The sequence below is a fragment of the Pyrus communis genome, chromosome 7, assembly GCF_963583255.1.
Source record: "Pyrus communis chromosome 7, drPyrComm1.1, whole genome shotgun sequence".
In the NCBI taxonomy this organism is placed as follows: domain Eukaryota; kingdom Viridiplantae; phylum Streptophyta; class Magnoliopsida; order Rosales; family Rosaceae; genus Pyrus; species Pyrus communis.
The window spans coordinates 10934107-11005771 of NC_084809.1; the positions used below are offsets into that span (position 1 = coordinate 10934107).

Here is a 71665-nt window from a genome sequence, read left to right on the forward strand (position 1 = left end):
AGGTAAAATAATTAAATTCTCCCATATCAACTGTCATCCTATGCGGTTGTCAGCAACTTATTATCTCTATTAAGAGAATGCCAGAACCAAAAAAACAAGTGGACTAAAAAGTCCCTGAAACAAAAAGATTTAAAACTAACTGAAAATAATACATAACATATTGCAGGGGCAATTTTGTAAAACAAATATGAAAATTTTACTTTTTTTTACACTAAAAATTAAACGGAAAAAGTAAAAATTAAATAGAAAAAACCAAAACCGCTTCTCCCACGATGTCACATTCTTCGTTCCTCCTACAAAACTGCAACCACGTTCTTCTTTCCTCCCACAAAACTTCACCACGTTCTCCGTTGAAAATAAAATAGGGTTCTTCGATAATCTTTAAGTATTTAACTTCCTCAACCCTAATTTATTTATGGGATATCTGAGAAAAACCTATTGAGACTTGAGAAGGGCCGAAACAACCCAACGTACTCCACTCACTGCTCATCTCTCCATCTCGCATGGTAATTGCAGCTGCTGCTTCTCATCAACCACCATCATCTTAGGTATTCAACTTTTTTTTCCGTGCTTTTTTTTTTTTTTTTTTTTTTTTTTTGCAGTTTTAGTTCCTTTCGTTACTTCTCCTTATCATAGAACTAAAATAGTTTCTCTCTCTATTGCACTTCTTTTCATTATGTTTTTATTCTTAGTTGCTTAAATTGATCTTCTTGGCAAGATAATGAATTTGCAAACTTTGATTTTATATTAGGGTTTTCTCCATATATCGTCAATTTTAATTTGAACTTTTTCTATACATGTTATAGTAGCCTCTCTTTCCCAAACTGTTCAGTTATCAACTTGGATTTCCTTTGAAGTTTTTTTTTTTTTTTTTTTTTTTTTTTTGTGTAATCTGTAACAGTTTGTAATTACAGTTCAGATATGCATACCTTCATTCATTTGTTTTGATTTCACTTTTGTTGTTGAGTTTATATGCTTTTTATAACTAAATTTATTTTGTCCTAAATATTTGTAGCTTTGAGTTTCAAATAATTAGGATAGAATGGCTTTTGGAGAGAGTCGATGTGAGGCACTACTACAGTTGCGTCAAAACAAGTAATGCTATTCATACCATATTTTTATACCATCTTTGATGGCATTTGATGTGGACAGCCACATCATTTGAATTAATCAAAATTTTAAATTTAGTTCATTATTTAATAAACTAATAATTAAGAAAAAGTAGTTAATTAAATGATGATTGTGGTATACGAGGAGATTTTCTCCTTCATTTCCTTGGGTTTTGCAAATTTTTCAAATGATGTTGCTGTCCACGTCAGATGCCACCTAAGATGATATAAAAATATGATATAAAAACATGGTATGAGTAACATTAGGCCCTCAGAAAAGGCTACTTTTCCTGCCAGAGATGAAATAGAAAGGGATAACAAGAATGGCGGTCATCCATTAGGCCCTCAAGAAGGCAATGCAGCCGATGGCCTTTTAAAAACGAAGAGAGAGAGAGAAAAAAAGAAAAAAAGAAAAGGTATTTTCCTTGTGCCTTATGATTTATGGTTCAACATATATAATGGATGTAAACTAAAATTTTCTTCTTTTGTCTTATGTCGCCTTTTGGTTTTTCTGATCAATTAGTTGATGTACTGATGTTAAGTCCATACAGTGTACTATATATGAACAAAGTTTACGCACATTTTGCATCTTTGTTGCAGTCTAATTAATCATATAGGTCGGCATGACGAAGTCCGATTGAGACGTACAAATGTTTTCCATTTTCAAAAGTCAAACCAAAGGCATCATAGGAGCAATACGTTTACCTATTTACACTATATGCTTCATTATATAAAGATCGCAAACACAACATGGGATTGCGAGAAATGTTGTACATACAAATATTTTGTTTCCATCTAAGTTATCATGTAATTTTTCAAAAAATTAGTACTTAATATCACATAACGATCTACTCCCTTCTAAATTTGTGATTTGTCTTATGAATGTCATTTTTTTTTCCCATTTTGGGTCAATGCGTCAAAAATTAACATTATTTAGTTTTGGCACCTTTCAAAAACTTTATCCCATGTTCTTCAATGTAACATTAAGAGCACTTCCAGCGTCCTCTTTTGCCCTGTGGACCGGCTTAATTTGCAATCCAATCCCCTGCTAAAGTGGCGCCAGTCCATTCGGGCAATTGGGCTGAGGGTGAGCTCGTGGGAGAACTCAGCCATGTCATAAAAAAAAATTGTGTCAAGCGCGTGCATAACATGTGCATGTGGGGGGCGCGTTACCGATAAGATTTCAAGCGGTGGGACCTGCGTGGCAGCCTGCTTAGTAGCCTTTGAATCTGCACCGTTTGATTTCCAAATCAGCATTCTCGGTTTTTCCGCTTTACAAATTTAAAAAAATAAGAAAAGTAAGAAAAAAACAGAAATGTTACGGTGGGCACGTGTCACAATCTAGACGGTTGGATTTCAAATTTTTTTGTAATCTAACCGTTCAAGTTAACTAAGTTAATAAAAAAACTAAAAATTCGAAAAAATTTCAAATATTTTTTTTTCTATAAATACCTTACAATTTTCACCCACCTTACACCACACTAGTGTAAGATGTTTGCTCATAACTTATGCAACCATTACAACTTTTACAATATCCGCCTTACTTGTGTCATAATTTTTTTTCTTTCTATATTTGGTCACCGTATATACTTGTGTCAGATGTTTGCTCATAACTTATACAAGTTTGACAATATCCGCCTTACTATCCAATTGTTTATTTGTCTGTTTCCATACTTGCTTAAGAATGTTTTGTATCGGAAGAAAATAGAATCAATAGTATTCCCCTCCTGATCCTACCACACAAATTGGAAATTCTTTTCATTGTCTAACACTTTATAAACAAACCCCTTATTTGTTGTTTTAGACGCTCAACTATTACCAAAAAAAAAAATAATAAACAAGAACGTTGCAGAGAAGTGTTACACAAGTCGTAGTTATGACAAATGGAAGGGTGTATGGCAATATACAAGATTTCAAATGGATTTGAACTCATCCATTTGAAATCTTGTTCATTACAGGATAATCTTTCATTTGTCATTGCTACGACTTGTAGAGCTCCATTGTAGAGGTTTTATTTACTTTCTTTGTGACAGTTGAGCGTGTAGAAAAACAAAAAAAGGGTTGTGACAATGAGAAGTTCAAATATTTGTGCCAGGATGAAGAGGGAAATGTTATTGGTTATATTTTCTTTGGAGATGGATAGATTTTGAAGCAAGCATTGAAACGGCTGAAAGAAAGAATTGGGTAGTGAGGCAGATAATGTAGAAGTTATGAGCAAACGTACGACAAGTATATGTGGAGCCCAAACGAGACGTCAAGTATTTTGTTCCTGAAGGAACAATTGAGCAGTATACGCAATTGGCATAGAACATGGTTTTGATGAAAACGGCAACCTCTTTTCCGGTTCATGGGAGCCAAAACCCATAAATATTGGAGAGTGCTATTCTACCATTTGAACGGGATCATCTATGGTAAATGCTTTTATCCAAAGCTTTTTGGCAAAGCGAAAGATAGACCTTCAAAATGTGGCAAACCAAAAGAAGACTGACCACGGAAAAGTAGAAGAATTGACAGAGCAAAAGATAGACCATGACAACGACTTTAGTGAGGGCCATGTCCACTTTCTTTGTAATGCAATTCTTGGGTCTATCTTGTATAAACCACACCAAACACCAGCCTTTTTTTCATCAACAAGGTAACACATGATTCTTTCAATTTATTATCATCTCATGTAGTTGATCCAATTTAGCCAACAAATCTTAGCTAAGTAAATCTGTAAAAGCTTGAAAACCTAATTTAATTTTCATACCTGTAGATGGTGATTTCTAGCCAATTATCTTTGCGATGTTTGCACAAGAACGAAGAGGGAGAGAGATGAGAGTGAAGAAGATGGTGATTTCTAGGGCATAATCTACCTTTGTTCATTGCTATATATATCATACCTACTTTTACGTCGGATGGACTAATAGGGTTGCTTCCGATATATAATTAGTTGTTTCTTCTTACGGAAATAACTTATATATCATATGTTGTATATTGCTTTCTATCTCTCTCATTACATTACTATTAATTATGATAAAACAGATCAAAGGACAAAGGTGAAGAACATGTTATATTGGTCCAGGTTATATTGGACAGTATCCTAGTGCATGCATATTGCATAGCATTCCTATCAAATTAGCTGTCTTTTTTGTATTCCTCCTGGTTTTGTTTTGTTTTTGTTGTTTTGGCTTTTTTATGTCTCTTTTCTTGTATGTATGGACGATTAAAGAACTGAATTTACATGTATTTAAAAAAAAAATGAAAATAGCTATATCAGTAATTACTTCCACTAAGGCAGTTTTATTTTGTAATTTTCACAGTTTTTTCCCTTTTTAATTTTACGCGTTTTGAATACTTCATCTTTTTTTGTTTTCTCACTTTATATATATATATATATATATATATATATATATATATATATATATATATATATATATATATATATATATATGACATGTGTTAGCTTTTTAACAAATATCCTTGTGTTTAGAACGGAGCGTCAATGTGACAGTGAACTTGTCATACAAGTTGTTCGCAGCTTAACACATTAGCTAATGCTACACATTTGCTAATGAATTCTGTAATCGATGTGAGATCTACCAATATACGTTGACATGTGTCAGCAAATCTATTAATTTTGGATATCTAAATAGCATTACATAGAGTGTAAAATTGAAAATGCATATGGGCTTTAGGGGCGGAATTGCCGGCTCTCCATCACATATTCGGCATTTCACATCAGCACGCGGTATTACCGTACAATTAGTTAGATGCCACTATTCTATATATCCCCACCCTCAATATAAAGGGAAGAAAAATGCAGAGGGGTACCCTTAGCTTTAGGTTAACTTGGATATGAATCACAGAATCAGTCCAATTGAAAACGACCACCAAATTTGGTGAGCGTTAATCTCGCACGTTATGCTACCACTCTTTGTGGTTCCACTTCCATGTGGCAAAACAAGTTCACATTGTTGCTTTCAATTGTTCTCTCCATCCGTTGCAAAATGCGAGACACGTTTCATATAACGTGCGGAGGATATAGGTGAAAGTTTTTAGAATTTGATGAAAATGATCACGGGTGGTAATTTTTGTTTATTTCAACGAATTACATTGTAAGAGGGAGTAGGATCCTTTTTGGATTTTCTTTGTGGAGATCCGGTTGATCGTGTTCGCTCATCGTATAACATCGGTTAAAAATTATTTTAAAATTAAATATAAATAATACCTAACGAAAATTGACTGCACAATGTACGATGAACGGACACAATTAATTGATCTTCAGATCTCCACAAAGAGGATTCAGAAAGGATCCTTATCCTCGTAAAAGAACTCAAAGTTGGAATCTACCGTGCTTGGTTGATGAATGAAAAGTACATTGAAAGATTGATGGAAATGATCATTGAATAGAAAAAACGATGGGAAGTGCACCGGCTTCCCAATACCAATTATGAAATTGAAGAATGCATAATCCAATGAGTCCATAGAAAATAACTGCTTTTGTTGGTACTGTGGCTGAAGTGGTCTATACTATGCAGTATACACCTTTATGGAAACCCTCTGTGTAAGTTTTATATAACAATTTGGAAGAATTGTTGATTAGAAGAATTGTCTTGGCGATTTCACCAAGTGTAATTTATGTGTACACATATTTATGGAGAAGGAAATCAAGTTGTAGATGTTTTAGCTTCTTTTGGGATAGATAGTTATGCTTATTACTGGTGGTCCATGATACCAAATTTTGCAGCATTTGCTTATGCTTGTGACATTTCGTTTTGTCTTTATTACCATTTTCGTTGATCGTTTTTGTTTTTGCGGGTCTTGGCCTAGTCCCCTTGTGTGTATCTTTTTCTTTTACTTTCATTTATTATCAAACAAATTGGTGGAGAAAGGACATGCGGAGGGTTTTTGGGTGTAATGAAGGGGTGGGGATAGGTGTCTCGTATGTGACCATTACTTATGAGCTAATCTTACCTAATCTTTCTCTATTTGAAAAAAAAATATAACAATTTGCAACTAGTATTACGATTCAGTGAATTTTTTTTTCCGACTCTGAAGTAATTTAACTTTCATTATAAATAATGAGTTTAATACTAAATTATATCATTAACACTTTATCTCTTACAATGTCGTTGTACAGAAATGTTTCTCACAACAATATTGTATATGCATGTTGTGGTACATAGGAATGAAGGAAGAATGATTTCAAATTAGGGTCCACTCGTTTTGCTTGTAGCTTTGGACTGTCGGAAACAATCAAGCAAACTTAAAATTGATTGATTGGTTGTTGGTTCATATGGGGAAGTTGACATATGGATATGGAGGACTACCTCAAATAAGTTAAGTTGGGGATAAATAACTAAGTTATGTGTGGAGGATATTAATAATTTTCTATGGAAGTTCCTGGAAGTAAAATTCCATGACCAATTTTCTCTTGGTTTTGATTTTCACAAGCATTCAGTCTCCCAACAGCTTAATCGTAGTGTACTACCAAAAGAACCCATGACGAATGTTAATGGGTGTAACGCCTAACCCGTTAACTCAAGAAGTTGAGTTCGGGTGACTAATTACATAAGCGAATTGTAATTAGACAAATTCAAATCTGTTAAACTCAGCTTTGTAAATTGCATGCACGATGAGCAACTCTGTTAGCATGGCACTAATGTTATTAAAACTTAAAAGTGAAAACTCAATAGGTAATTAAATAATGTGTCACCAATAGAATATAAGCATGTTAATCAAATGATATTTACAAAATTCGGTTTAAATTTTTAATCTTCCTAGAATTATCGTTGAAGAAATGACTTTGAATACGAGAATTAGTTCTTTTACAACCGGATATAGAGGTGATGGATAATGGATTAGGTAAACAGGTAAAATAATTAAATTCTCCAATATCAATGTCACCCTATGCAGTAGGCAGCAGCTTATTATTTATTTATATATAGGAAGCAAACTGCCCAATAGGACCAATACCAATTCAGTTTAACTCCAAATAAACAAACAATTATGACTATGAGTGCAACTCCTTGCTCTTGTGCTAATAATTAATTATGGCTGGTAAGCATGGTATAGTATGTTTTCCCTACTAATTAAACCAAATCATTGTTTATTTGTAAGGAAATGGACTTTCTTAATGAAAAAACGATTTAATTTTCCATTAAACAAACTCAAATACATCACGAGTCTTGAACAAGGATGTCCTGAATGACGTAAGGAGGGTTATCGAATCTAACCAAGGGAGAACTTACTTAGAGACCAAACCTAAGAGGAGGTGGGAGAGAAGATTTGTACCCAAAATGAAGTAAATTTTAAGAAAAGAACGATCAGAATAAATGGATCATAAGGGATCAGAATCATCTCCTGAGCAATAGGTGAGGATCCTCCTGATCAAGTTTATTGGGCCGTTAAACCAAGCTTATTGGGCCGTTAAAATAAGCTTGGTCAGAGGATCTTTACATTTTGCTTAGGAGAGGATTCTGATCCAATGTAAGTACTAGAAAAAGTAATTAAACTTGTTAAGCAAGAAGAAGCATCGTAGAAAGAGGAAATCCCACACTTGTCCAAAAGTGGCTCCAAATCTCACACCTTCAGTCGCGCAGACACACTCCCTTCACATTTCACACCCAAAGCCTGGAAACGAAACCAGCAAAGCAAATTATACAAACCCAGCAAACCAAAAGCAGAAAAGCAGAGAAGAAGAAAAAAGGAGTATCAGAAATGGACTCTGTCAAGTCCTTCAAGGGCTACGGCAAAGTCGACGAGCTCGAAGAGCAGGCCTTCAAACGCAAGACCCGGAAGCGTCTCATCATCCTCTCAGTCTCCACGGTGGTTCTGTTGGCGGTGATCATCGGCGTTGTCGCGGGAGTGATCATACACAAGCGGAACAACTCGTCGTCTTCTGTACCCAACTCGACCCCCGGCCCCGAATTGACTCCGGCGGCGTCGCTGAAGGCGGTTTGCGGCGTGACCCAGTACCCGAGTTCGTGTTTCTCGAGCATCTCCGCGCTCGAGACATCGAACAGCACCGATCCGGAAGTGATTTTCAAGCTCTCTCTGCAGGTCGCCATTCACGCCGCCGCGAAGCTTCCCGGGCTGCCGGCGAAAATCGGCCGGAACATCGCCGATGGCACCCACCTGGAGAAAGTTCTAGACGTCTGCGAGGGCCTGTTTGAAGACGTGGTTGACAGGCTCAACGACTCGCTGACCTCCATGGATGTGAATCAGGGCGACAAGCTTCTCTCCGCCGCCAAAATCAACGACATCAAGACGTGGTTGAGCACCACATTGACCGATCAGGAGACTTGTTTGGACTCTTTGGCGGATCTCAACTCGACCCTCGTTCAAGAATTCAAGGCGGCGATGCAGAATACAACTGAATTTTCGAGCAATAGTTTGGCGATTGTGGCGAAAATCCTGAGCCTTCTTACGAATCTGAACGTTCCGGTTCACCGGAGGCTGCTCGGGGTCGGAGGATCAGAGGTGGATTTTCCGGGTTGGGTTAGTCCGGGGGATAGGAGGCTGCTGCAGGACAACAATGCGACGGCGCAGATAGTGGTGGCGAAGGATGGGACGGGACATTTTAAGACGATTCAGGAGGCGGTGGATATGGTGCCAAAGAAGAGCAAGAACAGGATTCTGATTCATGTGAAGCAAGGGGTTTATTATGAGAATGTGTTGATGGATAAGAGCAAGTGGAATGTGATGATGTTCGGAGATGGGAAGACGGAGACGGTGGTTTCCGGCAACTTGAGCTTTGTGGACGGCACCCCCACCTTCTCCACCGCCACTTTTGGTACTAATTCTTAATCGCCACCACATTCAATTTAGTTAATCCTGTGTTAATTAGTTTCCTAATTTATTCTGTCATTGTTTTGGTTTGATTAATTTAATTCTTGTTTTGAGATTAAACAATCAATGTTCGGATTTAGGAGAAACACCTAGTGAGATAGATCATGTATTTGTTGTGTGATATTAATATTATGTTCGAAACACTAGTTGCAAATGTGGGCTAGTCCAATTGATAAGGGCCTGCCGGCTGCTTTTAGAAAACTAGCCAAATAGCCTCCAAGCCTCAAGGCATTCTAACATGGCTATTCCAATTGAAGGAAATTTCATATGGGAGTCACCCTTCTATCGAAGGGATTCATCGCCATCGTGGTCTCCTGGATCACTACACTTGGTCTTGTTCCAGAAGAGCACAATGACGTTGAATCCGTAATATAGAAGTCCTTCTCACTTATGTGAGGAATGTGAAACGTTGAGGTTGGAGCTAGGAAGGAGACCATAGACATTGAGACCAAGTTGCCTTTCTAAATTGATGACATTGATAAGGCTAAATTAGGAACCAGTCACATGGTTTATGCATCTTTGTGTTATCTATGATGTGCTAGTGCTACTCATTCAACTGTTGATATTGTTTTGTTCTTGTTTTTATGAAAAGAATCAAAAGATCAAAGCTTAGTTTTAATACTGTTAAGTTGGATTCAATATCTATCTGGGTGATGTGTGAGGACAGCAGATGCCCCCCACCATGTGCATGTCTGGTTTATGCTCAAATATATTGCTTGTTGTTCATGTGGTGGCCCCATTTGTTGCATATTTAATTTGCTATGCAAGTTAGCAACTTAGCACATGCCTGCTTGCCCTGAAATGCAAGTGTTGTCTGTCTATCCTGAATGACATCATGTGGTGGATCAGCTGACTTTTTCTCATTGATTGCCTGAAATTATGTTGTGTTGATGAACATGTGTGCATGTCATGAATTATGCAAGCTCCTGTTCTGAGAATTAGAAATTTTGGTAAATTTAACCGCTGAATATGCGAGTATGTGCTGAAGAATTCAAGGATGTTTAGCGGATGGATCCGAGCCACTTAAAGGCACTGCATATATTGTTGTATAGCAGAAGGACCCTAAACCCTAAAACATTAAACAATTGTTTGTAGTGGCCTGCACCAGTCATAAGAAAACACAACCCCTCCTATTGGTTTCTATGCAAGTATGCATTTTAAGATTATAGGAAGTGTCCCTAAAAATTGTCAAGCAATTAGGATGATTCCTTGTGTTCTTGCATTCACATTCTCTCATAAAATGTGTTGGGTTTTTATGTCTTCAGACTGAGAGACGTGATTGAGAATTCATGTTTTGATTCAAACTGTTATGTGCTTTAGCTTTCTGACTTATATATAAACTCAATGTGTTTGGATTCTTACTGTGAATACATATTGGATTGCCAGCCATCGCGGGAAAAGGCTTCATTGTGAAAGATATGGGATTCATCAACACTGCAGGAGCAATAAAGCACCAGGCAGTGGCATTCCGCTCTGGTTCGGACCTCTCTGTGTACTACAGATGCTCATTTGATGGCTTCCAGGACACCCTCTATGCGCATTCCAACCGACAATTCTATCGGGAATGTGACATTACCGGCACCATAGACTTCATTTTTGGCAATGCAGCTGTAGTTTTGCAGAACTGCAACATCCAGCCCAGGCAACCTATGGTGAACCAGTTCAACACCATCACAGCTCAAGGCAAAAAGGACCCGAATCAGAACACTGGCATTTCAATCCAAAAGTGCAGCTTGTCTGCGTTAGACAGTAATCTCACTGCTCAAACATATCTGGGTAGGCCTTGGAAGGATTACTCCACCACAGTCATCATGCAGTCTAAGATTGGATCATTCTTGAACCCATTGGGCTGGAAGGAATGGGTTACCAATGTTGACCCACCCAACACCATATTCTATGCAGAGTACCAAAACAGTGGGCCTGGATCAGGTGTGGATCAAAGGGTTAAGTGGGCCGGTTACAACCCTACGCTTACGGATGATGAGGCGGCCAAGTTCACGGTAACGTCATTGATCCAAGGCGGTGAGTGGTTGCCGGCGACTGATGTGGCATTTGAGACTACCTTGTGATCCAAGAAATCCAAGAGTTGCTGAAAATTCAATCGTTCAGAAATCAATCTCTAGATAGAATATGGTTTGGTATATTTTCTGTCTTTCACGTTCTATCATTATGGTTTGGTAGCCACACATATCTGTTACACTTTGTGTATGTCCTCTTCCTTTCTTGCCCTTCTCTACCACTCTCCCCTGGAAAGTCATGTAGTTACGTTCTCTTTTGATTGGTACACTTGAAAATACATGAAATATTCTGATCAAGATTTAGTTCAAATTAGTGTTGAAGAACTCTCTCTCTTCAATTTCCCGAAAATCAATTGTTTTCAATAAGAAAAACTCACAATTTTGAGTCCGAACGTCTATATATGGCACCAGACACGAGTGTGAGACTAAGATACAAAGGGTTAGGTATTGTAGCACAAGGGACACATGGGATGTGACCAAATACGAGTGGTGGGGCGTATTGCGTGTGTTATTCGACGATCACGTAGTCCGATCATCCTCACCAATGAGTTTCTCCAAGTGACGAGAATAAAACAGATTGGGGAAGTGAGAGAAGAGGATGGGTTGGTGGAGATAGAACGTGGGATGATAATACTTCTTTATCAAACGTTTAATGCGTTTATTTTACTTACGAGGCACTGATTATAAGTTGTAGGGTATTTTCTTTTTCTTGGTGAATAAGTTTGTATATGTAATTGCTTGGTGCAAAAGTTTCCTCTACTGATGGGTGATGGCCATGCAAGGACTCTTGATGCGGTATTGACAAAATGAAAAGTACTAATGGAGATTTAATGCGATGATGGAAATATTGGACAGATATGATGTATTACAAACTTAAAATTCACACAAATTCAAGATTCGTTGTGTATATGAGTAACACAATTAAAACACTTATTTATAACATTCTTCAACTAAGTGCAGATGACGTTTTACCACAATGATAAAAACACAATTATGCATATGCAGCATGATGCAGTTTGATTTCCGCAACTAATTAAAAAAAAAAAAAACTAATTGTAAATTGTTTAGGTCTTCCTCTTAAATCAAATACCTTAGTGATTCAAACCCTTCTATTGATATGGCTGTAATAAAGTAATTAAAAAAATGCCAGTATTATCTTATGTAGCCTCACATGGAGGTGTTTTCCGTTTCCATTGGGATGCTATTGGTCCAAAGTTTTTATTTAATATTTTACTCAAGATGTAAACGTTTCAGTTAGAATTTAATAAAATTTACCTTTGACAAAAAAATCATTTTTGTTTAATTTTTCTAATCAATAGTTTGATTTTATTTCTTTATTGATCTTATTTAATTTTGCATGTTGAAGGAATCAAGCGTTTGACACGAAAGGAATACAGATAAATGAGTAATGCATTATGTGGATGTAATCCAACTTCCAAGCGCTGCATATGGAAAAAAAAAAGGAGGACTAGTTCTCTTCTCTCTAAATTCTCTCCTCTTTTCTTTCGATCCTCTTTCTAAATCCATAAAAAAAATTTGATGTAACTTAATTGTAGTCGTTTAAATAGAATGAGAGAATGTACAAACAGATAATCTTTGATATAAAATTTTAATATAACTTAATCGTACCATTTAAATACAAAAACGAAATATAGAGGGAGATAATCTTACTTCCAAAAAAGGCAGTAGAAAAGTATGACGTGTCAATGCTGTGAAAATCCAAGTAAAACCGGAAGTAGTAATCCGTGGGCGAAAGCCATCAAAACGGTGATAAGAGAGGAGAGGCTTCCTTCGAAGAACGTGCCCAGAGCGTGAAAATTTACCATTTTGCATCACATCACGCGAAGTCTCACTGCTTTTTTCTTCCCTCTATAAAAGCAGAGACTGTCGAAGATGCAGGAAATTTGGAAGCGGCAGAGTCAGGGCTCTTCTCATCCGTGCCTTTCAGCATAAGCAGATTCGTTCAACCTCCTCCTCCTCTGTGTTTTCTTCTTCTCAATCGCGTTTCCTGTCCGCTGCTCCAGCTGTAGATCTTCCTCCTCCTTCTCGTCCCATGGCTGATCACTCTGCTTCACGTCCCTCTCCTCCCAAGGAGGTTTGTGATTTTCTTCCCAACTGGGTTTTTGATCTTTTCCCAGTTGGGTTTTTGTTTTGCTTATTTTTGCTGTTTTTGTGCAGATTGCTGTGTATTTTCATGCGTATTTTGGTGTTTGTTTACTGTTTGATTGGTTTTGTCTGTGTGGATGATCAAAGGTTTTTGATTTATTGTTTCTGCATCTGGGTTTGCTTTGATTTGTTTGTTATTTTAATCCAGATAGTTCATTACGTCCTTAATTTTCATGTTTTTTCTTAAAATTTATAATAATAATTATTAACAAATAAATGATTGATGATGGATCATGGATGTATGGTGTGGTTAATTTTTATTTTTTCTATTTTATTTCAACCCACACTGGCTCTCTTGTTCTGGACCTCAGTTAGTTGTTTTATATTTTAACTTTTGACAAATTAATTTAACTCATCACTCATATTTGGATAACTCTGATGAGATTTATTTGATTTGTTTTTATTTTTCAAGAGGGTAGTAATTGAATTGATTGGTTATTTAATCTAGGTTTTTGTTTCTCACATTCAAATACTTAAATTTGTTTCTTGATTTCTTAGTACTAGTGAACATTTTCTATTCCATTCGTCACCCCTCACATCTAATTTTTACAGGTTTTGAAATATGTATATACAGTCCGAGGTGAAATCGTCACCCATGCCCCGGCAAATACATCCAGTGGCAGAGCCGGGAATCAACAGGGGGAGGGGTGAAGTTAAAAGATTGCAAGGCTCAAAAGAATAGCAACAACCAAATCCTGTTGTATAGTAATGTCTTCTATAATTTATCAATACAAACAAATTACAATCGTTGCCGGCGAGTTTTCATATCATGAAAACGTCGCATAATAGGCTCATTATCAATAAAAGCAAATACATCTCTTTCAATGTAAACAAGCATGCTATCACTTAACTATTGATCTCCCATTTTGTTACACAATAGTGTTTTCACAATCTTCATAGCAGAAAAAACACTTTCCACCAAAGCGGTTGCAATCGGTAACACCAAAGTCAATGTAAGAAGCTTATATATTAACATATAGTTTGCACACCTTCCAGTCTTGACAAAATGAAAAGTACTAATGGAGATTTAACGCGATGATGGAAATATTGGACAGATATGATGTATTACAAATTTAAAATTCACACAAATTCAAGATTCGTTGTGTATACGAGTAACACAATTAAAACACTTATTTATAATATTCTTCAACTAAGTGCAGATGATGTTTTACCATAATGATAAAAAACAATCATGCATATGCAGCTTGATGCAATTTAATTTCCGCAACTAATTAAAAAAAAAAAAAAAACTAATAGTAAATTGTTTAGGTCTTCCTCTTAAATCAAATACCTTAGTGATTCAAACCCTTCTATAGATATGGCTGTAATAAAGTAATTAAAAAATGCTAGTATTATTTTATGTAGCCTCACCTGAAGGTGTTTTCTGTATCCGTTGGGATGCGATTGGTCTGAAGTTTTTATTTAATATTCTTATTCAAGATGTAAACGTTTTAATTAGAATTTAATAAAATTTACCTTTGATTAAAAATAAAAAAAAAAATCATTTTTGTTCAATTTTTCTAATCAATAGTTTGATTTTATTTATTTATTGATCTTATTTAATTCTCCATGTTGAAAGAATCAAGTGTTTGACACGAAAGGAATACGGATAAATGAGTAATGCATGATGTGGATGTAATCCAACTTCCAAGCGCTGCATATAGAAAAAAAAGGAGGACTAGTTCTCTTCTCTCTAAATTCTCTCCTCTTTTCTCTTGATCCTCTTTCTAAATCAATAAAAAAATTTAACGTAACTTAATTGTAGTCGTTTAAATAGAATGAGAGAATATAGAGACAGATAATTTTTGACACAAAATTTTAATATAATTTAATCGTAACTGTTTAAATACAAGAACAAAATGTAGATAATCTTACTTCCAAAAAAAGGCAGTAGAAAAGTATGACGTGTCAATGCGTTGAAAATCCAAATAAAACCAGAAGTCATGATCCGTGGGCGAAGGCCATCGAAACGGTGATAAGAGGGAGAGGTTTCCTTAAAGTGCCCAGAAAACGTGAAAATTTACCGTTTTGCATCACATCGCGCGTGGAGTCTCGCTGCTTTTTTCTTCCCTCTATAAAAACAGAGACTGTCGAAGATGCGGAAATTTGGAAGCGGCGGAGTCAGAGCTCTTCTCATCCGTTCCTTTCAGCAAAAGCAGATTCGTTCAACCTCCTCCTCCTCTGTGTTTTCTTCTTCTCACTCGCGTTTCCTGTCCGCTGCTCCAGCTGTAGATGTCCCTCCTTCTTCTCGTCCCATGGCTGATCACTCTGCTTCACGTCCCTCTCCTCCCGTCACTCTCCAGAACATCAATCCCAAGGTTTGTGATATTTTTCCCAACTGGGTTTTTGATCTTTTCTCAGTTGGGTTTTTGTTTTTGTTTTTGTTTTTGTTTTTTTGTTTTGCTTATTTTTGCTGTTTTTGTGCAGATTGCTGTGTATTTTCATGCGTATTTTGGTGTTTGTTTACTGTTTGATTGGTTTTGTCTGTGTGGATGATCAAAGGTTTTTGATTTATTGTTTCTGCATCTGGGTTTGCTTTGATTTGTTTGTTGTTTTAATCCAGATAGTTCATTTCGTCTTTAATTTTCGTGTTTTTTCTTAAAATTTATAATAATAATTATTAACAAATAAATGATTGATGATGGATCATGGATGTATGGCGCATTGGTGTGGTTAATTTTTATTTTTTCTATTTTATTTCAACCCACACTGGCTCTTTTGTTCTGGACCTCAGTTAGTTATTTTATATTTTAACTTTTGACAAATTAATTTCACTCATCACTCATATCTGGATCACTCTAATGAGATTTATTTGATTTGTTTTTATTTTTCAAGAGGGTAGCAATTGAATTGATTGGTTATTTAATCTAGGTTTTTGTTTCTCACAGTCAAATACTTAAACTTGTTTCTTGATTTCCTAGTACAGTAGTACTGGTGAACATTTTCTATTCCATTTGTCACCCCTCACATCTAATTTTTACAGGTTTTGAAATGTGAATATGCTGTCCGAGGTGAAATCGTCACCCTTGCCCAGGTACATACATTGACTGTATAGAAATTAATCAAGTGAGGTAATTCTATCCCTTTATCTTAATCTCGACTGTAATGTCGTCCTGTGACAGAGGTTACAAGAAGAGTTAAAGGCGAATCCAGGCTCTCATCCCTTTGATGAGGTGTGTTTACTTTCTCCTTTGATGAGTTACAGTATTGAATCTTTATCTTTTAAGACATTTCTCTCACTTGGGTACTCACTGTGAACATATGTTATACAGATTCTCTACTGCAATATCGGAAATCCTCAGTCTCTTGGTCAACAACCGATAACATTTTTCCGAGAGGTTGGTTTAGTGGACTACATGGTTGATAACATTAATGCTGAAACATCTCATGTAATCCTTGATTGTTACAATCTTTCCTTCAGATTCTTGCATTATGCGACCATCCAGCCATCTTGGACAAAAGCGAAACACAGGGTTTGTTCAGGTATTGGAAAAATGTAACATATAAGAATATATATTTTAGGCTGCCCTACAATCCTATTCAATTCAATTGTAGGAATTCATAGAGAAGTCTTCCTAGAAGTTAAAAATCTTATCTTTCTGTTGATATCTTTCTTACCCGTTGCAGTGCCGATGCAATAGAGCGGGCATGGGAGATTCTGGATCAAATTCCTGGAAGAGCAACTGGTGCTTACAGTCACAGTCAGGTAATGATCATAGGATTTACATCACATAAATTTGTAAAACTAGGACGAAACTCATAAGCAATATGTCATATATTTCACCCACTTTGGCATCAGGGTATCAAGGGTTTACGTGATACAATTGCTGCTGGAATTGAAGCTCGTGACGGATATCCTGCTAATCCGAATGATATTTTCTTAACTGATGGTGCAAGCCCTGCGGTATCTCTTGAGTTCCCTTCTGTTCAATTTTAGTAGCGTCACAGTGTTCCTCAATATATTAAGTTCCACTTCATTACATATCATCTCCATTTCTCTCTTTCCAGGTCCATATGATGATGCAATTGCTGATAAGTTCAGAGAAGGATGGGATTCTTTGCCCCATTCCTCAATACCCTTTGTACTCTGCGTCAATAGCCCTCCACGGTGGCACACTGGTATGTCTGGATTTTAAGAGGTTTATCCATTTGATAAATGTCAATAGATATAAATTATTTTGCATTTATACTCAACTATTGAAGCACTACTAGTTATTGGCTAAAACTCAAGATTAAACTGATTAGTGAATTGCCTGATTATTGGGAAATTGACATTAAATGACTGCTAGAAACTAGAAGTTGGAAATATATATATATATATATATATATATATATATATATCATTTATTGTTGTAAGAATTCAAATCTGTGGCTTGGTGTAAGCAGGTACCTTACTTTCTTGATGAGGCATCAGGGTGGGGATTGGAAACTTCCGAGTTGAAGAAGCAATTGGAGGATGCGAAGTCCAAGGGTATCAATGTAAGGGCCTTGGTTGTGATAAATCCAGGCAACCCAACAGGACAGGTGAGATATGAATGGCTTTTAATCAGAAAATTCCTTGTCAATAGTGGAGTTTTCTCAAGGGAGTGTTATTGGAAGAGAATGTTTTGCTTAATTCTAGAATGTCATTGGTTGAGTTTTATGGTATCTTGTCTGCAGGTTCTTGCCGAGGACAACCAGCGGCAGATTGTGGACTTCTGCAAGCAAGAAGGTCTTGTTTTGCTGGCAGATGAGGTAGATGGACTTTTTTTGTTGGAAGATTTACGTCAATTTCTTCGTGACATGGTTGGAGTATTGTAATTGTTGTTAGAAACTTCTATAGCTACTTCCTGGTCTAATGTTTTGTTGAATTTTACATAGGTTTATCAAGAAAATGTTTATGTACCTGATAAGGAGTTTCATTCATTCAAGAAGGTATCCCGGTCTATGGGATATGGCGAGCAGGATATTTCTCTGGTATCATTTCAATCAGTCTCTAAAGGTAATTAGGTGGATCATTATGTTTGTCATGATGGTGAGTAGCTCATGGAAATTAATGAACCCGGAAGAATTTGTCATTTTATTTTTTTCTTCTGTAGGGTACTACGGGGAGTGTGGAAAAAGAGGTGGTTACATGGAAGTCACTGGAATCAGTCCTGAAGTAAGGGAACAAATATACAAAATGGCATCCGTAAATCTTTGTTCTAATATCTCGGGTCAGATTCTTGCAAGCCTTGTCATGAGTCCACCAAAGGTGAGTTTATTATCTTTTAGTAATCTTGTATTTGACTTTTCTCGTAGAAATTAAGTTAGGTTCAAATATTGGAATGTCCGAAATGGGAGAAGGCATATACTAGTTTAAAACCATTTGGCAGACACTTGTGACAGTTCTGAGGCGTTTTGAAGCTTATTATTTAACAAATTTCCAAACATTTCAAATCAGAAAATTTTGAACCATTTTCTTCTGTTAAGTGTGCCATAGGGGTTTTGGAGGAGTGCAATTTTGCTCGTCATTGCACTTAAATTTGTTACACATGGCATGGGGATCTGGAAATTCAGTTGATCTTAAACTTGGTAAATCAAATAAGTTTGTTTTCTATTGATGAAATTTTTTGGTTGAATTCAGGTTGGAGATGAATCCTATGAAATGTATTTGGCAGAGAAGGATGGAATTCTGTCATCCCTAGCAAGGCGTGCAAAGGTTAGTGAATTCTGTCATCGCGAGACAGTAAAGACAATAGGATGAGGTTTCTGAAGTTCAGTGAACTTTTTGCATAGTGCGGCTGATTTTCTTTTGAAACACAGGCATTAGAAGAAGCATTGAACAGCTTAGAGGGTGTGACTTGCAACAGAGCAGAAGGAGCTATGTATCTCTTTCCCCGCATAACCCTGCCTCAAAAGGCAATTAAAGCAGCGGAGGCTGAAAAGACAGCCCCAGATGCATTCTACTGTCGCCGCCTTCTCAATGCCACAGGAATTGTTGTCGTTCCTGGTTCTGGTTTCGGGCAGGTTAGTTTTATTTATTGTTGTACTGTAACTTAGCGTGGTAGGAATTGCTGCTCACCTAAATTGAAAATATTATGCAGCCTATCGAGTGGTAATACAATATTATCCTGGCCTTCTATATTTCTAAGAAACAATAATAAGTGAACCTCATGGCAGAACAGTGAAATGTTTGAATTTTGAGTGTTCTTGGGAATAGGATCGCGTTTAATTAAACAAAACTATAAGAAGTTGACAAACCCTTCATTTTGTTGATCAGGATTATTATGCAATTGTCATGTTGAGTAGTTTTAACTGAAGATTGTTTCCATTGCACTGTGACAGGTTCCGGGCACCTGGCATTTCAGATGCACTATATTGCCGCAAGAGGATAAAATTCCAGCCATTGTCACCCGTCTGACGGACTTCCACAAGTCGTTCATGGACGAGTTCCGCGACTAGAAAACCCGTCTGGTTTGATCTTTCAGGATAAGCGCCAAAGGCTTTTTCGTTCAATAGAGATGAACATTTGTGTCAAGACTTTATAATCTTTTGTTCATGCGGTAGATAAACAGGTCCAGGTACTGGCTATTATGAGAATAACATGTTATTCTTACCCGGGCTTTTTCTGGTTTGAATGGCATAACAAGTTGTGCATCATTTTGTTTCCTTGTTTTTAGACCATCAATAATATTTAGCTTTTTCAATAATGGCACTCTGAATAGCAATATTTCTAGTACCTTGGTACGTATCACTGAATGGTCTGAAATAAATATTAATGGTTAAAGCTTGCATATAGAGATCTAATGAATAAATGCAACGGATAGTTTTTGCAGATAACTTGTCCAAGGAGAATATATCATGTTAATTAACATCATTCTTTCTATTTCACTAATCATGTGACATCACTGGTCTTTTTCATCTTCATGATTAAACAATTATAGACTGAGGTAGCAATCAAGGGGGGTAATTAAAACATCACATCTTTTAAGTAGTCAGAATTTAAGTTATTGGTCCTTAAAAGTTGATAGTCATGGTTTACTTACTCTATTTTTATTAGGATTTTGCACACCGGCAGAGGAGAATACTTTATATAGAACGGGTCACTGTCAGATGACGTTTTTTATTTAATATTGCACATAGCATTTGTATATAACGGGTCACCGTCACATAACGTTTCTTATTTAATAATGCACATAGTAGTTATATAGAATAGGTCACCGTCACCGTCACATGACGTTTCTTATTTAATAATGCACATAGCATTTATATAGAACAGGTCACCGTCACATGACGTTTCTTATTTAATAATGCATTGCTATGTGTGATTTTTTTTTTTTTTTTTACATAACAATATCTTATTGGATCGGCACCCTATGTAACAGTAAACTTGTTCCTTGTAAATTGCTCTCGAACATGAGGGTTTTTCTACAAGATATGGTGTTCACTAATGGCTAAACCATATGACTCATTAGCAATTATAGAAATCCATGAGGGTTTTTCTCCAAGATATGGTTTTTCTGCAAAATATGTCCGAAAATCTTATTTTAGTATAGTAGTTTAATTAATTAACCATATTAATTCAATTAAAATAATAAAATATATATATATATATATATATATATATATATTAATTATGTTTGGCCTATGGCCCTTTGGTCCCTCGGTTGGAGTTGGACTTTTTGTCAAAGGGTTATGTTTGGCTTATGGTCCTTTGGTTCCATCGGTTGGAGATGGTAAAAAATATGGCTTGACATTGTTCATTAAAATATAATTTATTGCAAGATTATAGGGCTAAACATAACCATTTGGCCTTCCTTCGATTGTAGATGGTCTAAAGTGCAATTGAGAAGCCATTGCCCTTGCCCTTTGGCAATGAGTGGAATTGCTCTAAAAGAATACACCTCGTCACCATTGTGTGCGTGTATATATATGCATGGATATAACTTTTGAGAGAGGTTCTTCTTCCTTCTGTTGTATATTGTATATTGGTGTTAATCTTCGAGTTAGACTCCATAATGAAGACAAAGTGGTCCAACAAATACCACCATTACAACTTTAGAGAATGAGTGATCGCCACCGTGATATGATGTCATGTGTAAAAAAATTTCATAAAACATTGAGTTTCTAAACCTGAATAAAATATTAATGATAAACTCATTTTACGCAAGTAACTTGCTAACAAATTTTAGACTCAGAAACTTTAAGAGCCATCATAATAACCTTTTGCTGCAACTGCAAGAGTGCCGGAAAAGCAATAACATTTGAAATGGTTGGGTCATTTAAGACAAAGTGGTGCAGCTTTTATCATCAAATGAGATCAAATCTTTGGTCTCTTCGAGCACGTAAAAAACAAATTATTACTGTGCCAAAATTTCTCTTTGCCATTTGCTAATAGTAAAAGTATATATCCTTTTCTTTCTTCTCGTGCATGGCTGCTGCAGACAGGTTACAGGTAGGTCCCAAAGGTTCCAAGTTCCAACAATGGCAGGACGATAATATTGTGGTGTTCTTAGATTCTGGGGTAATAAGCCAATAAGCCAATAAGCCAAATAACAAAGAACAAAACTGCTTTCCACTTCAGATGTTTTCCGAGTCCAGTCTAACCTTCAGCTCTCATGTGATCTTTATTTTAAAGCATATTTAAATAGGATGAAAATTGAACTACAACCTGGTGATTTAGAGGTAAATGACAGATTGCGAGGAGGCTTCCTTCAAATTAAAAATTAGAGGTCTTGGTTCGAAACCCACTTCTAGTTTAGAACTTAGACTTGTGGCCAGTAAGAGACTGAAATGCCTTTGTAAGTCTTTCCGGCGCCTGAAAGGGGTGGATAACTATGATTTGTCATTGGTTGTTCCCCTAACCCCCCCCCCTCTTCCGCCAATGTAAAAAAAAAAAAAAAAAAAAAAAAAAGAAAAAAGAAAAAAAGAAGCTCAAATGCCTCAGGGAGTCTTTTCGGCCTTCGAAATGGATGGATAATCATAGCTTGCCATCAGTTGTCCCCTCTTTTTATTTTATTTTCAAAAAAGGGTGAAAATCGAGGACCTCAAATCCAAAAGTAAATATGTGGGAGCTCCAATATAACAGTGAATATATGGGTTTCAATAACTCGAGCTATAAGTTCTTTCTAAATGTCAAGACTTTAATGGGAAGAAGAAAATGTGTTTTAGTTCGGCCTTAATTTGTTATGATTTTGATAAAACTAAACGAAATAGTTATCAAACGGTCCAAGATCTTGCATGTCACTAGTCTATAGTTTTTCGAAGAAATTTGAGGATCTACCAATTGATAATATAGGGAATAACCGACTACTTATAAACATATGCAAAGTTACTCCTCCTATCAATGCGTGATTCTTTTGAATCGTCTTTACTTGGATAAAAAAAAAAACACAAATTCTTTATACAAGCGATATCGGGAATAAAAAATTAGACTTAGGACTTCATGTGTAAAGATAAATGCTCTTAACCAAGTATAGGACTGATAAAATATCATTTGCAGGTTATCCTTTAATACTTTGATTAAGAGTTGAGACATTGTTCACGGGTTAGCGATTAGGGGTGCAAGTTTGCATTTTCAATTCCGCCAATAAATTTCTAATCTAAATATTCTTTAAAATTCAGAATTAAATTGGAAAACTTGTTTTTGATCCGATTGTGCCGAAAATCACCCCTAATAGTGATTGTCACACTCCCGATTTTTCTGTCTGCACTTCTCGTCTATCAATCCTCCTTTCGTAATTCAATCCTCACAGAGAGGAAGGTTAGAATACGAAAATCGCTTCCCTTGTTCATAGGTTACTGCTCTTTTTTTTGGACTTACGGTGCAGCCTCACTCTACAAATTAAGAAATATATATATATATATATATATATATATATATATATATATATTTTGCATTTTTTTCCTTTCATGATCTGGGTTGTTAATGGTTATTGCAAGGGAAGCAGCCGCAAGAAATGTGGCCAGAAAAATGAGGGTTGTGCCTATTTGTGATCATCTTGTGTGCTGCATTGTTGGTGGCCCTGTGGATTTGTTCAGAGTGCTGCTGCCTCGCTGTTGCACTCCACTCCTCAGCTTTTCTGTGAACTACTGCCATCCTCTTCATCAGCTTCTCCTCCAGGTTCGATCTCATCTTCTGTATCTTCACCTATAACCCAAAACCAAAAATGCATCAGCCAGTTAACTACAAATGAAGTTCAAGTGAAAAAGGAGAAATTTGTAGACGTGAGCGTGACTACATTGTGTGAAGTGGATGAGCTCCGGTTATGCAGGCAATTAAAACTAGAAAGAGAGTTTAGGGTGACTATTATGTCACGGGCTCCATAAGTGTCCACTAGTAACGCTATCCCCACTTAACCACCTAGGCCGAATCCCTTGGGTGGTATCAAGCCCAATGAACCTTAGGTGTAGGTTTTATTTTAAAAGACCTCGGTACAATTAGAAGTGGAACACCTATATTTAAACCTTAGAATATTGTTGTACTTCTCTGATGTGGGATTCTCTTCACATCCATCTTCGCTTGTATTGAGCCAACCTTTTACACCACCAACTACCACACTACCGCGGGGACATGATTCATAGGTCATGGGCATATAGAATATGACATTAACATATAAAGATCCAAGTTATAACAGTAATGGATTAATAATACTCGTAACGGTGTGACAATAATACTGAATAGGGCCCTCTTCACTAATCTATAAGGAATTTAGGAAAGAACAAAAAACCAAGCTTCCAACCCAATTAAATACTCTCCAATTGCCAGTATTAAAATGTGGGGGTGATGACTTCTAGCTTTCTTCTTTGCTTTAAAAGTTTGGCATGTATAGAAACTACATATTATATGAAGCAAATTAAACACACTTCAATGGAAGTGGTCCAGACTGCAGTGTAAAATACAAAAGAAGAATAATGTCCAAGAGGGACGGGTGGCTCAAGAACTAGGATGCCAACCAGAACCAATATAATAATTAATGCACTTCCTACCATTGCACTTCAATGGAGGTGGTCCAGAGTGCAGTAATACGTTTGATGACCAAATAGCAAAAGTGCAGAAGTGTAGAAGTAGAAAATAGACGTGTCAAAACTATTTATCTCTCAAGAATAAGTCGTATTTAAATCAGGATTTTTGTGCCCCTTTATTGACTTGAAGTTTTTGTGTTACCCGGGTTTCTTTTTTTGTTCAACATTTATAACCAGTTCAACTTGTATGTATTTTTCAATTATTTCCCTATGCTACTAGAAAATCATTATACAAATCACAGCAAAGGGAGGCAACATCAGTATTCAAGTTCACATCTCATGTTTCAGATGCTTGCATTTGAATTGCCATGGAAAATCAACAAATGGTTAAAGAACAAAAACCAGCTAAAGTAAGATTCCACCAAGGAAATACTAACAGAATGACAGAAGTACCTCAAGCTTTCTTGACTGAGCTTCTGCTTTTGCACTTTGGAGGTTGACCCAAGCTTGGATTTTGGCTTCTTCTCTTTGATATCTGTACATTCAAACCACACGTTCATTTTTTTACAAGCGATATTACTATTTTAAGTTAAGAGTAAGGGACGGGGAGAGGGTTTAAACCCGAGATGGACAATTGCAAATGGAGGCCTTACCCACCACTTGCAAAACTACTCTTACAACTCTTAAACAAATGTGGTTTAACACTTTAACATAATAATCCAGTTATTACCTAAGGCAGCATTCGTTATTTTCTTCCTCTTCCCATGCAGCACCTCTAATTTCAGAAATTCTCTCTCCGTACGCATTGCTTGTTTCGAAATGTCTCAAGCTCTTCGATATTTCCACTTCCTCCTCTTCCCTTGAGCTCCAGTTCGACGTAACTGATTCGTACTGTGTCCCAAGGCACTCCTGCAGCTGGGCAATGTCAATGGTGTTGTTGGTGCTGCTAGAGTGCCCCAGTGCCAAAGGCCCTGACCTGTTCGCAGGCGTGTTGTGGCGCGCTGGAGATGAGCACTTGAACGGCGTAGGGCACCTTGAAGTTGTTGAGCTTCCAAGAGGAGTCATCTCTGTGCCGACATCTCGATGGTGTACATCATGAGCCTCTTCTGTGCCGCTGCCTGCATCTTTCGTGGCGTCACAGGCTGAGTTTTTGAATAGAAAGCCCTCTTTAGTTGGCTCTAAGCACCTGGAATTGGGTAAAATTGGTTCTATGTCATCGACAAACTTATCTGCAGGAACAAAACAAAACCCAAATTTCAGTTTGTAAAACAAATTAACTCAGTTCATTGAAATTTGGTTATGAACAAAATTAAGCAATTTCAATGTGACAGTAACTATTTCAGCTAGAAGACTTAAAGACTCCAATTCTTTTTGCATAAACAGATACTTAGCAAAACCCTTTATTGATTAAGGAGATCAATTCTTGTGTGTTTTACAGAAATTGAAAGATACCCAGTAAACAACATAAATGAAAAAGTAAAAAATAGATTCTACATTGTTTACTATCTGGGCTTTTAACTGGAATTGGCTTGTAGCTCGATTGGTTAAGAGCATTCGCCCATGCACCCGAGTTCAATTCCCCCCTACCCAAATATTATCAAAATTTTAAAGGGAAAAACAAAAGTAGGGGAAGATGAAAGTGGAACAAAAAGATGATGCAAAAAGCCAACAGGTGAGAAGGTTCCACAAAAATTGAAATAAAAGATTTAACCTTTTAGAAGCACATCAGCTGATGTTGAGACCCCATTGAAAGCTCTGGTAGATTGATAATTGTTCAAAGAAACACATCTTTGAAAGCTTGAGACCACCTTTGAGACCTTTTCCTCTGTGACCCTTGATCTTTCAGCAAAAACCTCACATTGTTTTGGATTAAAAATCTTTGTGGAATCTGATTGCGGCTTGGTGGTGTGAGCAGGAGAGTCATGGCAGGAAGTGCTTATGAGCCACTTTTCAGCATCATCCCACTTTGAAGGAAAGCTCTTTCTGGAAAAGTTGCCAACTGAGAAGCTGAAAACTGGCCTTCCAGGACTGGGAGGAGCTTCTGCTGCTCTCCTCTGTGTCATAGAGTTCACTCCTCCGTCCCTCCTCTGTGCTGATGTGGCATTGCTTGGGACTGGGAGTGACTTGACAAACTCAGAGGTTTCCCTGAGGTTGAGCTTGCAGAGAGGGTCTGGAAATGTGTCTGCAAATGGGTCCTTTGTGGTTTTTCCATAGAAGCTTGGGTTGCTCTCCAATGGCGGTTCCTGAAAAAAAAAAAAAAAAAAAAAAAAAAGGGGAGGAAACAAGTTAAGAGTAATTAAAACCCATTGTGAAGATCATAAAAGTAAAAAACAGAAGGTAAAAGAAAAAACCAAATGTGGGATATTTACCCCACTGGATGAGATAAAAGATGGAGGTTGAAAGCATCTGGGGCTTGTGAGATCCATGGAAAGAGAGAGGTTTTGTGGTGGATGTGGATGGGGATGCTTCTCTTGTGGAATCACTACTTTTTGGTATCTTGGACAAGAGCTTTGTCTATCTCCCCCGCCATTTGGGTGTAGTAATAAAACACTTTCTCATGAGAAAATGACTAAGTGAGCAGCAGAAATTATAGAAGCGGAAGCAAAGGAGAAAACTCAGAAAAGCATTGACTGCTGACAAGTTGCAAAATTTTTATTGAGAAAGATAAAACATAAAATAAAAACATATATATTAGTTTGAGATACTCCCACCACATCTCAAAATAATTAGATGTAAATTTTGAATAAGCGTGGGTCACATAGTATCCCAATGCAGTGGTATATGTTTTTTGTATGCAAGGAAAGTTGTATTTACGTTAAGTCACATAGTGTTCAAATACAATGAGTCTTATTCTTTTTAAAAGTATTTGACCATTCATATAGTATATGTTCTTTGTATGCACTACAAATTGTACATACATTGAGTCAGAGACTATTCAAATACAATAAGCCTCGTTCTTTTGAGAGTATTTGACCATTTAGCCGGTAAAACTGGCATACAAAGCTTGGACCTACGTTGAGTTGTATAATTGTAAACTCAAATACAACGAGATTCGTTTTTTTTTATTGTAGAGTGCTGGTAGATGAAACCGTCCTACAAAGTTTTTCTTTGATGCCATTTCAAAGTACTGTACCAGAATTGAGTCACATGGGAGTTGGCAGGAAGCAAAAGCTTAAAAGCTCAGCCTTCAAAGTTTAGAGTTACTCTAACTACAGTGACATTTAGTCGTACTTGAGCAGAAGGGGAGACTAGGAACTAGGAAGTGGACGAAAGAGTGTGCCTCATAAAAAGGGGAGGGACTGCTTTGGGAGCAGTGGACAAAGGCCACTCATGAGTCCCAAGCGTGAAGAGAGAGAGAGAGAGATTACTGGTGTTTTTTTTTTTTTTTTTGGGAAGCTTCTTTTGGGGTGGATCCCCCTCTCTGGGTTTTGTGTCCTTTTAACAGCTTTTGCAATTTACAGGCTTTGTAATTTGGATGGAATCTGTGGATTATGGTGCATGTCTCATTCCAGGTAACTAGATTGCTGTGTGTGTGTGTCTGTGTCTTGGGCTTGAGAGATGTAAAGGAAAGGTGGCAAAAACAATTGATGGTGGCTATCAAGAACTTGGATTGGGTACCTTGGAAGATCTTTTGGGAAGTTACAACTTACAGGAACATGAAGTTGAACAACCAAGAACACATGCTATTCTTTTGGCTAATGCTATTCTAGAATAAGATTAGGCGTGATAACCCGTCCCTAATTTGACAATTTTATTAATTTTAAATGGGAGAATTGACGAAAATGCTCTTAGAGGCGAGGATGTTGACCATCATGGACTAGCATATAGTGGGACATACGAAATATTCTTTTAGTGTATCCTTGTAGTACTCGACAATACAAACTTGTAGGCATAAGTGGAATCGAATTTGGAGTTACGATAAAGGTTTTACGGATTTACGAACCTGAAGGGCGATTTGATAATTTCAATTGGGAGATATTTTGTGGCTTGTTTTGTGAGACATGTGAGGCCCACGCCCCATTCCTTCACCTCTCATGTGTCTCCCTATCTCTCATTCCTTCACCTCTCCTGTGTCTCCCTATCTCTCAGGACACACACACACACTATCTCTCTCTCTCTCTCTCACACACACACACACACTCTATCTCTCTCTCTCATTTTCAAACATTTCTCATTTCATCTCTCCACCTGATAACTGCCATCTCACCTCACTTCTCTCTCTCAGCTCTCTCTCTCTCTCTCTCTCTCTTTCATCTCTCTTTGTCACTTCCTTTCTGACTTACTCTCCTTCTCTGGGAACCACACGCCACCACCACCATCACACCATTGTTGCTTCGGCGAGCATGACCGCACCATAGTATGACCCTACGTCGTGAAACCCAAGCCACTAGAACGTGACATATCTCTTTCTCTCTCTTTGAGCAGTGGCGCCACTACTGTTCAATAATTTTCCCCAACGAGTGCTTACTTGGAGCACGTTTTAGTGTTGGATTAGAGTAGTTTTGAAAGTCTATTGTGATGGTTGAGTGCAAAAGCAACTAGGGGAAAACTTCCCAGATTTTCCTGCGGACTCGAACTTTTTCTATGTGTTTTCCGACAACGGCTGCGAGCTAAAAGGGTATTAATTGAATCTCCATCCTCCTATTATAATTTTGACACTTAAATGGTGAAGTCTAGTTGTGAATGGAGCTCGATCGGAGCTCTGGAGAACAAGCCAGCTCAGGCTTTCTCCTTTGTGGAATCCGGCGACTCGTGATTGAAAACTGACCCAACTCAGTTGTTGGGCCAATGATCCGGAACCCAAAACCGGCCCAACCTAGTTGCTGGGCCTGATCCAATAACCTTTGGCCTATTAATCCAATCCAACCCATTTAGGCCAGGCCCAAGTTCAACTCGAACCCAATTTCAGTTCCCTGGGCCGACACGTGGAAGCGCGTCATGGCCGATACATGGGGCACACGCGCCTCCACCGGAGGTACTGTGCTCCGTCACCGTCCACGGCAACGACGAAAACTTTTCTGGTGAACCTTTCAACGACCAAAATAGGCACATGGCTGCTCGTGGCCTTCCGGGTAGCCACTTTGTGGCGACACGTGGAGGAACCCAAGGTCTCTCCTTAGGTTTCTCAACGTGCCGAATCCAAATTCGCCGTCCGTTTTTCAAAATTCGACTGTTTTAAGATAGTTCCTTTATTAGCCGTACTTTGTACAAAAACGTGTAATTACATTAGTATGTTATATTTACCTAAATGGTTTCGTTTCTAGGCAAAACGCATCGCAAAGACTCTCAATGCTACGAGGCGGGTTCGACTTGACAACATGATCTTTGGGTGGGTCTTTTCTTTGATATATATATATATATATATATATTTAGTTTCCATATATACATCTGATAATGAATTTTCTATATGACTGCTGTAATTAAATTAACATTTATAGAAAATGATGTAACGACGAGAATTAAGAAATCATTATAAATCCTACGGGATGTCTTAGCTAAACTTATAGCTATGAATAGTGTTATGTCGACTAGAATTATCGAATCATTGTGGCATGATTATGTTTTTGTTAAACTGCTCATTGGTTGCTGCATCGGTGTTAGTACTCACCCGGGCTAGGGCTAGTCTTTCATGTGTATGTGCACATCGCACCGTACGTTCATTTTGGATCCATTGAAGGTGTCAGTCGTGTCCTAGATTGCTATAGGCAATTAGAACTCGTATGTGCTCCGTATAGCGCCAGTCTTCACGTGATTGTAGTATTAGAGCGTCTATTATTGTTACATCCAATCTTGTTCATGTCAGAATAACTCTAGATGAACTCGTGTGTCAGCATGTGTCGATGAGCACTCAATATGATATGTTTGCTTATGCAAGATTATGTGATTGCGGACGTCATGTGCTTACTTACGAAATATTGTACCGTATTGAATTCTTGAGATGTTGCAGGCTATGGTAAGTATTTTCTTACTATACATAGTATGTATATTTTGGAAACTATACTTGTTTTACAGCAAGAGGTTATTATGTTTTCGAAAAGGTTTTTACAAAGCTTTGTTTTTAGGCCCACTCACCCTTATTTTTCACCCTTCCAAGTTCTAGTGCTGAGCTTTCATGTTGACGAGGATTCTTGGTAAATATCAGTATAGGTCCACCTTCGATAGTATAATTCTCATCCCACTTTACTGTACTTTACTTATGCTCTGACATTACGTGTGAAATGAGTTCATTCTTGCTCACCAGTGTACTCTTATATTTAGGCACTTTTAGGTTTAAAATTTATTCATATTTTCCACATCACTACACTTTATGGCTTCGTCACCCTCCGAGTGTTGGCCAGCATAGCTCGATTCAGAGTCTAGGTGGACATTTCGGGTCAGGGTGTGTCAGTTTGGTATCAGAGCATAAGTTTGGGTAGTATTGTATTCATCACACGCGTGATGTAAGCATTCTCGGTTCTTGAGCCTAATTTTCGAATCTTGCCACCTCGTCTAGCACGAAAAATGTGTTTCCTTTTTTTCTAAGTTTTGAGTGATTTAGACAACTTATCGACATTCTACAACATCGTTTTGGAGGACACCTCTAGACCTTAAACAAAGAACCTTTATGCCAAGGAAAAATCCATTTCTGGAATGAGATGATGACCCCGAAATGGGGCTAATATATTGATATTTGTGTCACCATAGAATTACCAATCAACCCATCACTATTCTCTAGCCAACATTACCAAACCTTGGGAATAGGAAGTGCCAATTAATTTTGATTCTTTGGCAGTACCTGTTAGTTTAGCATCTATTAGAATTCCTATGAAGTTTACTTTCATCAAGATTTCTAGAAATGTCTAGTGTGACAATGTGGTGCTAAAGTGGTAGCACTCGACAGAAGAACATCTGGGGGACAATCATTTTTGGTCCCTGATAACACTAATCTTCTCAAACACGCTAGTTATCATTCCAGATCCTTAAGAGGAAGATCGATTTCTGTTTAAGTCCATTCTAAGATAGGTTATCAGCAAAAAATTTTGGCCTTAAGACATTTCAACCAACACTAGATCCCAAAATTTCTTTCGATGTTGTACTCGTTATCTCGATGAAAATAAACATGGAAGTACGAGTTATTATACCTACAGTTTGTAGAAATCCCCGTGTAGCAAGTATTTTCCCTATAATCAACAAAACCACCTTGTTGGATCAGTTCCTTACCAATCATCTGAAACCATCTACCCAAACGGGTTCTAACTTGTAATCTGCCTACGGTGACGCTACTAATTGACAATATTGTCCAATATCCAGGAATTGTCAACCAGTATTCAGGTGGCATGATTTTTGATACCAGACATAGGTACTAGTATCTGGGAGTGATACCTTTATACTAGAACACTGGTTGACAATTTCAGGGTAACGAACAATATCAAAATATCATAAATGTGTTAAATAGCAACGCAACTGATATACTGATTAACAATGACTACCTGAGCCGAAGAAATTAAAATCATGGAAACTTAGGAGCATGCCTTGTATTAGGACAGTAAATTCATGGTTGTGTTAACCATATTCCCCAGTTAGGTAACCTAAACATTCTCGACTAGTCATTCTTGTGGTCACTTTCATCGACAAACATTAGAAATGAAGCACTAGTTAGATTCCCGCTGTAAGAACGAATTAAGTATTGAGAAAGCTGTGATGACCCATTATCACATGGTGTAGTGAAAGGAAGTAGTATGGTACGTTTCGAGGATGTATACCTTTAGCGTCAATTCTCAAAATTTTACCTGGGATATCACTAAATGGTGAAGTGAATTACACCATCGATCCACTTTCTCATACCACACCAATTTTCCTTGTGTCTTTTCAAACAACTATACAACATTGAGAGAACTTAGTTACGGAAGCTTACTGATTAGGAATTTTATTCAAGCAAACGCCTTATTTAGGGAACCTGAAACCTGTTCGTGAAGGCGAAAAACCAAACCTTAGGATCGTACCTAGATTTTAGCAACCCAATAGGGTGACGATTAAAACCGTTAATACCTGTACTTTGAATTGATGGTTTACCTAACCAACCCTTGTAACCCGAGCTTTCCTCCATAGCCTGACAAATTCGTAGTGGTCTTATCGATGACTTTCTCATCTATATCAGCAGTGAGACTAAATTCTCTAAACATCAATAGTCAGCTTTATACCAAATTGCTCAATTGTTAACTTTGATTAAATTGGTACTCTTCTCGGGAGACGTGATCTCAGTCAACAATCTTCTTTTCTTTTTCCAAAAAAGGTTGTAACGAAAGAAAGTTGCAATTCTCACAAAGTGTTGTGAAATACGAGATATTCTTGGTCTTGTTGATTATATCAACAATTTGCTAGCGATTTTCGGCTATAGTGTTTTTCTTCACATATCAACCGAGGAAAATTAGTTTAGTTGTGATGTTGATTATGACTAAAGTTTCTGACAATCGAAGTGTTGTCTCACCTTACCTTAGTTTTACACATTTCGATGATATTGATTATTTCAAAATCCTCGTTGATGTTTTCTTTGTATGTTTTGGCTATGTAGATGCCACATGACAGAGTGTCACTTATTTTTCCCAATGTTTAGAACCGTTTTAATTGATCATCTTATTCATGACCTTGAGTCAATAGTTGTCACCTTCATTTGAAAACTGGATGACACTTCTCCGTGGAGAAATGTGTCCAAAATCTTTATCAACCTTAGACCTCTCAAATACATCTTCATTTGAAGGGAACTAAATTTTTTACAGCGATGATGGAAGAACCAAATTAATGCCTACGATTGCACTATCGTGTATCATCCTGGTTGTGCAAACGTAGTTACTGTTTACCACTGCAAAAGATATATCTACCCTTGAACATTTCCAGCCTTTCCTATCCCATTCTAGTTGGAGTTCACAAGTATCGATTTGACGTTATTTCCGAATTATCAAGAAATCGTTCGAGTGGTTATAATCATTTCTTGTATCCAAATAAAGATGGGGAAATATCATCGTAAACTCTCGGTACGAGATATCTTATACATGTGGAGATTATGATGATGTTTCGATGATTACTGATTGACTTGACAAGTCAACTCACCTTCTGTTGGTCCATAGGGACTACGTTTAGACTATTTGGTAAAATTCCTCATTCTTGAAATTATTTGATTTTCTAATGTTTCGATTAGCATATACTCTGATTGCGATTCCATATTCACTTCTTGTGATGGAAGGTATTCCAGTTAACCTTAAGTACATGTCTACCTTATTGCACTTCGTATTAATTTTGAAGCAGACATACAGTTTAGGTGAATCGCTCAAACATTTAAATTTTTAGTTTTGACATTTGATGCTTCAATCACCTTACAAATACTTTGTTGAACGAATCTTTATTGTTGGTGGTTGATTATTCCGGAAGCTACCGTTGTAGCAAAATGTTATGCATTCAATCTAGTTATCCTATACTCTAGATTTGATAGATTTGTCTTGACCCTCAAATTCTTGAGTGTTATTTTAGCCTTCTTGACATAATTTTTTGCTAAATTTGAGAGAAATTCAATATGAATTTGCTCACTATGGTGTTGTGAACTGCATTGTTCGAATATATGGTATGTATGTCACTACTGCATCTCGCCGGGACACGTGGTTCACTTCTAAGCCTTAGGAAGTCTTCTTGAAGGGTATGGGTACAAAGTTGTTGTTCGGTACCACACTTCACCCTTAGACTAACGACCATTATGAATGAACTATCCAGACCTTTGTGGCATGTTACGTTATCCATTCTATAGTTTTAGCATGATAATAGTATTTACTTATCTTTGTTAGAGTTGCGTGTAATTACGGTTACACTTTTGATTTTTGGGTACAGTAACATTTGAGGCGTTGTATAGAGATTTTATGCCTAACACATGATTGACAGAGGAGTATTGCGAAAAGGTATTCGAATAATCAAGATTATGATGTAAGAAATTGTGTACTATTGACGATGCCACCCGAAAGGGTAGTGCGGGAGTATGATCGAGGCTTTGATTAGTCGATGTGTGTGTATTTCCCAATGAGGGGAAAGATGGTAATATTGCACCCTCTTGAATTTTTCATTTGCTTATCGAGACAACAATGAGTTGTTGGTATTGCGGGCTGCAGACCGTAATATTGATAACTTATTTGTTGGATTCGTTAAGCAAGTGGATAGGTAGGCCTGTTTACGTTAGAATACTTATTTATTTATTTGTTATATATTTACCTATTTATTGTTTACGCTTGACCCAAAGATACTACATACATACCTTCGGAGTACGTGATGCAACAAGTTCGTAGGTAAAAAATATTCTATGTTCAATTTAATTTTAGTACAAATATTTTTAACTTTACGTTGTTATATATATGTGTATTTTGGCTTATTATACATATGTAAATACTTTCGACTCTATATTTTTATAAGAGGTATTATATTATAGTATTATACTAGAGAAGAAGGAAAGTATGAGTTCGGGGGGCATGAAAGAGGAATCATTGCACTCCGATCGCTACAGAATGACATTCTCTTGTATGCAACCACTCTAGCTTGATTTCTTCTTTATGTATTTCCTTCTAATTTGAGTATTTTCTGTTTAGCAAATTATTTCAAATTTCGGGGATGGAATTTTTGTTAAGGTGGGTAAATTATGACAACCCGTCCCTAATTTGACAATTTTATTAATTTTAAATGAGAGAATTGACAAAAATGCCCCTAGAGGCGAGGATGTTGACCTTCGTGGACCAGCGTATAGTGAGACGTACGAAACATTCTTTTGGCGTATCGTTGTAGTACTCGACAATACGAACGCGTAGGTATAAGCGAAATCAAATTTAGAGCTACGATAGAGATTTTATGGATTTACGAACGTGAAGGACGATTAGATAACTTCAATTGGGAGATATTTTGTGGCTTGTTTTATGAGACATATGGGGCCCATGCCCCAGGAACATGACATATCTTTGCCGTTACTGTTCAATAATTTTCCCTAGCGAAGGTGAGCCTCGAAACCAAACTAAACTTTCTTGGAGCACGTTTTAGTGTAGGATTATAGTAGTTTTGAAAGTCTATTACGATGGTTGAGTGCAGAAGCAACTAGGGGAAAACTTCCTAGATTTTTTGGTGGACCCGAAGCTTTTGCAGGTGTTTTTCAGCCACGGTTGTGAGCTAAAAAGGTATTAATCAAATCTCCATCCTCCGATTTTAATTTTGACACTTAAATGGTGAAGTCTAGTTATGAATGGAGCTTGATCAGAGCTCTAGAGAACAAGCCAGCTCCAGCTTTCTCCTTCGTGGAATCTGGAGGCCCGTGACTAAAAACCTGCCCAACTCAGTTATTAGGCCAATGATCCGTAACCCAAAACCTGCCCAACATAGTTGATGGGGCCAATCCAAAAACACTTGGCCTATTAACCCAATCCAACCCATCTAGGCAATGCCCAACTTAAAAACCCAAGCCCAAGTCCAACTAGACCCAATTTCAATTCCTTGAGCCGACGCGTGGGAGCGTGTCATGGCTAGCACGTGGGGCATACGCACCTTCACCGGAGGTATTGTGCTCCGCCGTCGTCAAAGACAGTGTCGGGGAACTTTTCGGCAACCAAAATTGGCACGTGCAGTGGCGCTTGGCTTTCCGAGCAGCCCTCTTGTGGCGACATATGTAACGGTACATGGAAGAACCCAAGGTCCCTCCTTAAGTTTCTCAAAATCCGAATCTGCCGTCCATTTTTTGAAATTTTATCGTTTTAAGATAGTTCTTTATTAGCTGTACTTTGTACGAAAACACGTAATTACATTACTATGTTATATTTACCTAAATGGTTTCGTTTCTAGGCAAAACGCATCGCAATGCTACGAGGCGGGTTCGACTCGACGACATGATCTGTGAGTGGATCTTTTCTTTGATATATACATATATTTATTTAGTTTCCATATATGCATCTAATAATGAATTTTCTATATGGCTACCGTAATTAAATTATTTATAGAAAATGACGTAACGACAAGAATTAGGAAATCATTATAAATCCTATGGGATGCCTTAGCTAAACTTATAGCTATGAATATTGTTATGTCGACTAGAATTATCGAATCATTATGGCATAATTATATTTGTGTTAAACTGCTCATTGGTTGCTGCACCGGTGTTAGTACTCGCCCAAGCCATGGCCAGTCTTTCACGTGTATGTGCACATCGCATCGTACGCTCACTTTGGATGCATTGTAGGTGCTAGTTCTGTCCTAGATTGCTATAGGCAATTAAGACTCGTATGTGATGTGCATAACACCAGTCTTCATGTGATTGTAGTACTAGAGCGTATATTATTGTTATACCCATTCATGTTCATGTCAGAAAAACTCTGCATGAATTCATGTGTCAGCATGTGTCGATGAGCACTCAATATGATATGTTTGCTTATGCAAGATTATGTGACGGCGGACGTCATTTACTTACTTACGAAATATTGTGCTGTATTGAATTCTTTAGATGTTGCAAGCGACAGTAAGTATTTTCTTACTATACGTAGTATGTATATTTTGGAATTCATACTTGTTTTTCAGCGAGGGGTTATTATGTTTTCGAAAAGGTTTTTACAAAGCTTTGTTTTTAGGCTCGCTCACCCTTATTTTTCGCCCCTCTAGGTTTTAGTGCTAAGCTTTTATGTTGATGAGGATTCTTGGCAAATATCAATATAGGTGGCTAACTTCGATGGTATAATTCTCATCCCACTTTACTGTACTTTATTTATGCTCTGACATCACGTGTGAAATGAGTTCATTTCCACTCACCAGCGTACTCTTATATTTAGGCACTTTTAAGTTTAAAATTTATTTACATTTTCCACATCACTACACTTTATGGCTTCGTCACCCTCCGAGTGTCGGCCAACACAACTCGATTCAGAGTCTAGGTGGACATTTATGGTCGGAGTGTGTCATTAGGTCATGCTATGATCCAGAATTCTTAGTCATTGAATCTTTGGCTAAGAAATAATGGCTCACGGCTAAGAATTTTGGACCATAGCATGAGCCCATTTGTTATAGTGTTTTTGGTTATTTTAGCCTTTCGTATAGTTTGATTAAAGTCTTACTTTGATCTTGTGGTATGATCAATTGTCATAATTTAATAATTTAACCATTACAACATATTGATTGTCACTTAAAAAAATAAGTGTTTAATTTGAGTGCCTATAGGGGTGACATACGTGCGAACACAAGTTATTTTTACAATTTGCGTTTTCCTAGATTTCAGGGTTCAAGAAATTCGTTGTCACTTATCGTTCAATCTTAATTCAACGGTGAAGAAGAAAGAACAATAAAAAAGTTAAATGACAACTTATCGTCAAATCAAGATCGAATGATGGATAACTACAATTTTCTTGAACCCTAGGGTCTAAGAACAAATATTTGAATTTTTACAATTCAACCAGTGTTTATATCACAAGAAGCAAAATTATAGATTTAAAGTGAAAGTTCGCTAAAATTGCTTGAGCCAAAATTCTAATTTAGCTTTCTAAGACCATCTTCAACTCTTGGGTTAAAACCTATAATTTTTAGCCTATAAAATTTAGGTTTTAACTCAAAAATTGTTTTTCTGCTCCAACCATTCAGAGTTAAAATTTTAGCCTTATATTATTAAAGAATAAATTTTGGCTATTTTTTTTTTCTTAAAGTAACTTTTTTAAAAGAAAAAAATTATGTAAACTATTCTAATTTAATTTTATGAATATTTTAACCTAAACATATTAGATTCCAACAAATATTGAAAAATACTAACCAATACCATGACACTCGTGAAACACTATGAAAGAATATGAAACACATAAAATAATTTTTTTTTATTACATTAGCCGTTGGATTAAAATGTGGACCGATAGATCTTTTTTTTTCCGTTGGATTTGATCATATTAAATCTTAGCAGTTAAATTCAATGAATTTATAATATAAAAAGAAGAAAAATACACATATATGGTGGGCCAATCCCACTAACTCTGGGGGAATCTTGGGCTAAATTTGCCCCATAAATGAATTTTGGGTTAAAACTCATATTTGCCCCAAGGGTTGAAGCAAGTTAAGATAAATTTAGAATCTAAAATTTGAGTTTTACTCTAAAAGTTAGAGTAGGTCTAAGAAATACATACAACTTGCAAGTATAAAAGGTTAAAACCAAAAAGACGTGATAAAAATTAGAGTGAGGAGCTCTCATCCACGTAATAGACAAAGTGACAAGTATTGTTCAGTAAAAATACGTCATGTGCTATAAGCTTCTATTTACAAATCTGAACTAGAGGATGTCTACCATTCATGTTGTTGTCACTCAACAATCTTTTCTTTGTAAAAGAACAAGTCCAAAACACCTAAAAAAAATTCATACCCGGAATATAAGTGGTATATCACGTGTTATTATATAAGTAAAGGAAAGTTTTAATTTTTTGAGTTGTTAGTTTTTTAATAACACGTAGTGTACCACTCTACGTTTCGATCATCTTGAAAAATCTCTTCAAAACACTAAGGACAAAAGCTATGCAATTATTAATAAAATTCTTTATTCCACAACAATGTGACAACGGAAAAGAAACGATCCTCTTTGTGAAGATTCCGGGAATCCTCACATCGTGTTCGTTTATTGTATATCGTGCAGTCAGAAATCAATTTAAATATTTTTATTTAAAATTAAGGGGCTTTTAGATCCAGGTCCAAAAAATATAGTGTTTTTAGGAGTGGGTCCAGTTATCTAATTATATATTTTTATTTCTTTTATACTCATTTAATATTTCCTAAAAATATTAAAAATCAATTAAAATCTTTTAATATTATGCATTTTCCAACTCCAAAATATCTTATAACAAAAAAAAAAAAAAAAAAAAAACTAATATACTAACATAAATCTATCTGCAAAACATTCTACCCTAACTCAAGTAGCAAATATATGAATGTATATTATACCTATAAGTGAGATATGAAACCTAACTAAAAGGTAGAAAAAAAAACATGATATACCTACAAGTAAGACACATTAATCTATGACAGGTTGACTATGAAAAAAAAAATTATCATATAGGTAGATAAATACAATTAACCTGTGATATAGGTTGATTATAAAAATTAAAATAAAATCTATAAATGGGTTAAAGAAGGAGGAAGAACAAGAAATAACAAAAATAAAAAAATAAAAAGAAATAATCAAAGAGATAATTAGGAAGAAATTTGATTTTTACAATAAATTTTTTCATTGAAGAGATAATTATTGATAATAGAATAATTAAATTTAAGGAATTGGACTTATTTTAATAAACTTGACTATTCCTACTATTGACTCAAAAAATTGGACTTATAACAATATTCGATGAAAACTAGCTGGATGACGTACAATGAACGGATACGTTGTGAGAATTCTCATGATCCTCGTACAAAAGAAACCACCATAGCTATTTGTGTTTGCAGCTTCATTTTTTTCCATGCATTTTCCAACAGTGTCTGCTTTTTAAGTAAAGGGCTAATTGAAGTTGGAAAGGGATCCTCTTCGGATCCTTTCCATCAAATCCACCTTATCAATCAATTCAAACTCTTGAAATTTGATCTAACGGCTACAAACATGAGGCTCTTTTAAAAGTTATAATAACTTTAGCCGTTATATCAAATTTCAAAAATTCGAATTTATTGATAAAATGAATTTGATGGAAGGGATGGGATCCCTTTCCACTGAAGTTAATCAAGAGGTTTAGGAGATTCATGTAACGACATCAAAGGCGTTGTCGTTTACAGCAAGCGACCGTTTAAACTATTATTGGAGTCCTTTGTTGAGATATCTGATGGGAAAGACGACGTCAATTATCATGGACTTTTGCATTAAGAGGACCCACGTCATAGAATTTCTTCGGACAAACACGTCGTAGAATAGATTGGGATAACAGCAAAGTCTAGAGAGGAAGAATTTTTTGGGAATTTATTCTTAGTGGTCCATTATTCATATGAAAAATATATTCACCTAAAAAAAGAGGTAACATACGTCCTGAATTGTTATGATAGTTAGAGTTTTTTTCTTCACATATATCAAACGAGGTATATAAAAGATTGATGACAAGAAAGCCGTCTATAATCTAGGTCGCGTTTGTTATAAAAGATTAAACTGTAAGGGATAGTCCTATAAATTTAAGGCATATTGAAGATAGATGAGATTTTTTTTTTTCTTTTTTTTGAGGGGATTAGAAGATGATCAAACATGTAGAAAACTTATTTATTCCAATACTACCATCTCGAGTAATCATTGTCCTACCTCAAGGGGCTAGTCTGGGATTATTGTATTATTTTTTTTTAAACTATTTCTGCTGTATTGTAAAAATAAATATATATGAAAAGAAAAAAAAAACAGCATATAAGTGTTTGGGTAAACTATAGTGTCAAGAGAGCTTTTAGCACAAGAAAAGATGGGGGTATGATTGTCAAAATGAGTGTTTCAATTTTTTTGGGACAAAAATAAAAATTTCATTAATTAATATTGTTCATTTGCCTCTAATGAAAAAAATAAAAAATAAAAAAAGGTTTTTTTTGAGAAGCATGTGAGATGATTCTACTTTTTGCTGTTTGGACCCATGATTATTTATTCTTTCTAATCCAAACGTCAAAATTTTTTATTCTTCTTAATCCAATCACGTATATGCATTGATTTTGAATGGGATAATTTAAAATACATGGATTAAGGCTGACTTCCATGGGGCTAAAATATTTCAATAATTGAATGGTAATGACAGCAGAACTCAGAAGATAACTAGAAAGTGGAGGAAAAAAAATAAAAAATAAAAAAATGAATAAAGATTGAACAAAACTTACACGAAAGCAAACTGCATCACCTAAAGAGTAGTTGTTTGGTTCTTTAAATTAGAGAGGTGATATATCTCACCTAAAAGAAATACTTCTAACTTAAAGTCGCCTAACATTTGACTCTCTGTATCCTATCTTAAACCAGACACAAAATTAGGGCCATGTAAAGTTGACATTTGATACAATATATATATATATATATATATATATATATATATATATTGTAAGAAACTCAAAGCCAAAGGACATCTCCAATAGAAGCTTTGAAACCATTAAAACCTCCTTTTAAAGAATCACTCTAAAAAAACTTATCTCTAACAAAATCTATGAAAGAGCCTATATAATAACAAAATGAACAGTTCCTCTTTAAGTTTACATAGCAATGCTCATAAGCTAAATATTAAAAAGGATAATGCTAGGGAGACTAAATTTGCAGACTAAATGATGTGTCACAAATAATAAATAAACACGTTGATCAACACTTAGTAATAATCTAATTACCAACTTTCATATCATTTAGTTTACAAAATTTAGTCTACACTTTTAGTCTTCCTAGCATTACCCAAAATAAAGAGTGTTGTAGGAGAGGAAAAGTTAAAGTGAGTAGATAAGATAATTTTTTGACGTAGTTTACCCGCTAGACTAGCAAACATCTAACAAAATTGTTGGAGATGCTCTTCAGTGACAGAGCCAGAAATTTATGTTAAGAGGGGCACACTTTAGACTAAAATGGAAATAATATATATCTAAATTGTCTCTTTCTTTTGGTCACATTGGTATCAAATTCAAAGGTGAGTGACTATGCATTTATTCTTCATTATGCATGGTCAACTCTATCAATAGTTGAAAATAAAACATTAAAAGCACATCCATTTAGATTTCATAGATGATATAATAACGGGAAATGAGAAATTAACCAAAATAATAGTCTACAAGCAAAAAAAAAAAAAATGGTATATATGCAAGAAACAGAGAATATGATCAACAAATTATTATGTAACTGTAGTTTTGAATCTTTGATTTAAAAAGTTAAAAGGCTTTGTATTTGTTGGATTGGAGTCAATTGGACTAACCAATACAACAAATTAATAGTTATGAGTCTACCCTAGTTTTAAAGTGGCTGTGCCACTTATGCTCTTGATAGGTAGAGAATTTAAGTAAGCCACATAATAAGTCAGTCATAATAATTTAATTACGAACTCATCATTTACAAAAGTTGAACTTAAAATTTCTTACTTATAAATAAATAGAAATATCAATAAATCATAATGTTACATGACATAAAAATAAGGTCAAATTGTAAGGAACATATTCTAATTATGTCAATCCGGAAATATATTCGAAGTCTGGATTCTTCAACACTTTTTAGGCCACTTATTGTTATGTGGGAAGGTGCTAAGTCTAGTTGGAAATCATTGCCTCAAACCAACAGTATAAACAACGATAATAAAAGAAAAGATTTATATTTTATTAACCCTTGATTTTGATTGATGCCTAAACTTTTTTAAGAATAAATAAATAAAATCTTGCTGATGCAGAACCAATCCTTGAGCAAGTGACATTTAGAAGCAATTGCACCGATTAAAAGTTGAAAAATTAAGATAACTTATTATAGTCACAATACACATCACAATTGAATGATCATGCAACATCACTCCCTATTATTTTACCCAACTTCTTTCCCCATCCAATAATATAATTTGAGAAATCCTAAAGGCATTCTTTTAAAGTAGGATTTTCCATAAACTCTATGCTACTTTATAGTTTAACGTCAATTCTTGTGCCAACATTATAAACATTATGTAAAAACATAAGGCGACAAAATGTTCATGAAAAGTCCAACTTTTGAAAAAATCCTCTTAGCATTTCTTATATAATTTTCATCGATATCATCTATTTCTTCCTAGCTACTAATAGCTTTTTTCTTTTTTGGGTTTCAAACATATGAACACAAAAATTGGATCTATTTGGATGATTTTTTTTCTTGCTAACGTATCTCATCAAATATGTGTAAAAGCTTTTTGTTTATTGTTTTTATCTGTCACTTTGTATGAACATGAAAACAAAAACAAACAAAAAAACAAAAAACGTGACGTTTTTCCATTTTACAAACAAATCAAACTCATGGTGCATATGCATAAACTTTTCTTTTTATTGTTTTAATGAGTTACTCGAGTTTATCTAGTTGTCAATTAAGAATGAAAATCTCCTTAAGGATAAGGAGTCATATAATACCAAAGTTTTACAATGTATTTGTGCATGTAATACACCGGTGTATTATGTATTGTACGATTAAATTTATTTAACTGAATTATTTAACCGTTCAAACACCAATACATCACAAAATTACTCAAACAGAAAATAAAGAAGGGCGGTAGCATCATCAACCAACAATCTAACTAGGGTTTCACCGGCAGCAAAAGGTAGAAGATAAGCAAGACGGCCCCACACCACCTATATTTACAAATATAATGCAAACTATGACAAGACCATTACCCCATCTCAATTTTCGACCAATAATAAAAGCCATCTCAATAATTCAATTATTTATTTTATCTCTCTTAAACCTGCAAAACATAAAATAAACTCGAGCATCATTCCATTTCTAGTAGCCACATTATCTTCTGTTCTTCTTCCTCTCCATCTACTTCTTGTTTCTGCAACATATATTTCACGTCAATGGCTGCAGCAACAGCATGTTGCTTTTCTCCTGCTAATTCTCTCTCCATCCAAAAATCTGGGCCAGTTTTAAAGCCTTTCAGCAGAGTTCTGAGGCTGAAAAGCAGTCAACTAACAGTGAAGATCAAAAACTCAACCCTCCAGATCAGATCCTCCTTGAGAGAAGAGGTCAGTATTTTTTTTTTCTTTGAATTCTATAAAAATATAGAGTGAAATGGGATTATTATTATCTTTTAAATATAGGATTATGCGATATTAGTTCTTCAATGAAACTACGTTAACGTTTTTTTTTTTTTTATTTATTTATTTATTTTTATGTCAACAAAGATTTCTTGTTTATATCTGATATTCCTTTTTTTGGTTGTTGCAGGTTTTTGAGGATCGGTCCAATGGAATAATATGCTACAAGGATGACAGAGGGGAGATAATTTGTGAAGGGTTTGATGAGGGTCCTAGGTATCACCAACATAATCCAAGAACTCCTTGGCAACCCAGGTAAACAAATCTTAATCATATGTATTCTTAATCACAATCTTAATCACCAATCAACATTCTAACACAAGTAAAGTTCGATCATGACATATGAAATTGATCGGCTAGCAATTTTAACACTCCTCGTTTAGCTTCCTGCGCACCAACTTCTACTCGCGACTAAAAAAAAACGTTTGCGAAATATTCAATTTAAAGCGCGGACAAAAAAAAAAAGAGAACAGTGTGTCACAATCGCTAGCCGGCTAGTTTCGATTCATCTGATTCTGATCTCTGTTTTTTATTTTTTTATTTTTTTTTGGCACAAATTACAGCAGAGACACAGAGATCTTTGATCATCTTCAACAGAGGTGGATTAATTTCATAACAGGCACAGAATTGAGCCGTGGCGACAAAAGCAGTGTTTTTCTGCAAGAGGACATAAAAAACTGCAATGGCTTCAACACTCTCCGCTAACCAGATCATGCCAAGTGTTCCCCAACAACTCTTGTCAACCATATCAACGGTTCCTAATTATAGTATGTAACATATAAAGAAACGCATATCCTTCAATCAATCATAAAATTGAATAACATGCATAAATGCAGTGTCTTTGAAGCACATTCTGTTTTTCTGTTTTTTTATTTTTTTATTTTTTATTTAACCCAGGACGTATACAAGGTCCAATTTCCAATCCCCTTTTTTGCACTCCGTTTTCTCGTATTTTAATGACACCTTTATTTAGTTGAAATGGAAAAAATCATATTCGAAAAAGGCTGAAAGAATAAATGAGAATGAAATCAGCTACTCTTACTAATTGATTTTTTAAATACTGTATTACAGAATATAATATGTAACTCACGTTTCGTATAAGTGAACATTACATAATTTTCTGACTAAAGTTGAAAAATAAAGAGTCTCAAGCATGGACGACAATTTGTTATCAACAAAATTTAACATAAGCATTAGACAATGAGGACAAATATCATATGCCTTTTGCACCCTACTTTTCCTTTTCTTCCATCACTCCCTGATTATTCATAAGACAGCTCCCCTATTATATTTCCACTTACCAATTTTCTTTGATCAAAAGTTTGATCAACTTGCATTTGATCAAAAGTTTGGTGTGAGAGAGAGAGAGAGAGAGAGAGAGAGAGAGAGATGAACATGAATCTAATATACAGGTACACAAATCTAAAGGACTTTCACTGAACATAGATATTGTAATGCTAAATACATCAAGAATTATATTCCTTCCTACACAAGGATTTAATGGGGAGGTCATCCAATACTATACCCCTGACCAAAATTTCCATGGCTTCAACAGCCTTCTTCTGCATCTTCTAGCAAAATAATCATGAATTTCTCATGTAAAACGAGAAAAGGCAAAACAATATACTTCTATACAAAAGAATTGGGATAGCGATATCAAAAAAGGGAAGGTAAATGAAATGAGGTAACAATTCATGTGGCAGGGTCAATTCCTGAATGGCATGCTTACATGTACATGTGGATTGACTCCCAGCATCATTCAACCGAATTACCACCTGTGTCTTCACCCAAATCAGACTGGGATGTACTTGCAACAATCGATGGAGGAGACCACTGATCTGGAACCATCAGAAAATAGGTTGTCATTGCTTTCCGGAACCTTTTTTTGTACTGCTTTGGGGAAACTACAGTTGGAGAAGCGTTCTTTGGCCCACCGAGGATGCCCGAAGCTTTAACCCAAGTTTCAAGGTGCTTATCCCATGTATACTGCCTCATGAAATCAATAATTCCAAGTACTAACTCATGCTTCTCTTCGTCCACCCCAACCAGTAGTGAATAATCCATTACGTCAATTGACTACATCAGAATACATAATAACATGTTAGATTGGACAAGGGATTACCTAATTTTAGTATACATGGAAATACAAGTTCAGCCGATCAGAATTTGGCACGCGAGCATACGCACAAAGAAGAGAGTTTCAGAACTTACAGCAAGAAAAGCAGTATCATTCCAGACAGCTCTCTCCAACACACGCTTTGCCTTGTTTCCCACAAAGATCGGAGATGTGGGCATTGCTTCAATCAAGTTCTGATCCAGCAGTACTTTGTTGCTCCCACTAGAATCAGGATTATAACGAGACCGTGAAGATCCTTTGAGATCATAGAGCCGTGTAATATTTCTTCCAAACAAAAGATTCTCCATAACCAAGACATCTATCTTCGACTCTTTCCCTCCTTTAAGATGTTTTGATGTAACCTTCAATACAAATACAACCACAGAAAGAGTAGGTATCATTCAGTGGTAATAAAAAATGGTTCTTACGGCAAGCTGTCAGGTTAATCTGGTTAAAATAGTTGACAGCTTTTGAGGTTAATTTAAAAGTAAGTACCTGATAGATCCCCAAAATCTTTGCCAGGCATGTTGGACTTTTTGTGCCAATTGATTCAGATAGGTATTTGAAATAACTGGGAGCGAACTTTATGAAAGATTCCAACTCCGTCTTGGTGACTTGTTTGATGATAAACCGGTCATCCAAGCTTTTAGCAAAAAAGACATTGCTCTTTCCACCTTGGGCTCCCCACTTTTTACAACGACTAAGAGATCTTACATAGTCAAGCTCAGACGGGCAGCAAATCCTTCTTAAGGCTTCAAAACGTTTTGCATAGTAACACGTCACTGAGTATTTAACCTGACCAAGTGGGCTATCATCTCCGAAAGAAACTCTTGCATGCAAAGCTTTTGTGTATGAAAGCGGATCCAAACCCAGGGAGCTACGAGATCCATACGTGGACAAAAGGCTCTCCTCAGTAGACCCAAAGCTTCGATGAGATTCAGATGTTGTGTCATCATCAGGATGGTGTGACTGCGTAGTGAGAGAGTCAGACAAACTAACATCGCCATTGTCTCTTGTTCTTTCCCCCTCGCCACTTATTTGCAATTGATAATCTGGTGAGGCAAGGGCATAAGATATAAGACTCGTGGGCTCATCATCATATACAGGGACAACAGTATCATTTACCCCCACAGGCAGAAGCAGCCTAGCCCCACCTTTCAGTTCCAACTCCCGAAAGGATGAAACATAGACTGGATTATACTCGCCAAGTGTATCAAGCTTCTGAGAAGCAGATAAAAAATTCTTATTGAAGCCACGGTAGAAGTTTAAAAAGGGCATTTTCAACCAGCTTACAGAGTCTTCCATATTTTCAGACCCCTTGGTAGATAATCCAGAAGCAGAATGCGCAAGCTTGGGCCCATTCTGGTCTTCTGCATGGTCTAAGTTCAATCCGTCCTTCACGGGAGAGGCACTTGAATCTGCTCGACCTAAAACAGGAACTGTGCGGGTACTGTCCTTCGCTGTTCCAAATCCACATTGATTTTCACCAGTCCATGCAGTGTCAAGGGTATCTGACAAATCCATTATGACAGGAAACTGACCATCAGAGAGGGATTTACGAATACCTGCCCTTGGTTTCAAAGGATCAGATTGATCACAGGTACTAACTCCATCAGAGAGATTACACTGATCTTCGTTTTCATATTTTGAATTTCGGCCGCCGTCTCTCTCTTTATTCACCATTTCAGAGTGGACAGTGTTGGCAATGTCTTCCCCGTGGTCTAATCCTTTGTTAACCATTGCATCCACAAGAAAGGAATCACAACTATTATAACTTTTTCCTGGATTTATTGCCACATTACCGGCAATATCTTCACTATGAGTTGCAGGTTTCCCCTCATCTGGAATTGAGCTATTCAAACCATCGCCGTGTCTATTATTCTCTAAACTGGCAGCATAAACTAAGCGATGGTCCCACATGTAAGATTGGAAAAGCAGCTGCCTTCGCAGCCGATTGATCTCCAAAATGTCGATAACAGGCTGGCCCTTTTTAATTTCTCTGTTCAAAGTTTTCTGGAGCAATTCCTGAAAAATAAAGCATCAAGGAAAACATATTAAGCCAAATATCAAAACAGAGAATTTACTTCACATACGAAGATTGGTCAGAATCATCTTCACAGACAAGGCCATGTTGAGGTAAATGAATATATAAACCAACAAGATTATCCATTAATTGATAAGAAGAGTTTGTGACAATCAAAGATATTTCCACCACTCGTGCTACATTAAAGGAGCTTGAGGATGAATCACAAGGGTTATAAAAAGGAACTTGATTGACTAAGTATTGTTTCTGGTCCATCCACATGAATGTGCAGCGACAAAAAGAAAACTCTGCATGTATCTTCCAGCCAACTAAAGCTGGAAAGCGGCCCATGAATAATTGAAGGGCTCACCTCAAATTCCACCTTCTCCTTTTGTAACATTCCTTCCAGTTCGACAATTTGGTGTCTCGATTCAGGTGTTACCATGCCACTACTATGCAATCCTGAACCAGATCTTTTCTCCGCAATTTGACGAAGAACATTAAGTACTTCAGAAAAAAGAAGCTCTGCCCGATCAATAACCTATTATAACCAGACAAACACATCAACGACATAAAGCAATGCAATCCTAAAATATCCAAACATGGAACCAATGTACCTCATCTGTTTCTTTTTGTATCCATTCCTGCTTCTCATAATTGAAATCCACTTTGGCGGGTGGAAGGTAGACAGAATGAACATCAATTGATGCATACCGAAAGCAAGCGACCATCTTCCCGAATCTGCATGAATACACATATTGAGAGAGAGAAAGCTAGGGACTTCTATGCAATTATATATTCCACCCACATATTAGTTATTTTCGACAACTTGAAGGGCATCGATGAAGTTATTTGTCAGCATGTACTTGAAATTAAAAGAGAGTTAAGCATAACCATCAGAGTTGGGTTCAACCCAACCAACAAGAGGCAAAGAATATCATATCAATTATACTGTAGTACCACATATGCAAATTCTGGGACACAGAAGATACCCATAGAAACGAAGACAATCTCTATGTAAAGAATGGCCGCAGCTCGCCACCCTGCTTGCAGCCGCATGGTTTGAAAAACTGAGCTCCAAAAATTTCCCAAATGACAAACCCCATGCGGCATCAGACATCACTATTCTCCGAGTAGCCGGAGGAAATCCATTTGTCCTCTGACACTTCAAGCATCTGTGCCACATCCAGATCCTTCCTTCCTTTTCACCTGATAAGAGAATTTCTGGCAGCCTCTTAACAGATATAGTGAGAGTACCCTGACGATGAGTATAACAGTGAACATGTGCTTCTGATGGCATCTCGCAAGAATTGCATTGATAACTCTGACACATGATTCAGCATTTTCAGTTTCAAGTTGTATCATAAAGTTGAATGAGAGAGAGAACGTAAAAGTCAAAAAGAGCTCACCTGATCAAATAAATGGTCTCGTAAAAACCGTCCTAATGGTTTATCGAAACTTCCATAGTATTTGATTCGAAACAGATGCGACCTCTCACAGACAGTCCCCTTCCACACGCACCGGGATGATAAGGAAACCAAAATGCTCTGATGGTCAGAAGGTGTCGGAGGAAAATCTTCATTCATAGGTCCTGTTTCATCAGCTTGAGTTTTACCATCTTCATGCAGAAATGAATTGTCTGAACCACCTAGTTGATTTCCAGTAATTACACTTTCATCATTTTGGGCAACCGAGAAGATACCCTGTCCCATAGTCTCTAAGGACCTCAAATTGTTGCCAGCGAGATGACTAGAAATGATATCAGAGCAAATTTTGGTTGCAGAATTTTCCACCTGTGAAAATTCTTTAGAACCCATTTCATTTTGATTATCAAACATATGATAAGAAGAAAGACTCTTGTGAAAAGTATCTGGAGCATTCCCAGATGGAGTAGAGTACACAGATGTGGTATCTGAAGCATTCCCAGACGGAGTGGGGTACACAGATATAGAATTGGTGAAACCTGAAGTGGGAGGTGTGGGTAGAGATGTACGACTACTTAGTAAAGGAGGTTGTATACTTCTGATAGCTGAGTCCAAATCTGAAACTGGGACACTGTTGGATCTTCGTGGTTCATTGCGAGACTGTCCATTGCCAGCAACACTAAAACCAGGTACCGTGGAAATGGACCTCTCAATGCTTGATGGTTTATCTGGAAGTGCCACAGTAATTGGAGTGTTCAATGGGAGTTCTGGCAGAGAGGCTCCTTCATCGGCAAGGAAGGATGTCTCCAAAGCCAAATGATATGCGGCAAAAATCCCATACTGAACCACATGCTTCACTTTTTTCAGCTCATCCCCATTAGCACCTCTAAGTAGAATCTGGAATGACATGGACAAAATAGCCAAATGAAAACTTCATAGCACTTCAGAATCGCATGTACAGAGCTATACAAGGATAAAAAAAAACTGTCAACGGTGTCAAATTAACACAATCTTCATAAACAGGTGTAGCAGGGATAATCCGAGGACTTACAGTACAACCCAATGGCTTTGGGCAGCCTTCAAAATACATCAATGTCTTCAACAGTTTTTTCCCACCCTGACCAGCAGAACCAAGATCTTCCATGAACCTCTCCACATGAAATAAGTCGCAGTAGCCCAACTTCTGTGATGAGAGATGATCAATTGAAGGGACTATTTGAGCACCAGTGCAGCGAGCTATGCGCTCTAAAAGTGGCCTCTTGATATTCAGAACAAGTGATATGTCTTTTGCAAGAAGATATTCTTGGGCATATCGAGAAACTGATTTCTCTACCAGAAGGACATCAGGGTGGTGTGCATCGATCTTTGCTACTGCCATCTTTAAGTGGTCCATCTCCTAGATAAGGATATAAGTGCATAAGAATGATTAATTTATTATTAAGGAAATAAAAACAGTTTCCAATGTTCTAGAAACTACCAAGTGAAAAACTAAGAGAAGAGAAGAGTATGCAATCAGAACCTGCTGCAATAGAGTATCAAAACTTGACAAGGAGTTAGAAACACGCTGGTACTCAAGAGCACCACCAAGTATCATAAACCGAGGTTTCTCTAATTTGGATGTCATTCGTCGATGAGCCACATTTTTCCTACACACAACTCCTTTGACCACCATACTAGAAGAAAAACACTCAAAACCTTAGAAAACAAGCAATTGCTTTTACAGCAACAATATACTTTAATTTCTTATTCAGATGGAAGGCAACATTCATACCACTGGGGCCATAAGCACCGACAAATCAACTACAATAAATACAAACAAGTGACTTCGGTCCAGGTTTTTCTTTTTCTTCCAAAATGATTAAAAATAAGTCAAACTCATTTGAAGTAGGCATAACCTAAAAACAGAAATATTACAGGTCTATAAATATGAAGCGGAAGGTACTATATAGAAGTACATCACTAGCAGAGTAACTCATATCAGATATGCATTGCAATAATTCATCAGAACAAATTCGCTTAACAGAAAAAGTAATCCTGCAATCATATGAAAGTAACACTGCTACCTTTTAGATTTTGAGTTCTCTTTCTAATGGTTATAAAAAATTTCTTCTTTTGTTATTGCAAATGGGTAACTATGCAATAATGATTTGTACTAATATATGGTCTTCGATACGTTTCAATTGTGTTTTCTTAATCATTCATGCACATAAATCAAGCCATGAAATCACAAATGTGCAGTAGAAGTACATACTAATTATGCATGAAAAATTCAATGAATCATAATGCATCAGTTACCTATCATAGTGAGATCCAGAAGCTATACATTTTACTTTTACATAACCACCTGGGTCCATCCCTCCACCTTTGCTCATATCTGGCTTTAATAGTGTGGCAGCCTCCCAGGACAGAGTCGTAATGATCTCCAACCAACCTTCTGTTTCTCCTTCCTGGCCGATTGGAAGGTTCTCAACCTGCAATAGTTGAGCTACCAAAGCCCTAAAGTGTCCATCAACTACATTCTTCATGGCCTTCTTGTGCTCCTCACCTGACCGATCCCTATTGCGATATTCCCCACTTCCAAAACTGCTTGATGCACGTAAATGGCCCCACTCTCCTGTAGCATCACCATCATCGTCATCATCAAGCAGAACAGTTTCCCTTTCATCTTCTTCATCTTCTGGTTCAGGAGGGAGCCATAAAAGTCCATTGTTCTCAAAATCCACAGGTTGTATATCACCATCCCCTGCAGAATAGATAGACGATGATGCCTCACATTCATCCCCAATATCATTTTCATCTTCTTTTTTTTCGAGCTGTGGGATTCCCTCCAAAACCTGTGAGTCATAACTGGGAAGTAACGAGGAGCCACTTGAACTTTTCGCATCAATATTTTCACCATCAAGATGCACCTTATGGGATCCATCATCGTTGCTCATCTCATCAAAATCAATGTGACTAAAGTAGTCACTGACTTGAGAATAATTCTTTGTATCTGACTGATATACACCAGACTCAACATCCTCATCATCACTCCTGATACCAAAGAACAAACAAGTGGCTCAGCAGCTGCTAAAAAAACTACATATAATTCATTGTTATCTTCTTATAAACTATGCACAGAATGGGAATCACAGTTAACTTGAACATAAATCTTAAGGGCACAAATAATAAGAAATATAAACCTGCCAAAGAAGAAATATAAACCTGGCAGTTGCAACTTCATATTGGTTTGGAGACATATTGGCACCAAAATCACTGTTCCTCCATGGTCCGAATTTGCTCTGCGTTTCTGTGTTAGTTTCTGTTAGAGATGACTGACTGGGGCTGAGGCCAGAACCAAGTTGAAGTCGTTGATATGGCCCAGCTGAGTGTGGCATTGAGTTAGTGAAGCTACTACTGCTACCAGTGCCACATGACTTAAAGCTAGCAAAACTTGTTTCTGATGGTGAAGTACTAAGATCTAAGTTGGCAATCAGGATTCCGCTATCAGGAATAGCTACGCCTTGTTCCCGTTGCTTGTAACAAAAATTGCATACACGAATCTTCTCCCACTCTTCCCGATCTGTTCCTGGATCACCAGAGGGGGCAGGAATTGAGTTCTCTGTACACTTAGCACAGAAAACTCGTCCACAAAGTCGACAATGATGTTTACGGTTAAATACAGTAAACTGTGCATCACACTCGTAGCATACCCTACAGCTACGATCAGGCATCCAAAAATCCCTCGAAACATTAGCAGGTTCTGATCGCCAAGGGATCCATGATTTCACCATGGAAATGAAATGGGAGAACATCTTGTTGGGCGCAGCCATCAACAAACGATTCTGCTGCCCTGCTCATTTGCCAATCACCACTCTTAACAAGCCAAACTCTAGATGGGAAACCTGACCAATTCACCCCCAATACTAAAATCGAAACACTAAATTCTTCACAATCGTATTCTTGATTGCAACCGCGCCAAATTCACCCCATAAGAACAAAGACTAACAAAACAAAACACTAAAGGCACCCCATCAGCAACTCCTCTTTCTCTATTTCGATTCAACAACCTGGCACGAAAGGGAAAAAAAAATCCTCAAAACCACAGCTCAATTCACCAAACAAAACTAACCCAAGTTCCGAAATCGAATGAAAACAAAGATGAACACTGGGTTCAGAAAACCCAGAAACTCAATAAAAAACCCCACAGCAACCTCCCAACAACCGCCATGAAAATTCAGGAAACCCAGAAAGCTTCTCTGCATGTACCAACTCAGACCCATCCGTCTCCAATAAGCTCCCACACGCAAACACAAACCCAAACGTTCCAAAAACAACACCAACAAATTCTCTGCTACTAACAAACAATACAAAAAAAAAAAAAAAATCGAAAAACAGAGTCTTTATTTTTCTATACAATTCGGATAAAAAGATTAAAAGTTTACCTTGCGAATCAAGTAAAATGGAAGCAGAAACCGTTTTCAGATCTTCCCTCCAGTGAAAAGCCAAAATGGGGCACCCGTATATTGCCGCCACGTGCCCTCAAGAATCCCCGACGAACCAAAAGCTCCAAGAAAAACTACAGAGAGGGTACATAAAACTGCGAAAACCCACCTACCCAGAAATCGATTCGTCCCCAATTCAATGCCCTACGCTTCAATTCTCGATCCCCATTCACAAATCTGCCATCTTTGCAGCCAGAAAAATCTCAGAGTATCAATGCAACAGCAACCATCTCCATCGATTTTCGAAACTTAATTCTCTGAATCCAGTTCGTTCGTCGTATTTGCATCCGCATTGATGAACAGAAACAATCAGAAGACAAATTTTTGTAATATTTATATCAAAGAACTTCAACATCAACATCTGATCGACAGATTTATTTTATTTTTAAAAAAATTTCTGTACTTTTCTTCGCTTTTTTTTATTTTATGATTTTTTCTTGTGGCAGAGACAAAGGCGGCTCCGATTAACGTGGTTGCAAATATAATGTGCGTCTATTTTTCTCTGTGTTGGGGAGAAACGACGTCGCTTTCGCGACAAAAGAACCACAGGCCCAGAAAAGTGAAATACCGAGAGTGCCCTCACGTGTGTTCCTCGGGAAACATAGATTTTGTGCGCATGTTACGTTTGACGGACGCCCGTGTGCAGTTTGGTAATTTTAATGTAGCTGTCCAAAGGACGAGCAATTATCTGCTATGTCTCCAATCCACAGTATCCAAATGGATATTTATTGACAAAAACGCGTCAGCAGCCCATTGACATATGCACTCAACAAACCTGCTAATTTTAAGGGCAAGAAATACAAAATTCTATTAAATTTCTATATGTTTTTTCCAATTTAATTGTTTTGATGCTTGTTTTGCGTGATGTTTATCCATTTTTTTAACTTTTGATTTGGGAAAGAAAGCTGTATTTGGAAGCTGTAATCTTATATTTTATAGGAATTATTGGCATGAATATTTTTTTCTATTCACTGTCTAAAAATTATTTATCTTATGATTCGTAATTTAAAATCTTGACGTTCACTTGTTGATGAATGTTCAAATAAATATACAGGTACATAAAGAAAGTTGCAGGAAGAATCTTTGCTATTGGCAGATCCAACCCTGAGAATTTAGAGGTCGTAGGCAAGCCTTTGAAGTAAGGTCTTAAAATTCTCTGACCCTCAACTCTTTGTAATTCTTTAGTATTATGATCTAGTGTTGTTTCTCTTCCATTGTGATGCAATATTGTTTGTTGAAAAAAAAATACATCAAAAAGTTGATTTCTATATCAAATATTATTAAAATTAATATAAAAAAGAAAAATATAAAAAAATTACTTAAATATTACACGTCTCGCATTTTTAGACGCAAATGTACTAATTAGGTTTACATAACCTGATTTTCCAACTAATTCTTTTTTAATTGATAAAATAGCTAATTCATTCAATCTTTCTTGTGACATATTCGAAGAAAGATTTGATCAACCTTTAATTTTGAAAAACTTCTTTTGCAGAGGCAAGTACTTGCAAAATTATAAAGCAAAGACCCAAAGTATGTAAACTTCTTATTTGAACATATACGAAATTTGTAATATTAATTTATAAAAAAAATGTCACTTAGTACTACAAGTCTAGTGGTATTCCTCTTCACTAGTAAGTGAGAGGTCTTAGGTTCGATTCTTGACAAAGGTGAATTTGAATCAGATTATCGCTAGCTCATTGTAAGACTATTTCATCCTCTTCCGTTTAATGTAAATAATATCGATTGTCCAAAACAAAAAAACCAAAAAAAACCCCTCCAGAATGGGGCTCTAGTCGGGCCTCTTACTCCGGTTACCCTCAAGGCTGACACTGGTTATTAGACCGACAGTTTGAGTAGAAATGTTGAAGAGCTAGCGATCGTTGAAGATATTTTTCGTGTATATAAAATAGAAAGTATGATATTAGGGTAAATAACCCTGATCACACAATTTCCTATTTTTTAAGTAGCAGCTCCACAGCTTACACACTACTCAAAGCCATGAAGAACACAATATTCAGATATTATTTATTATGATTAGTTGTTCCTAATTACAGATGCATAATCTAAATCTATCACTATCATACCTTTTAATTTATATTTTCTTCTTGAATATAATTGTTGAGAAATAATTGTGTATGAAACCGTGTCAAATTGGAATTAGACGAGTATAGATTTATGTTTATATCCAAAAGACTTCCCAAAAATAAACACGAACTCAACTACTATTGAAGCATTCGTCAAGTAGCTCTTAGTTTAGTAGTGTATCTCTTCTCAATCTTGGAAGAGAATTGTACTTCTCTTTTTTATGTTCCAATTGGAAATCGATTCTAAATTTACCAGAGAATCCAAGTTTGAACTTTCAACTTGATTGGTGGAAGCTTAGGGGAGTGTGGTGTATTAAGATTTATATGGACTTTTCTTGAGTTTTTAAAGTGATAGAATTTTACTATTATAAACTCCCTAATTTCATAAACTTGGAATGATATACTTTTATGGAAAAGAAAAGAGTTAAACGGTGGGTCTTCTCCACCTGAGACGATACTGCATTTATAAAATATGCCTATTGCAAAACTAAGATGCCATGGATCTAGGTTGAATTTTGAACTGGTAGTATTTGTCTATGCCAACATAATGCATGCATCCATGCAAATTGCTTATATCGAGTCTTTTTCACTAGTATGGAGGACGAAGTTTCTTGTCACCACAATAAAAGTGAGAAACAACAATCCTAATCAGTGATTATTTTGGTAGCTGTTGCTAGGGTAACAATGATGTTGTCAATAAAAAAATGGCAACAAAAATGATGACTAATGCATTAAAATACACATATTTTATTAATTTTTGTCACCATTTTCTCATTGGCACCATTATTGCTCTCCAAACAACAGTTATCAAAATAGTTACTAATTAGAGTAGTTGTTGCTCACTTTTGCGCAGGGCGCCACGCAAAGGGGAGAAACAACCGAGTAGGCATGTCCGTATGTGCATGTAACAAAGGGGCCAAGGGGGTTGAAGCCCAAAACTAGTAAAAAACAATGCATCCAGCAAAATCCTCAACCCATTGCACTTAGCCCACTTTGAGACCCAAATTTATTTTATATGTTAATGAGCCCATATTTTAGCAGGTCATTGCTTAATAGCACAATTACTATAACACAATGTTGTAAAAGGTGGCTGCTTAGGCGTTAGGCGACAAACCGCCGCTACGATTAATTTCGAATCGATTATGAAATCGGCAAGCTTATCATGCAGCTGCTTGGGCTGGGTTGGGCGGGTTTAGGCCGGGCTAGGTAGGATTAGGCGGAGCAAGGAGGGGGATGCGCGGGGCTGGGCAAGGCCATGTGAAGGAGAGCCGGAATTTGGAAATTTTTAGATATAGAGTCAACGGACGGGCACAAAATCGTGAAGAAGATGATGAGTTGGCTCTTTAATATAATGCTTGACGTCGTCATTTTATACTTCCTTCTTTTGCAGATTTTTTTTTCATTATTTAATTTTTTTTTACCCTCACTTAAGAGGCCCACCATCTTCCTCTGTTAACTTTTGTTTTTATTATCCCTTTCTTATCCTTTTAAGGCCCCACCTGTTTTCCACCAGACCATTAACCTAGAACTCCCACCTCATATAATATCTATAAATATGTTTTTATTTATAAAGATTTATTATATATAAGTATATGTTGTTATTTATTTTGTACCATATTACTATATTTGTATATATAATGTAGTAATTTAATTAATTTATATGAAATTTATTCAAATCTACCTAGTCTACTTAGTCTGCTTAATCTGCCTAAGGCGCTAAGCCCTAGCCCACCATCTGACTAGTATCTAGCGTCTTTTAGAACCATGCTATAACATTGTTCTCAAATAACATAACAACCATTTTTATTTTCTCACACATCTCTTTTTATTTATGGTCATCGGATTGAATATCAACAACCATGTTAAAGCAAAAGGGTGTAAGAGGCTAAAAGATGTGTGAAAATCACTTCCGTATATTGTATCGATAAGAAAATGTTCAACCTTGACAACATATTGATGCTTTATTTACGACATCTAAAAGATAATTTGAAACTGTTTGTCATCGATATAATTGGACATTATCGATAGCATTGACAACATATGAAGATTATTTATATAATATGACAATATATAATGACAATTTTAATTGCATACCGAGATGATATCGTTACAATAATGAGACTATTTGCAACATCCTTTGCTACAAGAATTGTGTTATTTGGTAAACTAAAACGTGTAAAAAACAAAACCACTGTGTAATGCCTTAAAACTTTGGCAAGCGAACATGCTCGCATTCTTTTCCTTTCCATCAAGCAAATAAGAAAGTCAATGTAACCAATGGTTCACTTCACTTCCACAAAAATGAAGGCATAATTAAATAGTTTATAATTATCAGCTACGCCAGACTATATTTATTATCATATACTAAAATCTAAACTCTCAGTTACTGTTCATTAACAGTAAACGGGCAAAAATGCCCTCCCATGTTTACGCTAATCTCGGTTTTGCCCTTTCTTCCCACACCGTTTTAGTATCTCGACCCACCTTTTCTTTGCTTGACTCCTACTCTCCCTATTTCCCTCCTCGCCTCACTCTTCTATGCACCAAGCAGCTCGATTTAGCGCTTCACCATTTCTCTTCGAATCAAGGTCTCCAGTTTTCTCCCTATTTTGTGTTGCTCGTTGTATTTTCGTATTTTTATGCTAAAGTTTCCAATTGAGGATTTAAAAGACTTTAATGTATTTATAAATTCATAGATTTTTATGGATTTTAATTGATTTTTAGAGATTTCATATAAATGTTTGATTCAATTCCCTTGAAATCTCATGGGAAGATGTGAGATTTGTGGATACTTAAAATACACTATGAAATCTCTCTAATTTCCTCTAATTCCTCAATTTTCTCAAATTCTTTAAAATCAATTTCTAATTGAATACATCTGGAATGTCATAAATTTCTTTAAAATCCTAATTGAATACATCCAGATTTATAAGGATTTTAATAAACTACCTTAAAGTTATAATTGAATACACCTTGAATTTCAGAAAATCACTTAAAATCCTGATTTAATACCTCTAGATTCATTAAAAAAATTAAAATCCCTTAAAATCTCAATTGAATTCAACCCCCGAAATCGTTAATTAATCTTCTTTTTTTTTTTTTCCGTGAAATATTTGGGAAATCGGTCCAGAAAAGGATCGAATCGCATTAATTAGCCGATTTTCCATCTCATCCGATTGTAAATTGGTTTAATTGAACTTTAATTTCATTGTTCAAAGCTCCTAGCTTTCGGTTTCGTGGGAAAATTTCCTATCTAGTTGAAAAATAGGCGTTCATTGATAATCTGGGTGAGGAGCAAATATGGGTTCCATTGTTTGGTAGCCGAGAAAACGTAGGAAAATAAATCTTAATAAAATTCTGTGACTTTTTGCTTTTGTGTCCAATAAATTGAAATCTTTGGCTCAGCCTAGCTGTGTATTAGTTAGGTTCAGTTGCATGGATTTTGTTTTTATGATCAGCAAACAATTTGAGATTGAATTTTTTGTATTTTTTTCATTCCGTAGTTATGGTAGCACTCCTTACTAGATGGACTCTACGATCTTGGATCGAACTAATGGTGCACATCCCTTCAATTTTTTGTTTATATTGTAGAGTAGATGTATTCGATCCTCGGTTGTTCACAGCATAACTTGCTGAGTGCTTTTGTAGTTTAGCTCTACTAATAAGAAGTGTCATTGCAAGTGTGAGATTGCTTTCACTTTGTGATACACTGATTTCCTAAATTGTTGTCCAAATATGCGTAATGGTTGATTATGGCTCGCATATGTTGTTCTTCGATTAGTAGTCAGGGTTGTTAATTTCTCTGCTGTTTTGGTTTGATTCCGATATTTTTTTCGGGTTTTTGGTTGGTTTGAATGGTTCTCGATAATTTGGTGTTTCCTGTTGTGTTGCAAAGGATCTTAGTTTAGGTGGTAGCAAGTTTTTGTGAAAATTAAATTTAAGAAATAATCATTAATTTCATAAAACTTGCATTGATCGTCTAATAATAATTGCTAAAACACCCTTTAAACGGATTATTTATAATTGATGATGTGAAAAAATGTAAGAAGTTTGACAACCATGGAGAGTGGGAGATTGATTTGGCATCTGAGCACGAAAGGTAGTCCCTTTAGAATTATTCTACTGGTTTGTTTTATTATGCTTACTGATTAAATAGAGGTTATCGATTCATTGTTCTGATTTTGTCCAGATACGTGACGGAGGTATTATTTCAAAAGCTTATTATCGTTTACAACTATCCTAAAGGGATCGAAACATTCTACAGAAAACTTAACGATAGTTTAAAGAAAGTGCTGCTATAGATGTCTTGGTACCAGAGGTGGATATTATACTTTGAACTTTGAACCGTTGAGTTCACTGCTCTGTTGTATACTTGAGCATTGTGCATCTTTTGATTACCTTATACGGTTTTCTTATATTTCAGGTCCAGAGTTGATTGGGAGAAGGCAAGGGGAAGAGCGTTACAATGTTATTACAAGCAGGTATTATTCGGTTTTTGTCTGTTTTAGTGACTTTATCTACCATTGTTGTTGTTATTATTATTATTATTATTCTTTCCAGTGGAGTTATATTCAGGAAATGGGTCTGCCTGCTGAACCATATGAGTGGGACCATCAAACATTGTGGTTTTGGTTTAGGATTCGAATGGATGATTTTATTTGCTACCAGCATTGACCACATTAGAGATGTTATTCCTTTCCCTGGACATCCAGGAAGAACAGATCTTAGAATTAGTCTATAGATAGCTATTAGGAAACACAAATAGGAAAAAATCACAATCGTTACTTTATAGATACACACAGATTTTAATCATTCAATTTGTGCCAATTTTTTTTTTTTTTAATTTCAATTTATATCGGCTTTTTAACTTTTATTAGGAGCTTATATAGTTATTCATGTGTTTTTTTTTTTGAAGAATTACAAAGAAGGATTACAAAAAATTAGCTAATGCTTTGGAAAATTCCTTGGTGCTTCTATTTGGTAAGCTTTAAAAAGCCTCATCTTTTTATTCTTGGTTATTTCCCCTTAATATGCATTTGTCCTGTTTGTACGTTTGATACAAATCTGTCTTCTTATTATTTTACTGTCATCTGTGAGGATTGTTTTTTACGACTTCCGTAATGTTTTGCAGTATACATAGATGGCAGATTTCATATAACCTACCTGCCTCCAACTATGTAAGCCAATGTTCTTCATTTCATTTAAAATGACCTACGACAACATCAATTGTTTTTCTTCTTTGTTGTCATAAAAATTGAGTTCAATGTCTTTCATTCAATTGATTGCTTCATTATCTATACTTTCATCTGTTTAGTTGCTGGAAAATTCTTGGCAAACAAAAGAACTCAATTTCAGTGCTATTGTTGTGATGAATACTTATTTTAACATGCTTATCAAATTTTGGATACTTTATGAATTTAAGATCTTCCGTTTTAGTATTTTTTATGAAATTGAAATGAATTTGCAAATTTGTCAACTATATCTTACATTCACGGTTCCATATATACCTTACCCATGACTATTGAATTTTGTCTCTTGACTGGATGAATTTTTATAGTTTCCACAATCTACAGTTGCAATGTCTTTGATGGATAAAACATAGAGGACCTAGCTACTCTTATACAACATCTTTAGCATCATAAGTTAAAATTTTTGCTTCACAGAATTCTTTATGTTAATAGCGTACCAATTACGTGAAACCAATTGTTATCTTAGCAGTTTCTAACAATTGGCAAAATACGCATGAATATGTGCAAGTTTGAATTATACATACGAAACTTTCATATATTACACTCTTTTGCTAATTTTTGTTACACGATCAATCATTCAAATGTAATGCTACTCGTACAGTGATTCAAAGAATTCCAAGAGCTTCATTCAACCAATTCATGTTCCTCATGTAACAATTCTTTCAAAGACCTTAAAAATGTTTCAGTGTAGATAACATTAACATTCCGTAACAATATATTATAGTTTTGAAACGTATTTTTCTATACGGTTTCTAATCCCGCAGAAACGCGCGGGTACTATTTCTAGTTAGTCCTATACGGCCATGCTAGTCTCAAGCAATCAATCCCTATTCACATCAAGGCCGACAAATTCAATCGGCCGTAACCCCGAAAATAGTTGTTGCTTTCTCACCATATGTCATCTTAATCTTTTAATTACTGGGTTTTTTTTTCTCCAATACATAGTACAAATTTTATTAAATTCAAATAGAAACGTTCAAAGCAACTCGACCAATTCTCCAATTGATTAGACAATTGGGTATAATTGCTCCTGGTCCCAAAAAAAACCCTCCACCAGTCCACAAAAGAAGAGGCAATCCATTGGGCTGCTCATTCAACTGAAGCCTAATTCGAGCTGTTGGACTTCCCGTGGTGAAAAAAATTGTCTTTTCATCTGTAGCTGCCACATGGCAAGATCCTGGGCATCCAATGATAATAACTTTAAAAATATCAAAAAATACCCAAATTTTTTTTTCTATAGATACCCAATCATATTATTTATTTTCCACACCACACCACAACTCAATACTTATTTTTACTACAATCTCCTATATTTGTTTTCTACTCCAAATCCTTTTGTTACTAAGAAAAATGAAAGAGAAGTCAAACTAGTCGATTGGGAAGACGTTGCTATGCTTCAGGCTTGGGTGCATGTTACTCAGGACTTGATCATGCGAAATGAGAAAATGGTGCAACACATGCAAAGTAAGATTCATGCACAATTTCTTGAGAAAATTTAAGACACATGCAAAGTAAGATTTGATGCAAGAAGCCCTTGAAAAGCAGAAGGAATTTATTGAAGTAGCCTTAATCTAGCCAATGTGGTAATATTATTTTATTATTATTAACTAAAAAATGTAATTAATACGTTTTTTTTTTTTACTTTTCTTGCGTAAATCTTTATGTTGTTTCACAATTTTGTATAGCAACTACAAGCTCAAATGTGGTTCAATCTTGATAATAAGAAATCATTAACAAGGCACATATGTTAACATTATGAAACATACTTTGAAGTACAAAGTTCGGCCTGTTGGTCCACAAGTTTAGTTAAATGAGACTCCATTGCACAAATCAACTACTGAATCGACATTGGAGGGTCCTAAATGAATTGGTAGCACAAACTGAAAAAATCTTGAGGCCTATTGGTAAGAATGCTACTAAGAAAAAAGAATGCAAGAGGGAGTTCTTCGAATAATGATTATTCAAAATTAGATGATGAATTGGCTCGCCAACATGCACTGAATATGGAACGAGACAGGTTAACATAGCAAGATAAGGCTAGAGATGAAGCAAAAGTGAGAGAAAATGAGTTGAATAGGCAAGAAAGGCAAGAGGAGAAAGATTGGTAGATCATGTCTCGACACCTTGACGATGAATCCCCTAACTCAAAATGTTTTTGGAGAAGTAAAAAAAATCACGTCATGAGATGAAGATTTTCCACGGAAGATGAGGAAGGTCCATACTCTTAAGAGAAGATGGACTGAGAAGAAGATTTATCCTCCTGTTTAAAATTAATTATATTTGTTGTAATGTTGTGATGTTCCCTTGTATTTGAAATAATTTAATGGAATTAGACTTTATTTGAGAAATAATGATAGGATAAGGCCAAGAAAACATAAATAGTATGTATATATATATATATATATATATTTATAGACTTTATATAGACTTCATATATAGACTTTATATATATATATGAAGAGTAATCGCCTTTGCTCTTGCACTCCCTCTTTCCAAACAGATGAACTTGTAACAATTACTGCATAAAGTGAATAATAACGACAATTTCATTGCCCTTAACCTTGCCTTACCCTTGGCCTCCTAAAACGGATGAAGATGCTCTTAAAGGCTTATTTATAGCTACACTTTTAGAACTCGAATTTAATCTAACTTTGCCCTTGTAACTCAAAAATTGTCACTTCACTGAGAAGTCGACTTTAATCTAACTTTAATTTGGGTGCACCAGTCTATAAAATTTCCCTGCTTCTATTTCTATGAATTTGGTCATGGCCATAGGATTTACAAGATTTAGAAATTAAATTTAAAACAATAAAATTTATGAACAAAAATGTCCTGCTTCTCTAACTCCTCAACTGTTTGGGCTCTCATGCCACTAGGAGTTGATAAATTTGAGAGAGAAGCCCATTCCAAACTTAAATTTTGGGAGAGAGAAATAGAATCAAAGATGAAGATTCAGATCTTAGGATTTTCTTCGCTACAGATTCAAACTTCATATTTTTCTTTCCGGTTACATATATTGGATATGGGGTTAGAGAAGTTTTTCATGGAGTTCTTAAAATTTGGTGCTTCTGGGTTTCATCGCTTAATTATTAATTTTTAATGTACTAATGAGGGAACTCCTCTTCAACATTTGATTCAATAAAAGAGAAATGCTAATAGGACTATCTTAAAAGTGAGATTTTTCACAGATTTTCTGTCATCTGATCATCAAATATTATGCAAAAAACATAAGGTAACAGAAAGTTAACGAAGAGTCTCACTTTTTAAGAGTTCTTTAGCATTTCTCTTAATAGAAAGAAAATATTATGGCATACGTGGTGGTGGAGAGTCTAGAGATACTAACTTTTTGAGTGAGTTTCCTAACATTTCTCTTGGTTTTTCCCCCAACGAATGCCCTCAATCGCCACATGCTTTAGTAGCTAGTACCTCCCCCTCTTATTAAAAAATTAGACTAAATGTATGGTTCTTGTGATTGAATATTAAAGTCGGTGCGACATGTTTGTCCCAATACACAACGCACATTGGAAGTATGTGTTTTCCAAATTAAGAAATTAGTATTATTGAAGGAGCAGGAAAAATCAATGATGAGATTCCAATGGCGCCTGGAACTGGAAATATTAAAGAAGCATGCATGCAGAAATATACTCAACCAAAGAAATGTATTAAGTATTTAACCAGATAAGTCAGCCATCAATTATATATTTTCTTCTCCGCTAGATCTTATCCAATGAACACAATAAAAGAAAACCATTAATTGGATGCCAATTTAGACTTAAAAGAATCAGAAAGAAACGTTTCAGGCATGTCAAAAAGTAGCAGCCAAACAATTTACAAAGAAAAGTGTAAATGTCAAGTGAAAGAAATTAAATACGTAACAGATAGTAGAGATTGAGAGATTGCAAATGATGTTAAAAATATAAGAAGGCTGAAAACCTGCAATTAGTTAAGGATATATACAATCTCTTGCACATTGACTGGAAACTTATCAGTTGATGATAGTCTTTGATTTTTAAATTTACTTATAAACACATACAACGTCTTTATGTATCTATTTATTCTCATTAATGAATATTGTACTTCTAAAAAAAAATTTTGGGTGATACCATAACATAGTCATATGATGTTATCACTAATATATCCATTCATCGTATTTTACTTACAATACTAGTTAAGTACAAATTTGTCCATACATATTAGGCCATCTTCAACCGAATAGTCAAGAGGGCCAAAGGGCCGAAAATAGTCCGAAAACTGTCTCCAACTGAAGGCTAGGCTAGAGGGCTCGTGGGCCCCACGAAATTTGAAAGGGCCAAAGGGCCAACCGGCTGTCCCAATCCAGCCAGCCAGCCCTGGGCTGGGCCAGAAATTCTAGCATTCCTGTCGGTTATATCCAACAGGAATTCTAGGCCAAATTTCAAATGCAACGACTAGTTAATGTCAACTAGCCGTTATTTTTTATTTTTTTTTTTACAATTTTTTTTATTATTTTATTTTTTTTACACAATTTTTTTTCCTATAACTTCTATTTTTTTCTATAACTTCCTATAACTTCTATTTTACAAAATTTGTTTTATGTTTTTTCTAAATTATATTTATTTTCCCTATAATTTCTATTTTACAAAATTTGTTTTATATTTTTTTTTTAATTCTATTTTTCCTATAACTTCCATTTTACAAAATTTGTTTCATATATTTTTTAAATTCTATTTTTTTTCCTATAACTTCCCAAGCCATTATACAACATTAAATTAAATTAAGTAACATGAAACAAATTATGTTTGGCCCTTGGTTGGAGACGGTTTTTTGTGACAGGGCTAGAACGAGCCCTATGGCCCTTTGGCCCTCGGTGGGAGATGGAAGCAAATATGGCCCTGTACTGTTTATTAAAATATTAATATCTTGGAGGGCCAGAGGGCTAAAACGAGCCCTCTGGCCAACCTTCGGTTGGAGATGGCCTTATAACCCATGAATTATTATATACATAGCCCAGAATATATGGGTCATACACTATTAATTTATTTCATGCCTTTCTTTGCATTTAACCTTTGTAAGGAGCATGATATAAATGCCATATATAGTAGGTTTCTCCAAGCTGCAGACTCACTTCGCACCCATTTTTGTCAACTTGCAGCCTGCAGGTAGACAAGTACATACAAAAAGTGCGGCCAAATCCAACCTTCTAGCTATGAAATTCTAGTGATTATTTCAAACCTACTCCCTCAGACAAACTGTCAATACACAAATGGTTTTATATGCAAAAAGTAAGGGTCATGATCAAGATCAACAAAGCAAAACTTCCCAAGTGATCAGGAAACTTTGATTTTTCCAATAAGTAATTGGTTCGAAACCACCTGTATATGTTGACCTAGCAAATCTGTGGGCTTGCATTAAAGTAAAAAAGAGTGAACTATATATATACACACACAGATATACATACATATATATATATGTATATATATAATATCTGCAAATGAACCATTATATGCACTTGGTAGGTTAGCTGATGAGCTGAACTCCATACAGCTACAGTGAAAGCCGCAGATGACATAGGGCAAGCTGCTTAGTTTAGTTAGTGATAAGATTCGTATTGATCATATGATATTAAGACATTTGGGTATTAAAGACTGTAGGATTTACCCTTTTTATAAGATTAATAATACTCAATGGGTTTCTTAAGACAGTTGGGTATTAAAAATGATAATACCCTTTTTGGGTGTGCTTTAGTAATTATTTCTTAATAAAAAGTACTCAAATTAATTACAATTAAATTTAGAATTTTTATTTGTCATGCATATCTTCAAACTCAAGCAGCAAACGTCATAATCCAAATTATCATCAGACATTAATTAGTTTATTTAGTTTCTTTTCACTGTAGCTTCTTTAGTACATGCATGTGCATTTGAGAGCATATAAACCTCTTGGGGCTGAATGTACCATCAAAACATAAACTTCCCTGATGTTCATGATAAAGGTTCACCCTGAGGCACCACTCTCCTCCCCTGCCGAATACTTTACTTCGAAACAAGAAACATTCACCATATGGATGAAGTCACTCATACTGAATGGCAATGGCTGCACGGTCTTTGATTCGAATGGCAAAATTGTGTATCGGGTAGATAACTATGACTGCAAATGTAGAGGAGAAGTTTATCTTATGGATCTGAAAGGAAAAACCTTATTCACCATACAAAGAAAGGTAATTTTACAGTAGCTAGCTATTTATAGCTCCATTGAGATGGAGAGTATACTTAATTTTGCTGACAATACTGGTGCTTTTGGTATGCAGAAATTCAATTTGCTTGGGGTTTGGGAGGGCTACAGATCTACAGATAAAGAGATGAACCCAAAAAAGCCTGGATTTCAAGTAAAAAAAAGTTCTAGGTTGTGTAGAGGAAGGTCGCAATGTAAGGTTGTTGTAGGGCTAGACAAGAACCAACCACACCAATACAGAATAGAAAGCTTGAGCAGCAAGTCATCCTACAAGATACTTGACAAGTTTGGAAGACCAGTTGCAGAGGCAAATTTTGTCTTACCTTTATATTTTGGGAATTGTTGTAGTATTTCAATTGTTCATTGTGTGCTCATATCTCTCTCTTTTTTTCTCTCATTCTTTTTCATCAGTAATGAGCTCATGATATAAATTTTTGAGTAATAATATAACCGAAATAATAGGTTATTGATAAATCATGTTAATACTAATTAATGGTATTTTATTTAACAGGTAAAGAGGAAACAATCAACATGTGGCGTGGTTCTAGGAGAAGATGTTTTGACAATGGTAGTAGAGCCATTCATAGATCATAGTCTCATCGTAGGGCTTCTTGTTGTGTATGGCCTCATCAACCGTAAAATGTGAAAGTGTGGAAGCAAGTTAACGACAAATGTCAAGTCAAATCAAGTCGTATTGTCCTATATATTTTTAGATAGTTATATATATATATATATATATATATATATATATATATATATATATATATATATATATATATATATATAGGAAGCAGGGATCCTTATTTTTTTTAATTTTTTTTTATAAAAATAAGAATTAGTTGTGGGGTTCACACCACATTGAACTTTAATGATCTAAACCGTCCATTTTTCAAGTTGTATCTCATAGATCATCCTTACAAAATATTAGCTAAATCAGAAATATTTAAGACATCTAATTAGATTAAAAAAAAAAAATGAACGAATACTTTGTTATATAAGAAACAACGAAATTTGATCTTGATAATTAAATAGGCAAATGGTTTCGGATTGAATTGAATTTTTGCAAGGATGATCTATGAATTGAGACTAACAACATAAACGGTTCGGATCGTTGAAATTCGATGTGGAATGAGCCCCACACATTATCCCCATTTTTTTTTTCAAAAAATGAGGATCCCTTTGTATAAAAGGGCCTACTTATATATATATTGAGGATCTCTTGGTTTTCCACCTTATTTTTACTTTAGAATCAAGAATTGAATTAGGATTGTATTTTGTAAAGGCTTTTTAGTCAAAATGGTTCATGACATTTGCATAACTCATCATTTTGCTCCATGAGATTTGAAATCAATAGAATTGGTCACTGAGTTTGTCCATCATCAATCATTTTGATCATTCCTTGAAAAATCTCTATTAAATAAAAATAGAATAACCAAAATAGCCTTAATTTTTGTCAAATCATTTTGGCTCATTGTTTATTAAATTGAGGGTATATTTGTCATTTTGATCCTTATTTAACATAATTTTGCATTGAAGGACCAAAATGATTGATGTTGGATAATCTCATGAACCACTTCTATTGATTTCAAATCTTAGGGACCAAAGTGATGTGTTACGCAAATCTCAAAGACCATTTTAGCTAAAAAGCCTTTTGTAAATGATTCAAAATAGTGAAAAGAAGAGACATCCCCAAAATGCATTTCGTGAAATTGATCAATTATTTAGGTTTTTGTTAATCACTTTTGTGTCAAATTTAGGGAAGGTTAAATTTAGCTATTTTTGCCTTATTAATACTGTTTACGAACCTCTAATCGAAATCAAAATGTGTAATTGGATTCCGATTACAGGATATAACTCTGTTAACTAAACTTGAAGGAATAAAAAGAAAAGTGGGATCCACACAAAAGGATTTCAATTTCTCATTTTGAAGGAATTGGACTCCTTGATGGAGGTGGTAATCCGGGAGTATGGAGGAATCGGAATCAATTTTTCTTACGCCCTTAGATATTTACTATAATTTCACTTTTGCCGACTACTGTTGTATGCAGCTAACAAAATGACCTTTTGCTAGGTTGTATTTCTTGAATTTCATGTGTCTTTAAAAAACATATGGATTAAACACCATCGGGTGGCCAGTGGTTGGGGACGAATTGCAGGCCTATATCTCAAGATGGTGAATCGCAAGATGATGGCTAGGGGGAGACTGATATGTCTTTGTAAGTCTTCCTGGCCCCCATAAGGGTGGATTGCCATGACGAAGCCAGCAGCTGATCCATTAAAAAAAAAACAAATAATTAATGTTTATAGGGTAATTACTATTAAGGTTTTATTATGTTCCAAAAAAATATCACTAACGACACAATTCATTTGCATAAAAAATTATCCAATCATTTAGCATATAAATATGTTATGTAAAATAAGAGTATTTTACTAATCATATTCATTTCTATTTCGATTTAGGTGAATTAGTTAACAAATTATATGAACTCAGTCTTATTCTTACTCCGATTCTAGAACATTTAAATAAACAGTTTCACAAGGAATCTGATTTTGACTCCTCCCCATTCCAACTCCTCCTCAATTCAGTTGCTCTTCAATCCAATCCTCCTATTTTGTTTACGATTACGTAAACGAGATCTAATGACAAGGTGTCATATTTACTATCCATATCCACTAATTTGGCTTTGCTTGGTAGAACTATTCTAATTAAAATGGTTTATTGTGTCATGTCTCGCATATGACACTCCTAATATAGAACGGAACCAAAGTTAAATTTGACAATGCGTCGTGTTATAATCTTACCATGTTTAAAGTTCATGCTCACATTGTGTAAATCTCTTATAAACCTAACCGAGCAAGACTTGGCCTAAATTCTTAACCTTTCGTACATACTCATGCCATACATGATTTTGTCAAATCTGGCTAGATTGGATTTCATCTCAATCCAATTCTAGCTTGCCAAATGAGACCTAAGATACTACTATGTCATCAGCTACATCACTTAATATTATAACTTAATTTGTGTCAAATCAAACTTATCATGTGCCAAAACGTCCATACGCAAAAAAAAACATTTAAAAACAACTAACGTTGTCACTTAATATTATGGTCTAATAGTTTTTCTGTTTCCTTATATGTGAAAGGGCTACAAATACCAATATTTACTATTCCTCCTCCCCTTAGTAAGTATTTGTCGTTATATAAAAAATAAAAACAAAAGGACTGATGTCTAGTAAAGAATGGGCCAACTTTTAAACGACGATCCAGTCACATCTCTCATCTCAAGGCATATTTGGAGTTACAACTAAAGGGAACTTAGTTAAAAGTATTTTTATTATATTTGTTTAAAACATTTATAGGAAAATTAAAGTGTTTATGGAAAACACTCACAAATTTTTTTACCATAAAACATTTAGATGTGACGCTTAAATGAGCTAAAACCGTGTCTATGTGTTTTCTTCAAGCTCAATCAGAAGCACTTTTCCATGTCGTAAAGTAGTTTTATCCCATTACAAATAAGAGTGGGCACTTAAAATAAAAAACCGAAACACAAACATAAACCGAATTGCACTAAACAACTTGATTTTTACGGTTTTGAAACGGTTTCGGTTTGAAACGTAACCATAATGCGAAAAAATAATTTGGTTTCAGTTTTGAACAAAACTGCAAAGACACACAAATCAACTCCCCAAAACTCAAAACTCTCTCTAATTTTTCCCAAAACTCAAACTCTCCCTAATTTTTTTCATCATGTCTCATAAATTTTCTATCCATCCAATCACTGGATGAATGTCCTTCACTTCAATCGTATCCACAATTATGTGGATTTATTGTATCGAATTTGGCTAGGTATTAATTGTATGATTTACTTCTTTTATTCTTTTCTTTTCAAGTTGTAAATAAATTACAACTCTCGTTATTTTTTTTTCCAATTTGTGTGGATTTGCTTTTTAAATCCTTCAATTGGATCCAAATCCACAAAGTTTCGTTTAGCTACAAGTTTTATGTTTTACTTTTATTATTCTTTTCTTTTTCCCTCTTTCACCTATGCTACTTTATTTGGTTTAATTTCTTTATTTATGGTATTTGTTTACTTTAATAAAATCTATGTTGCTTTCATGACGAAAATTTCAATTAAATTATGTTTAATTTATTCGTTTTAGTGAAATGCTTTAAAAGCATTTTATTACTTTTCATTAGAAATAAGTTTTTTTTTTTTCCTCACATATCACATACTTATGTTTACATAGTATATAATCATTAATCCATAATTCATA

General features: G+C 35.7%; 6 protein-coding genes across 7 annotated transcripts; 4 read left to right on the plus strand and 2 right to left on the minus strand.

Moving 5' to 3' along the window:
- Positions 1-7659: 7659 nt before the first annotated feature.
- On the plus strand, positions 7660-11284 carry LOC137739132 (pectinesterase 3-like). Its single transcript, XM_068478631.1, has 2 exons — positions 7660-8886; positions 10329-11284. The coding sequence occupies exons 1-2, from the start codon at positions 7812-7814 to the stop codon at positions 11009-11011; spliced, it is 1758 nt and encodes a 585-aa protein (XP_068334732.1). The 5' UTR covers positions 7660-7811; the 3' UTR covers positions 11012-11284.
- Positions 11285-15094: 3810 nt separating this feature from the next.
- Positions 15095-19878, plus strand: LOC137739135 (alanine aminotransferase 2). Its single transcript, XM_068478636.1, has 15 exons — positions 15095-15444; positions 16110-16160; positions 16249-16299; positions 16399-16464; positions 16548-16609; positions 16754-16832; positions 16926-17030; positions 17135-17245; positions 17513-17650; positions 17786-17860; positions 17987-18107; positions 18205-18359; positions 18732-18806; positions 18911-19114; positions 19433-19878. Exons 1-15 carry the CDS (start codon positions 15223-15225, stop codon positions 19547-19549), a joined length of 1632 nt encoding a protein of 543 aa, XP_068334737.1. The 5' UTR covers positions 15095-15222; the 3' UTR covers positions 19550-19878.
- A 3059-nt stretch (positions 19879-22937) lies between these two features.
- On the minus strand, positions 22938-26490 carry LOC137738728 (uncharacterized). The gene is made up of 5 exons (XM_068478204.1): positions 26422-26490; positions 25764-26295; positions 24783-25281; positions 24506-24587; positions 22938-23237 (listed from the first exon to the last, which is right to left on the minus strand). The coding sequence occupies exons 1-5, from the start codon at positions 26476-26478 to the stop codon at positions 23013-23015; spliced, it is 1395 nt and encodes a 464-aa protein (XP_068334305.1). The 5' UTR covers positions 26479-26490; the 3' UTR covers positions 22938-23012.
- Positions 26491-43426: 16936 nt separating this feature from the next.
- Positions 43427-44646, plus strand: LOC137739058 (uncharacterized). Of its 2 annotated transcripts, none has more exons than XM_068478536.1 (3): positions 43427-43723; positions 43926-44050; positions 44362-44646. In XM_068478536.1, the coding sequence occupies exons 1-3, from the start codon at positions 43556-43558 to the stop codon at positions 44498-44500; spliced, it is 432 nt and encodes a 143-aa protein (XP_068334637.1). In that variant the 5' UTR covers positions 43427-43555; the 3' UTR covers positions 44501-44646. The 2 variants fall into 2 exon arrangements, with proteins under 2 accessions (XP_068334637.1, XP_068334636.1); XM_068478535.1 differs by having other exon boundaries at positions 43429-43723; positions 44359-44646.
- Positions 44647-45208: 562 nt separating this feature from the next.
- On the minus strand, positions 45209-54269 carry LOC137739059 (1-phosphatidylinositol-3-phosphate 5-kinase FAB1B-like). The gene is made up of 12 exons (XM_068478538.1): positions 53783-54269; positions 52563-53407; positions 51654-52391; positions 50878-51031; positions 50410-50754; positions 49344-50255; positions 48927-49258; positions 48552-48675; positions 48305-48475; positions 46407-47936; positions 46007-46273; positions 45209-45871 (listed from the first exon to the last, which is right to left on the minus strand). Exons 2-12 carry the CDS (start codon positions 53168-53170, stop codon positions 45551-45553), a joined length of 5502 nt encoding a protein of 1833 aa, XP_068334639.1. The 5' UTR covers positions 53171-53407; positions 53783-54269; the 3' UTR covers positions 45209-45550.
- A 12871-nt stretch (positions 54270-67140) lies between these two features.
- Positions 67141-68034, plus strand: LOC137740039 (protein LURP-one-related 11-like). The gene is made up of 3 exons (XM_068479826.1): positions 67141-67374; positions 67465-67695; positions 67900-68034. The coding sequence occupies exons 1-3, from the start codon at positions 67141-67143 to the stop codon at positions 68032-68034; spliced, it is 600 nt and encodes a 199-aa protein (XP_068335927.1).
- Positions 68035-71665: the final 3631 nt, after the last annotated feature.

Bases quoted from the DNA above. Each gene is read 5' to 3' on its own strand.
- LOC137739132 (XM_068478631.1), top strand. From the start codon at position 7,812: ATGGACTCTGTCAAGTCCTTCAAGGGCTACGGCAAAGTCGACGAGCTC. The intron at 8,887-10,328 runs GTACTAATTCTT...TTGGATTGCCAG, and splicing joins CTTCTCCACCGCCACTTTTG to CCATCGCGGGAAAAGGCTTC.
- LOC137739135 (XM_068478636.1), top strand. From the start codon at position 15,223: ATGCGGAAATTTGGAAGCGGCGGAGTCAGAGCTCTTCTCATCCGTTCC. The intron at 16,465-16,547 runs GTTGGTTTAGTG...TCTTTCCTTCAG, and splicing joins CGATAACATTTTTCCGAGAG to ATTCTTGCATTATGCGACCA. The intron at 16,833-16,925 runs GTAATGATCATA...CTTTGGCATCAG, and splicing joins GTGCTTACAGTCACAGTCAG to GGTATCAAGGGTTTACGTGA.
- LOC137738728 (XM_068478204.1), bottom strand. From the start codon at position 26,478: ATGGATCTCACAAGCCCCAGATGCTTTCAACCTCCATCTTTTATCTCA. The intron at 24,588-24,782 runs GTAATAACTGGA...TTGAATGTACAG, and splicing joins AATAACGAATGCTGCCTTAG to ATATCAAAGAGAAGAAGCCA. The intron at 23,238-24,505 runs GTACTTCTGTCA...TTTGGGTTATAG, and splicing joins CTCAGTCAAGAAAGCTTGAG to GTGAAGATACAGAAGATGAG.
- LOC137739058 (XM_068478535.1), top strand. From the start codon at position 43,556: ATGGCTGCAGCAACAGCATGTTGCTTTTCTCCTGCTAATTCTCTCTCC. The intron at 43,724-43,925 runs GTCAGTATTTTT...TGGTTGTTGCAG, and splicing joins GATCCTCCTTGAGAGAAGAG to GTTTTTGAGGATCGGTCCAA. The intron at 44,051-44,358 runs GTAAACAAATCT...CACAAATTACAG, and splicing joins AGAACTCCTTGGCAACCCAG to CAGAGACACAGAGATCTTTG.
- LOC137739059 (XM_068478538.1), bottom strand. From the start codon at position 53,170: ATGGCTGCGCCCAACAAGATGTTCTCCCATTTCATTTCCATGGTGAAA. The intron at 48,676-48,926 runs GTATCTTCTGTG...GTATTCATGCAG, and splicing joins GATTGTCTTCGTTTCTATGG to ATTCGGGAAGATGGTCGCTT. The intron at 46,274-46,406 runs GTACTTACTTTT...TTTGTATTGAAG, and splicing joins AGATTTTGGGGATCTATCAG to GTTACATCAAAACATCTTAA.
- LOC137740039 (XM_068479826.1), top strand. From the start codon at position 67,141: ATGATAAAGGTTCACCCTGAGGCACCACTCTCCTCCCCTGCCGAATAC. The intron at 67,375-67,464 runs GTAATTTTACAG...TTTGGTATGCAG, and splicing joins TATTCACCATACAAAGAAAG to AAATTCAATTTGCTTGGGGT. The intron at 67,696-67,899 runs GCAAATTTTGTC...TTTATTTAACAG, and splicing joins TTGGAAGACCAGTTGCAGAG to GTAAAGAGGAAACAATCAAC.